Source organism: Charadrius vociferus, unplaced genomic scaffold, assembly GCF_000708025.1.
Source record: "Charadrius vociferus isolate BGI_N301 unplaced genomic scaffold, ASM70802v2 scaffold51, whole genome shotgun sequence".
Lineage (NCBI taxonomy): Eukaryota > Metazoa > Chordata > Aves > Charadriiformes > Charadriidae > Charadrius > Charadrius vociferus.
Genome location: NW_009646939.1, coordinates 3751371 through 3822277, shown reverse-complemented (window position 1 = coordinate 3822277; position 70907 = coordinate 3751371). Strand labels below are relative to the sequence as shown.

The following is a 70907-nucleotide window of genomic DNA, read 5'->3' as shown; positions in this document are numbered from 1 at the left end:
GGTGGTGGTGGTGGTGGTCGCCGGGGTCGCTGCCCGCGGGAGGTGCGGTGCTCCCAGCTGTACTCCTGCCGCCGGTTACAGCCCGCTGTGAGAAATAACCGGTTACAAGGCAATTCTTACTATATTACTAAGCAACCCATGGGGCGAGGGAGGGGGGATCGAGCTGCGGTTACCTGATACGGACACTCCATTAGCAGATGCCATGGGAAAACTTGCTCTTCCTGTGGTGTGTGAGAGGAGGGAGAGGAGTTTTTCCTGTTCTTCCCAGGTTCAGCTTCGACTCTCTTGTTGCTGTTTTGTCTACCGGCACGCTGTACCACTGCCTAACCAGGGGCCTGGGCAAATCCTTAGTCTTTGCAGTTGTTGTTGGACTGTGCCTTGTCACTTACACCTTGAGGTTGCAGCAGAGTGTCAGTATTGTCTTGATAGGTGTTGAAATTGAATGATGCTCTGGTGGCTAAAGCTGTGTGAAAAGCAGCACAGCCTCATGGGATACCTTTATCAAAGAGAAGTTTGGGTGACAGTAAGTACGACCTCTGAGGGGTTATGGCTGAGACAAAATTCTGAAGGTGGTGAGTAAGAGGAACAGAGAACCAACAGCCACCAAACTGGGTAGTATTAGAAGAGGGGCACTTGGTGGGTTTAGTATTTAGTTTAAAACAGATTAAATAGTTCAAAAGGACATAGTGAACTTCACCAGTTTGCTGCTATGGGAGATTGTAGAGCAGACAGTATTTAACAGATTCCAAAAAAGGATTAGCCAAATTAAAATACATCAGGTTCATAAACAACATCCAGAAATGACTGGGCAAGGATTTGCCTTCTAACATGCCTATTGTAACAGCTTTGCCTGCTGGAGGAGTATGAAGAAAGCAGACCACAGACAGTGGCCAGGGTCATGTTGTTTCTTTAAACAGCGTTTCTTATTGCTGTTGTCCATACAGAATATGGCCTGGTATCTAGAGGAACTGTGGACTGAAACCAGTAGGGCGTTTCTTATACTCTTATTTGCTTAGCTTTGTTTATTTTCTGTAGAGTCATATGTAAAATAGCACTGTTTTTTAAGGGTAGTGTTGTAACAGTTGAGAGGGCCTGAGGAACTGAGGCTGGCAGGCACGATTTCTCTATCAATGCACAGTTCCCTGACCAAGGAATGAGGAAGGGGTCTTCTTAAAACTTGGTCTAGTCCTCAAAATATAGGTGGGTTCTGTCATCACAGAAGCGTTGATGTTCTTTTAAATTAGCTTGGGAAAGTATACGCTGCAGATAAGCAACCTGGCAGACTTGGGTTTGTAGACTTCTGGGCTCAAGCTCATTGCAGAGCCCTACAACGCTGCTTTCATGCCCTAGTTCTGAGATATTTTTGCCTATAATGATTGCTTACTTTTTCTCTAGTTAAGCGTGGACTGAAAGACAGGAAGTGTTTTGAAGGCCATGCTTACTTAAAATTAGGTAGTTTGTTATCTCATACTTTGTCTCTATTGTATGTTATGAAAGACTATCCAAACTTTTTTTCAACTATGCTTAAAATAAAACAGTAATGTGCAAACCCGGCACGAGTGGAAATGCTATGAGCTCAGAGCAAAACAGGGAATTCCAGTACGATTCAAGCATAACTAATGCTTGATTATTTATTTTCAATCGGGTCGCAGAGGTGCATTAGCCTTAGCGCTCCCTTAACTTCTAAAGGAGCACAGTGTGTGATGTTTAAATCCCTTTTCAATTTGATTGCATCCTGGTAGACCAGGATATCCTGAAATAGGTGTTGAGTCTTGGGAACTATACATGCAGTGGAAGTGAGCAGGAATTGAGTGGCAAAACACAGTGTGGGTTTCACTGGTTCTACAGATTTTGAGGGCTTTGGGGAAGTCTTATACACAACTGGAGGCAAGGATATCTGCCAATATCATCTGCAGTTTCAGAGGTTGCAGTTGCATCTGGTAGCCATTCCAGTGGGGATTACACTGCTGCTGTAGTTACTTGTTAGTAGAACTGTTGCGTTCAGTAAGAATGATGTAGGATACCTGCTTTTGAAATGGAGCCAACTGCTTGGGAAGAAGAACAGAAAACACGTGTGCTACATTGACAGCATAAGCAGCTTAGTCACAGAACACATACGGGGTTTACAAATATGATAATGATTGTTTGCAAATACTATAATGATTGTTTCCAGCACTCACTGTATCACTGTTATGATCTATTGCCATCTACTATAAGGAAGTCTTAATGAGTAAATGACATATTAAAAAAAAAAAGGGGGGGGGGGGGGGGGGAATCATTGAGGAAGGCAGGCAGGGAGCTTAGAAGTGGGCTGCCAGTGTTTTCAGTTGTCTGATTTATTCCATGTCAGGAAATCTCCTCCTTATCTTTATGATAGAGATTCTGCATGACCCAGTGTCCTGGGTAGTATGTACAGAGTAACAGTCCTTTATTGCAGTCTGGGAAAAAGGGAATCTGTGTAATATTTTAAAACGGCTGATACTGGTTCCTGGTTGCAGGCTTTGTTGATCCAAGGCATCCATTCATAACCACAGTATTGCCTACTGGAGACTTCTGCAGAACAGAAGGGAACGATCAGGAAGCAAAGATGATCTCCTTCAAGCAACTGCCTCTTGAAGCAAAGGCTGCAGTGGCTGCAGGAGTGGTTTTCTTCTCCATGATGCTGTCGCGGAGTTATCTGGCAGAACAGCTCGAGCTCAGGACACGGCGTTGGCTTCTAAGGCTGCAGATGGCACTATTTGCTAATGCGCTCATGTTGATAGGCTCTCTTCATGTTTGGAGAAGCACAGTCACCACGTTCTCCAGATCTTCAGCTGCCAGCTCCTTCTGTTTCATGCCGTGGAAAATAGCTGTGTTCATGTTTCTAGCTTTGGCTCATTCAAGCTTCTTTACACTGCTATTTCTTGTTGCAGAAGAGCCCTATTTCTTTTCTTTAGCTGCTTACACTTGCCTGGGGGCCTATATCATTCTTATCTTCTTCCTCTTCACTCTAGGCTCTGTAGAGCAGGCTTACAAGTTCTTGGCTGGGAGAGGTGCTAAGGCAGGTACTGGCAACAAGAACAGCAGAACAGCTATGAAACCAGTTTTGGCAGTAATGCTGACTGTTGTGCTGACTATTGTTGGGCTGTTAAATGCTTCCCGGCCTCCCACTGTGAATTCAGTGGAGGTTCCAGTTCACAAGCTGCCCTCATCAATGAATAATCTGAAAGTGGTGTTGCTTTCAGATATCCATCTGGGGCCTACAGTTGGGAAGACCAAGCTTGCCATGATTGTGAGAATGGTTAAGGCTTTGAAACCAGATATCACCGTGATTGTTGGGGACCTGACTGACTCTGAGGCAGAGATCATACGACCTGCTGTTGAGCCTCTTGGAGAACTTAACTCCCCTTTGGGGACTTACTTTGTCACAGGAAACCATGAGTACTACACATCAGATGTTAGCAACTGGTTTGAGCTGTTAAAATCGTTTAACATTCAGCCACTCCATAATGAAAACGTGAAGATTGTTTCACCAAAGAGCACTGATGACTGGTTCTGCCTGGCTGGTGTTGATGATATTGAAGCAGATGTATTGCGCTACTCGGGGCATGGCATGGATTTAAAAAAAGCTCTCAGAGATTGTAGCAGTGAGCATGCAATAGTGCTGTTAGCTCATCAGCCGATTGCTGCGAAGTGGGCCCTTCAGGAGAGACCAGACATAAATTTAATTCTCTCTGGCCATACTCATGGAGGGCAGATGTTCCCACTAAATGCTGGGGCTTATTTTCTGAATCCATTTTTTGTTGGCTTGTACAAAGTTGGGCAGAACACCTTTGTCTACGTCAGCCCGGGGACGATGTACTTTGGAATACCCATGAGGCTGGGCAGCAGAGCTGAAATAACGGAGATAATTCTACGTTCTCCTTGAGGACCTTTCCATCCTTCCACTTCTGCCATCCTTTTTGGTCAGTATATTGGCTCTTCTGCTCTGAAAGCAAATCCTTTCTCAGGGAAGCCAGAGAAGATGTGTTAGGGTGGACTTCAGCAGGTTCTGTTAAGTTTGAGCAGAAAACACTAACTGTATCTTGACCCTGTGAAACAAATTGGGGGAATGTTAAAATACTGAAGAAATTAATTCTTTGAGTTCATTATTATTGAGGTTCTGCACTTAAAGATAACACTGGTGTCACGGAGATAATGTGTGTCCTATGCGTGTTTAGTAATACCTGTGTCCAGCGGCTACTTCCTGTTCCACTGTTTATTATCCATCAGGCAGCTGCCTTATCAAATCTCAGACAGGTGAAGTTCTGATCTCTTGCAGTGAAGTCACTCATGCATGTTTTGTGGAGCAGACCACAGAATGTCCACTGAGTGTGTAAACGCTGAAAGCCTTATGCTGGAATTGTTACGGGAAGGGAGTAGTTTGTTTGCTTTTTTTTTTTTTTTTTTTTTTAATTGAAGCTGGGTATCTTTATCCTGCTGTCTGTCTTCAGCATGCATTAGGCCTTCCAGTCTGAGCTGCTTACCAGTAAAGTGCCACGCATCAGTTCCTGAAATTCATTTTTTTCCAGTTAAAAAAAGGGAGAGACTGATATGAAGGGGTGAAAGTAGCTGTCTTCCTGCAGGCATTTTCCCCCAAATAACTGGGCATCTAGTAATTACTTCCTGAAAATAGCTCCAATAAAAGCAAATGAGAAAGAAAACTCATAATTAACATAACTTCTGTTGCTGTCTGAGCATACAGTATCTGCTGATGTAAAGCACAAAATCCAAAGCTCAAATACTCAGTCTCTTTTCTCTTCATTCTGTATTTTTTGTTTATGCTTAGCTTCTCTTCTGTGATTTTTCTCTTACAAGAGTAAGGAGATGCTATTTGAAAACAATGCAGATAGGTTAATACTTGAATTTTGTTTAAGTTTTTAATATTTCAAGTAAATGGTGTCCTTTTGAAGAAGACTAAATTCTGCAGCAGGTGACTTCCCTTAATAGCATTTGCACATCAATGTCCTGGTTGGCTGATAGGCACATAGCAGAATAACTGCTGCAGAATGATAAAGGATGAAGAAGTTCTCTCTGCCTTTCCTAGAAGGGCTTAACACAAATTAATATCATTCTGGGAAATTTGAGAGATTAGAAAATATTAATAAAAACATTCTTGCTTCCATATCTTTGTGTTCATCTAAGAAAGCCAGGATGTAAATTAATGTGTGTATATTGTCCAGGCTGATGAAAGAGTTTATTTCTGTACATCTTCCTCTCTCCTCCCCTCCACCTCAGTGTTGCTGTGTGAAACTCCATGAACATGACAAGTCTGGGGATTCTGACTCTGAGGCCTCCAGCTGTAGCTGCAGGGTCTTCCTTGCTCTGCCTTTCTGCCCACCAGTACCTGGTGGTCTCTCGGGCAGACCTGTGTGGCATGAGACAAAAGAGATCAGTGCTTACACAGGAGGCTGAGGATGGCAAGACCAGAACTGCAGTGTTCAGTCTTTTCCTGTCTTCGTCTGTGATCCTGAACCAGACACGCTTATGTTTTATTCTTCAGCTTCTGTTCTTGTTTTGCAGGAGGTGTGTGGAGGTGTGTTTGAAGAGTACCATAGGCTTTGTAAAGTTGAGTTTTTCTAGAAGTGAAATTTTGAAGTGTCACTTCATCCACTCCCTTCTGCCCCTTCTCCAAGCAGAGTTTCTGACTGCTAAGGTGTTTTTGTATCCGGTTTCTCTGTACAAACATCTTGCGTTTTTACTCGCAAGAATATTGAGAAATACTGTAAATGTGTTATATGCGCTGGAAGGTTGGTGGAAGAGCTGGAGAAGTCAGTCCTCTTTTAGTGTGAAAACTGACCACCTGACCAGCCAGGCTCTTTACTTGCTGGACTAGATAATTTGTTTTCCAGCACCTATAATTTTGTAAGCTTTTTTAATGCTTGTGCAATAATATCTGCTTAAGTATCCTAAAGTTTCCACACGTAAACGCTGCTCGCAGCCTGCATGGGGTCCTTCTGATGTTCTTTCCCATTGGTGGCTTAGTGTCAAATGGTATTATGTAGAGCGAATCTTGGTAGCCTTGATACCCTCTGTTTACTTATCAACATGCCTTCAGTTAAAAACTGTCTTCTGGGTTTAGTAGTGCAGAGTATTCCCTTTAGGCCAGTGATCCAGGAGCAGAGCTTTTAATTTGTTACGCTGAGGGTTATTACTGTGTTAAGACGACTGTTTTGCTCGTTTCCTTATTGGGGAAGTTTTTGTGGGACTGGTTTTAGATGGCATTGGTTTCCCAGTGAGTTGCTAGTATTATTTTTCTTTTTTTTTTTTTTTCCTACTGTTTTTATTTCTCTCCTCATTCTGTCCAAATGTGTGGAGAAACCTAGCTGAAGTGGTCCTTCAGTCCCAGGGAGGCATAGATGATTTCTCCATTACTTTGTACATGCTCTTCTTTGAAGATCTTAGTGTATCCTTTTAGGAACAGATACACATCCTTTTAGGAGTGGTCGTATTGTCATTTCATAAATTTATTGAGTTCTCTCAATCTAATTTAGTTCTTGAGGTTTTTTTTCTTTAGTTCCCTCCCTCTGAAAGCTTGTTTGCTTGATGATTTGTTTTCACTTAAAATGTTTTCATTTTGTGCCAAAACACTGCAAAGTCTTTTGCTATTTTGCATTTTTTGAAAAAGTATGAATGGAAGGTATTCTAGATCAGCTTTGTTTTTGATAGTATGAGGAATGAACCTTTTCTAAAATCTCCCTTAAGACAGCAATCCCTAATTGTCCTTTAAGGCTTTTCCTATATTTTTCCAATTTGACCTGAATGTGCATGATTTAGACGTGTGTTCAGTATTCCAGATGAAAAAAAAAATAATGCTGTGCTGCTTATTTTGTAATTTTTTAAAATATTTTTTGTAATTTTTTTTTTTTGGTCTGTGTGGAATGTGTTTGATCTGCAGAACTTAACTAAATGAATATATATTTCTTCCTATAAAAGGCCAGTTCATTGCAGGGGGGAGTTTATCACTGTCAGAATAATACCAGAATAGAATAGTATCATCACGTCGTGAAAATTATATTTATTACATTATATAATCAGTATAGAGTGGATTTGAAAATATGTAAATTGTGGTCTAACAAATGCTTTAAATGTTGGGATTTAATAAAACTTTATTTACTTATCAAGAAAGATGCCTCTAACGACCTTTTATTTTGTACCAATATTTATTGGAGCAGTACATAATGAATAGTTTTAACACACTAATTCTATTTACCAACAAAAAGCTACTGACCTGAAATCTGACTAGTTTTGGAAAGTGTTACACCCGCACTGCTAAGTGAGGCATGGTGGAAAGTGGGAAAGGTAAGGCCACTATTAAATTTGCCTGTTGCCTACTAGGGGGACAAAGTGCAGGCTGAAGAGATGAGGACGTGATACAGAGAAAAGAATCACTGCAAGGGCAGAGGAAGGGTACTAAGTTTTTGTTTTTTTTTTTTGGAAGGAGCAGAAGAAAACAAGAGTGATTTGTGGTTCTCAATTTTCATACTTAAGCATTGGGGTAGAGAAAAGGCCTTTAAACGGGTGTTCTGTGTTTGAATGGTCTACATAAGCAATGCTAGAAATCTTCACAGGTGGAGGGGTTCACTGAGCACTTGTATCCATATTTGTTTGCTTTCCAAATGAGAAAAAAAACTGTTTTGTAAATTTGGAGAATGAGAGATCCTAAACACTGCTAAATGGTTTTGTGTGCTGAAGCTATGATTTTTTTTTTTTTCCTATGGTGAGAGACGCACACATTATAAAATGTTGAAAGAGCTTTAAGGTTGCAAAACCAAGTTCTTACTTGATTTAAGAAAGGACAAATTCTTTGGTTCTTCCATTTCCCCTGCACGTATGTTCTGAACGTGTAAGATGCAACATTATACCATTGCCTCTAAAGGTCTGAATTTTCAGCTGGGCATTAATATGATGTGGTATGAACGAACTGATGTCCTAAACAGTGTGCGGTTAGTTTGTGTCTGTTAAATCTGCTTACCAAGCTAGCAGACCCACTATCCCATCTAGGGAGCTGCAGGGAATTCATGCCTGCTGCGTATTCACAACTGTGAGTATATAATGTTGACAGAGCCAGACACAAATTCATGACAAGAACTGTTTTGCTTTTGTTGCAAGCCCTGATCTGCAAGCTCTACCTGATCTGGGTAGAGTCAGTCACTGACAATAAAAGGATGTTGAGGAATTGATTATGAAGGGAAGTCTGTTTACAATGGGCAATGAATGAAGTGAATCGGAGTGGGAAGCTTCCTCCCTCTCCTCGCCCCCATAACAATACTGTATCAGGAAGTGTATGTGTGAGAAAGGTGATTTACAGTTATGGTGACATCTTTAAAAGCGTGGCCTTTAAATGGTAAACAGTTCAATGATGATCACTTTCATAATTAATATGTTATTTTGATTGTTTTATTGTTTTAAGAAATTCTTGTTTCTCTGCCAGAGGTGTCTGTCCCATGAGGGTGGAGCTATTTAAATGGTTGATTCACTGTTCAGCATCTCTCAACAGTCATCTGGCATGTAGGGAGCAAGTGTCTTTTCTGTAGACCTCTTAATGTGGTTAGTCTAAGTGAGGAGGCTAAAATCCTCTTTCAGAGGGGAAAACCCAGCAATTTATTTTGACTCTCCTCCTTTATTTCCAGGGATAATGGACTCTTAATGTGCTTTATTTCCTAATGCTTCTCTCTCTCTTTTTTTTTTTTTTTTTTTTTTTAAATATTGCAGAGTTGTGTTGCTGCACCTGACTTCTGAGTTTCATTTAGTCACGATCATTTTGAAACACTTGGCTCTGCATTAATACTGCAACTTGTCACAGTGCCCTAGAGTAAAAAACGTCCAAAGAATGTGAAACATCTGCTTTGGTGTTCTGTAGGGTGAATGGTTTTCTTAGGGGATGGATACACACAGTACAATTCCATCCTAGTGCAGCGTGCCCAGGTATCAAGAAGCAGTTTATAAATTAAAGATCAGCAAAATGTCACTTAGATTTGAATTGAAAGGAACAAAAGCAGATGGTAGATACCTCTGCATCCTCTGCAGTGGTTTACTTGAGGTTTAACAGCCTGGAGTTATAACAACATAATTTCCCAGGGAGAATCCCAACCTTTGTTCCAGAGCAGTTGGTTTGTATTTGTTAGGTCTGTAAGGGCCTGATTTTGTGGACACCTGGCACACGCGTACCTTTGTTGAGTCAAGATTTATTTCAACTTTTATGGAACTCTTTGTGAAGTAATGTTAAGAATGGGTCCGTGTTTGTGGGATCAGGGCTTAAATAGCTTCCCCTATGCAATACTTTGTAGTTCCTTGTAGTTCTTGTTTCCCTACCAGCTCAGGGCTGTATCTTCTCACATCTATTGTTACATGTCCACCTCACAAATGATTTCACTTGTTCACTGTTGGTGGAATGTTTTGGATTGCTATGTGCATTTATGACATTTTCCACAACTTTATTTTAGGCTTCCTGTGAAGAAATGCTTTTATCATAGTTGCAAAGCACTGTAGTTTTCCACCTCCTTGGAGTTTGTAGTCTTCAAATGTTTGCAGAGTGTTATCTCACTCAGTTGCTCCATTTAATGGCAGTCTAGGGATAGGCATGTTTACTCACCAATTTTGTCCTCCAGTTTTCAGGAGAGTGTGTTTTTCCTTTGTACTATTGTTCTTGTGGCCTGTGACACGTTGCATTGGCTCCTTTTTGCTGTCTTGTTGCACTAAGAATCTGGTCTTGGTTGGCAGTTGTGTCCAGTTGTTGGCCAGGAGTCTCAGTAGTTGCAACTTTATGGTTATATGTCTGCTGTATTTTACTTCTTCCATTCCTTTCTCTTTACCTGTAGTTGTACACACTACTGTAACAAAATTGTTCAGCAGTTAACAGAAAGAAGTGGTTTCATGTGAAGGTTCTTCAAAACTATGTGTGGTCTGTTGGTCCCTACTTAACCTTTGGGCAAATTTCCTCAGATGGTGGATGGCTCTTGTGTAGTGGGGGTCATCTGGGGTTGTATGGTGGTCTACGTCTGTCTTACCTTTCTAATTTCATCGCTTTTGTTTCATGGAATCAATTTCCTAACTACTATGCCCCATTCTCGATACGGGGCAGGCCAAGGCTCACCTTTTCAAGAAAAAGGCCAATGTCCTTCAGCATCTTTTAGTTTATGCTATTAAAAGGTGTGTTTCATTTGGACTAGTGTAATATCCAATGAATCGTGAGGTTTGTTTGGTTGACTTCTGACTTTATTTTCTGACAGGTATGGAGAAATAACTGATTACAATTTCTGACTGGGGATATTACTTCATAAGATCTTTTATTGAAGGTTTAGGTGTTCGTTTTTTTTTTTTTTATGTGCTCAGTAATGAATCTAATAAAATGCAAATACAAAGTCCTAAAACATGAAGACAGCCACCTGTTTAGTGGTATGTGGAGGAGAAAAGTAGTGCAGGTGACAGGGATGCGAAAGATACTGAGAGATGTAGGATGTTAAGGTTTGCTAAAAAAATTCAAAGTTAAAGGTTCTTAAAGGCATAGGACAAGGCACTTAAAAAAATAATCTTCTGTTTTTCTTGTTTTTTAATGAGCAAAAGAAGTACTGCTGTTGGTCATAGTAGTTTAAATCTTACTAAGATCATAGGCTCACTTGAGAGTAATCCCATGCTCTTGAAGTTAAGGTGTTTTTCCTATGGCTAGGAAGTACATGTTCTTATTCTCAATTTGCCTGCTTCTTTTTTTACAGTTCACTGGAAAACTATTGAAAGTAGGACTTTCTTCAAAAATGACTAATCTTTAGTGACTTACATAAATGTATGCAGTTTCCCAGACTGATCAATCAAACAGTTTTATACTTACTAAGCTTTCAAACCTGCATGTATTAGTGCCCTGGAGCATTTCGAATGAGAGCTTTTGAGAGCAAATACCACAACTGGCTTTTGCTTCTAGACTTGACTGTGATGTTAAGTTTAGTAATTTGAAGCATTGAGTGCAAAGCATTGGTGCTCATCAAATCTCCCCTAACTAATTCCTCGTCATTTGCACTGGTGTAGTAAGCATCTGCAACATGTATAACTGTAGAAAGATGGTACTATATACTCGTTAAAAGTGGAGAATGCGTGTGGCATATATTGGTGTAGTAGTGAATCCTGTCATTGCTGAGTGGTTGGCAGATAGATGTATTATAGTCCTTTGGTGTGTTAGGCTCAGGTGGGCTATGTGTAGCTAGGGCAGAGCCATTCACCATCACTTATTTTAACACCATTGTACCTTCCATTGTGGACAACCCACAGGTGTTGTGTAGACTGTTCTCCATGTCTTTCAAGGCAGAAAAAGATTATATTGTGTATTTTTCTTTATTTTATTTTTTTATTTTGTACACAGAGTATACCCCAGAGGAGTTTTGGGATTGATTATGACTGTGGCTGCTTTGTCAAGGATGGGAAACCTTTCCGTTACATCTCAGGTAGCATTCACTACTCACGGGTGCCCCAGTATTACTGGAAAGACCGTTTGTTGAAGATGAAGATGGCAGGACTTGATGCCATCCAAACGTAAGTAGCTGTTGACTTTCAAAGGGATTTCTAGTCCTGGGAGATGTGTGAGAAGTAGTTAAGTGGAATGCTAGCATTGGTTTATTAATTTTTAACTAATAGGTGAGAAGGCTGTGGAGAAGTGAATGGTGGTACAGGATGACCTCTAACAGCACAGACTGGGACAACTGGGCAGGTTATAGCTAACAGTGCACTTTGCTGCTGCAAAGCAATGCCTCTTGCTTCACATCCAGGAGTGCAAATGTAACCTGGAATAAATTGTTGGACTGTGAACTTTGGCAACTAAGGAACAGTTGTATGTGCCCTGCCCCTGCCAAAGGCATTGTAATCTCTGGTCAAAAGGCAGACGAGGTGAGAGGGGACAATAACCTCTTGATACAGTCTAGGTTGTATCACCTTGGTGCCTTTAAAATATTGGCAAATGCTGCAATAATATTTAAAGCAATTTTACCAGGGGTGTTTAAATTCAGAAAAACGGTGGGGAAGTAGGTGTACTTCTTTCAAAAAACAACAAAAACAAAAAAGACAGTTTAAATAGCTTTCAGTTGGGTGTACCAAACCTTTAGTCCATCCTTCTTGTCTTGCCTACCTGGTTGTGTACTTATGACAACAGGTGAAGCACAGATTAAAAAAAAAAAATGCAGCTTACTCTTACTTTTGCCAAAGTTTCCTTGACAAGGCAAGAGGAGTGGTAGAAAGGTGTAAGGCACAGTCTTTTCAAGTAGTGGTTGTAACTCCCAAATGTTTTTGTTTTTCTTTCCTAAATCATTACAAGGCTTAGAGCTTCTCTTTGAAAGAGCTTGCTTGTGTGCTGTGGACTGCCAGACAGCAGTGGTTCTGGCAGCACAGAGCCTGTAGGCGAGGGCACTTTCCTCAGTGGGAGTGTTGCACCATCTCTCCTTCCCCTCCCTTGAAATCTTTGTTTTGTTTGACCTGCAAGTTGCAGGGTTGCCTTGTGCGCTTGAGGAAGTGATTAGTAAGGGCTACTACGTGAAGAACAGATGGCAGGGAAAGAAAAGTTGCTTATCCCCCCCCCAAATTTAGGGTTCACTGTTTTTTTTGGATGTCTTAAAACTCTTCCTTGTGTTGTAATGTAGTGACTTTTTGGTGGGTGTGTTTTGTTGTTTTCTAATAAAGCAAGCAACTTTTATCTTCCTTCACATAAGAACAATGGGATTAAGTAACACACTTGCTCAGGACAGAGTTGCTGGAATTGCCCAGGTAATTATTTTTTGCTGCAATATAAGTAATCTGAAGTGGACCTGAAAATTATACCTTTTGATGTCTGGCTTGAAGATCAGCCTCGGTCCTGACAGTGGCTCAGTGACTCCTCTGATCTGTAGTGTCTCATACTTCCCTTATGTCTCCTGATTTATTTTCCTCCTCCTCCCAACACACATATCTTCAGTGCCCTCTGTTAATTTCCAGCTTTTTCAAGCAGTCCCTTCCTTTTTTCTTTGATTGCCTGTTCGTGTCTCTGCTGCATCAGTGATCTTTTGAGATAGGAATCTTTTCTTTCCCATTCCCCCCATCATTGTTGTTTAATGGCAAAATTGTTGCAGGGCTGGGGTTTAGGGTTGGTTGGTTGGTTTGGGGTTTTTTTTTTTGTTTGTTTGTTTTTTCCCCTGTTACTTCCTTCTTCCTTTGTGGTTTCCTAGCAAGTTTTTTTTTCCTTCTTTATTTTCTTTTTTTTCCACTTGTTGAGATCACTTACTCTGTGCTTTACTGTTTTGCATTAGTGTCCTTCAGCTGTGCAGGAAGGAGTGGAGATTGTCTTGTATTGCTGGTGTCAACTGGTCTCTGTTGGTCTTGGGAGAGCTGTTTCTGTTTCGGCACGGAAGGTGCAGTACAGGTAGCAAGTGTTGCCCTGTGGTTATGTGACCTATGGCATTAGGTGTTGTTGCTGGATCGCTGATGGCGGATAACAGGTTATTTACAACCTCCTTTTCTTTTTGTGGAGCAGGCTGGGGTTCTTTAACTTTCTCCTCCATCATTGCTTACCTTTGGATTTTTCCTACTATGGTGAAAGATAGCTCCTAAATGTGTATCTTATAAGGAGAAAGTGCCACTGTGTCTTGCATTTACTACAAGGATCAAATCCATGCATCTTTCCATTTGACACTGATCTCTCTCTCTCTCTGGATGCTAAAAAACCAACCAACCAAAAAACGCAAACCACCCACCAAAACCCTTTCGTTTTTCTTTGAAGTTTGCAGATAATCAAGTTTACTGCTGTTGATTATTTGGGATAAAGCAATAAATTTTCATGTTACCCCAAACAACTCTGCTATGATTTTTGTGTGGTTTTGGTAAAAATGGAAATTGGTCTAGATGATTATTTAGTTGTGTTTTTGTTTTCTCTTCTTCTGCCTACTCTTTCCTGGATTAGTAAAACTATTAGCAAGGGACTGAGATACCAGTTGTGTGAAGTTGTTCTGGAATGGGCAGCAGCATTGCTAGATCTTCTGGCAGAATGTGGTAGTCAGACTGCCAGTCTTCGGGCCACTTCTGAATACTGTGATTTTGCTGCTTAGGGTTTTTCCCATAAGAAGGGAAGGGTCTTGCTGTAATTTGAGGCTTACCCACTTCAAGGGAAACCGGATCCTTTTATTACAGGATTGTCCTCATAAATACCTTGTGGTCAAAGCAAGCCAGACCTGCTGTCCTTCCTATTCTCTGCAGCTTTGTTTCCAAAATAACTTGCTATGCCTTGAGGCATCATTCAGCTAATCGCTGACTCAGTAGCTCACCTGGGACTCTTGAATGGGTGAAGTCAGTATATGTATATAACCATCTGCACCTGGAAACCTAGAATCATGTAGGTTGGAAAAGACCTTTAAGATCATAGAGTCCAACTGTTAACCTCGCACTGCCAAGTCCACCGCTAAACTGTGTCCCGAAGCACCACATCTACAGGTCTTTGAAATCCCTCCAGGGATCGTGACTCAACCACTTCCCTGGGCAGCCTGTTCCAATGCTTGACAACCCATTTGGTGAAGAAATTTTTCCTAATATCCAATCTAAACCTCCGCTGGTGCAACTTGAGGCCATGTCCTCTTGTCCTGTCACTTGTTACTTGGGAGAAGACACTGACACTCACCTTGCTACAACCTCCTTGCAGGAAGTTGTGGAGAGTGATAAGGTCTGCCCTGAGCCTCCTTGTCTCCAGGCTAAACAACCCCAGTTCCCGCAGCTGCACTTGTGCTCTAGACCCTTTACCAGCTTAGGTGCTCTTCTTTGGATGTGCTCCACTACCTCCATGTCTTTTTTGAGGGGCCAAAACTGAACACAGTATGCGAGGTGCAACCTCACCATGCATTTTAATACATGATGTTCCACGTGTCTGAGCTCTAGGAAAGATCACCATGTACTTTCACGTACAAGCTATACTGATATGTGAGTATTACAACTAAAGCAACACTTGAAAGATATAATCAAGAATGTCTTTAAAATTACAAAATGTTTCACTAAAAACATCTTAAGCAATAAGAGAATATGAGAAAACAGGTGACAGGAAGCTTGATTTTACATTAAAGCTTAAAATATCAAGGCCTAAATATTCCAAAGAGCAAGTTGAAATTTGATGTCGTTGGTGTGACTTCCCAGAAGATGGTGGAGCTCCACTCCTGACCTCCGCGGGTCAGGTAGCACGTAGAGGCATCTGGTCACATAAGGGTAATTATGGTTTGTTTTTTTTTTCAGTTCCTGCGCGGTGTCTGCCAACTAGAAACGAATGCTATCAAAGACATCTGGAAAGTACTGAAACTTCGTGGTTTCTTTAGGGTTTTTTGGCATGGATGAGATAAACAATTAACCACTAGATGGAGCTAACTATTTACAGGATTTATAGATCAGAGGAGAACCTTCCTGGAAGAATCGGCAGTTACCTTACAGGCTTAGAGAGAGTTAAAGAATTTTGGGCGTTTTATTTGTTTTACTGTATTTGTTGACTAACGAGCAGAAAACTGTAAACCTGTAGAATCTCCCCTTAAGAAACAGCTGCTGTTTAGAATCTCTATTAATTAAAAAATAAGCATAATTTATTTTTTCTAAAGACTCATGCATGTGTAATTTAACTAGCATGTATAAAATGGTGCTCTATTATTTATTAAATTAGTACAAGCTATTGAATGTTACACTATTTAAAAAAAACCCACCTATGGTATTAAAGAGAATTATCCTGCACATTAAGGTAGTTAAAGTGGGGGTTTTGCCTGTTGACATCTCTGAAATAGCAGAGGAAAACTCTGACTTTTAAGGAGAAGGAAGGTTATAAGATAAAGCTTAGAAATTGCATGTAAATGGAGAGTAAATGCTATTACTCAAATACAGAAATACCACGTTTCAAGTTTGAAAAAGGAAAGTAGCATTCCTTTATAAAGGCATTATTTTGTAGCTAAAGCAGTACAGCATTAACAACTGATTATAAATTTGTACAATGATATATAGGAATTATACTTGCTAATAATAAGAATTTCAAAGTAAAATGATTAAATTTGAGGTCATTGGGAGCTGTAGAAAATATACTGGGGGATTAAAGTGTGTTAGTAACAATTGTTAGACCAGTGTTTAAAATACATTTGTATCATGATTCATTCTGTAAGAAAACATTTCACATATTATTTTTTTTTTCTTCACTTTCTTCCCTTCTCTGCTAAAAACTGCTTTTTTCCCAGCCTTGTGGGGAAGCATGGGACATCAATTAAAACTGTTTCTGGAAGAATTTTTCTGTCTTCTTCCATCTTGAGCATAATGGAGCTGGAGATACCCTTTTGTCCTCACCTCAGGCACTATTAAGTGTGTTTAGACCTTCAGACTTGCTTCTAGAACAAGTTCATAAAACTCTCCAATGAGTATATTTTTATAATTAACAGGCTAAAAGGCGTAGTTAAATTGAAGCTAGAATGTTTTTGTCGTATTTAACCTGTAGTTTACTTACCAGTTATAAATAAGGTGCTCGATAGCCTAAAGAGAAAGGAGTATAAGCATTTGTTGCTGAATATAAGCAGTTTCTGTAGTAGTATTTTAAGCAGTGAGAAACTGTTACGAAGTTAGTATCTGGTCATCTTTCTTTAGCACACACAGGTGCAGCTCTCTGCTAGAAGCATTTTTCAGTGAATGAGTTGGTACGTCAACATGCCTGTTAATTCCTCCCAGAAAAAGCTTTGTCTCTTACTGCAGTGTCATATTGGTGATTCATAGTTAGATGGTACTTTTCTTGGCACTACCAAAACCTGTTCTTGCTTTGATATGGACTACTGCAGACATACTGCAAAGTACTAAGCTTTATTTCAGTAATTATTTCAACACCTTCTACCATATGAAGTACCTCAAAGAAGAAAGGCTCTACTGTAACTCTTATATTTTACTAATCTGAAGACCAGTTCAGCGTTACAGCTCTCTGGTGTGTGTAGTGCAAACAGTTGTTATTTGGAGTTCTGGTTTAGTCTCAGTTTTCTAATGGAAGGTGATCTTCTCTCTTCGTAGGTATGTGCCGTGGAACTACCACGAGCCCCAGCTGGGCGTTTATGATTTTTCTGGTGACAAAGACCTCGAGTATTTCCTGCAGCTTGCTAATGACACTGGTTTGCTGGTTATCCTGAGAGCTGGACCTTACATCTGTGCAGAATGGGACATGGTACAGCCTTTTTTAACAGTTATCTCGTTTCTAGGGTAAATCTAATACAAATGTTTGTGTCTTAAAGTAGACAAACATACTTGGTGTATCCTTGGACAAGACTCTTGGTTTAGCATATTAAAATCCATGCATCCTAAGTGACTTATTACAATGCAAGTTTACTTTGTATTTGTTTTTTCATTGGGAATTATTACTTGTAGAAAAATCAATCTTCAGATCTCAGTATATGTTTTGATAAAAAGTTAAATTCTTCTTAGATTTCCTAAAAATGGTCACCAAAGTGATTCCCTTTCTTTTCCCAGGGTGGTCTTCCTGCATGGCTGTTGGAGAAGAAATCTATTGTTCTCAGGTCTTCTGATTCAGGTAGAGGCATCAAAAAGGGCTAGCAAAAATACACTTTAGCAGCAACGCTACTTGCTGTTTGAGGCCATTACTGGATGATTCATATTTCAGCTTAAGTTATTTTGTAAGTAACATCTTCAGTACTTTTAATAAGCAGCATGCATTCAGGAAGTATATAGAATAAACAAAGTAGGGTAGAAAGTTTCCAAAGTATTGTCAAGTTTCATGAAAATTGATGCCAAGAGAGAAATCATTGACACCATTGAGGAAAAAAACAGGTAGCCCTGAGCTTTGAGTTTTTCGATTTTGCAATGGCCAACTGGCCACTGTCATGAGGCTCCTTCCTGGCTGGTCAGTGTGCCCATAATTCCAGAACTAGTTGCAGCATTCTTAGATTCTCCCTGGTCATGGACCAGTCATGGAGGGATAAGATGAGACAAAAGATTAATGTGGTTATTGGAGTGTTTATTAGGAGACAAAGATATATATCTGACTTCAGTTCTGCTTCTGCTTATTGTGGGATAAATTATCTATTTAAAAAAAATAGTATATATAGCAACATTCGGATTTGTATTCCTGTTGAAGTGTGTTAGGACAACCTGTGTGAGACATATTGAAGTCTCTCTGGTGATTTTCAAAGCTCATCAGAATTTAAATGTTTTATTTTTTAGTAAACTGTACTGGAAGCTGATGTTTATGAACAAGTATAAGAGCACATCAGTTCATTAAATGCTGTTCTGTTATACTCTACATATTTAGAACACTAGGTAAAATCTACCCATATATAATTTAAAACAAAAACTAGAAAAAAGCAGAAAAGTTGTGAAACTTTTGTACTTTGTGTATCGCAGATTACCTGGCAGCAGTAGAGAAATGGATGGGTGTCCTTTTGCCAAAGATGAGGCCTCACCTCTATCACAACGGAGGTCCAATCATCATGGTGCAGGTAACTTCCTAAAAATCAAATGAACCCAAGCAGCATGGATGCTTATATTGCTCTTGCAGATGCTCCATGGGTGGTGGGTGGTAATGTCACAGGTATTCCTTAACGGTTTCAGGTAGCTGAAAGGTTTATCCTAAAGAACAGAATGCACTGTTCCCAGCATTCAGAGAGCACTCATCTGCTCCATTAAAATTGTTTCCCACAACTATAGAAAGCAATAGAAGAAGCTTGTGGAGCTTTTTAGATCTGAATTTCATACCAGTTCTCACGTAAAGCCAAAATACATTACAATTACCTGAAACTCTCTGACATGAAAAAGAAGAATAAGGATACCGGAAGATAAAAGCAAAAGTCTAAAACTTGTGACAAAACCAGTTTCAAATTTAGGCTTTTGAGTTCTTAGCACCTAACTTAAGCTGTAAATGTTTCAGGACACAATGTTGCATGTTCATGGTGCGTAGCTTCTCTCTTAAACTCCTTCTAGATGTGCAATGGTGATTGTTCCATATTCTTAGTATTTTTTTAAACTCTCTGGTTGGCACAGGATGGGATAGGAGACCTTTCTTATAATATGCCCAAGGCCATTGTTCTTGAACAATGTATTATGTCTATTGAGAAAAAAGTACTAGGCAAAATTATGCCTTGGCAGAAATAAGATGCTTATAACAGGATTTTCAGAAATAACCTTCAGGTGTGCATGGCATTGGATCTGGAGCTTGAAAGTCCATCCCCTTGGGAAAAGGGCAAGATGCATACCTCTCAGCAGTAGCAGGGTTGTCCTTCTCCCCTCAGTCCTTTGAGTGCGTTGCAGGGCTTTGCTGTTCATGTGAGCTCCTTGTAGGTGCCTCTGTTCTGGAAGTCTAATTTTGCCATACTTTTGATCATGTCACAACTTGTTCTATGGTTTTGTTGTTCTGCTTGGGAGGTGGGTCATAGCTCTCCATTTTTCATAAAGACTGTTTTGATCACTTGCTAAGTAGCTAGGGTAAAGTTTTTTATACGAAGGGTGATTTTGTAGAAAAATGACTTATCTCTACACAATGATTACTCCACTGTAAGATATAGGTGAGAGGAATGAGTGCTCAGAAGCGTTGTCTTCTGTTACTCCTCAGGTCTGGAGTTAAAATGACATTTTCAGCATGGCCATCAAAGGAAGAGGATGGTTGGATTTGGGCTTTCCATTTTTGTTATTAGATGCTGACTGAAATTGGCTACTGCTTTACTGACTTGCTTTTACTGTGCAGGTAGAGAATGAGTATGGAAGCTACTTTGCTTGTGACTACGACTATCTGCGTTCCCTTCTGAAGCTCTTTCGCCAGCACCTTGGGGATGAAGTGGTGCTGTTCACAACTGATGGTGCAAGCCAGTTTCACTTGAGATGTGGAGCTCTTCAGGGTCTTTATGCAACAGTGGACTTTGCCCCAGGTTGGAGACTGTGGTTTGTTACCACAAAAATCTGTTGTGTGTGTGTTTGTGGCAGAACAAACTAACTTGACTGCTTGACAAACCTGACAGCTTTGTTTAAATGGGTTAATAGAATCATAGAATATCTCAAGTTGGAAGGGACCCGTAAGGATTATCGAGTCAATTCCCTGGCATTTATGTATATTTGATATACTGTTAAATGTACAAGAATCACCCACAAGTACCCAGTTAGAGAGTCATAATCATTTCCTTGCATCATGAAATCATGATGGGACCTGGAGATGGACTTCTTACAAGGGCATGTAGTGGTAGGACGGGGGGTAGTGGCTTCAAAGTGGGAGAGGGTCGATTTAGAATAGATATAAGGAAGAAGTTTTTCGCTGTGAGGGTGGTGAGGCACTGGAACAGGTTTCCGAGGGAAGTTGTGGAGGCCCCATCCCTGGAAGTGTTCAAGGCCAGGTTGGATGGGGCTTTGAGCAACCTGGTCTAGTGGGAGGTGTCCCTGCCCATGGCAGGAGGGTTGGAACTAGGGGATCTTTAAGGTACCTTCCAACCTAAACCATTCTATGATTTTTATGATAAACAATTTACACTGCTCATAGGGCATATCTCTGAAAAGTTAGCAGTAATAGTTGGCATTGATTCTATTGATTATTTTTAATTTGTTTTTAAATAGATATTTTTTTATGCTGGGTTCTTTTTGTTGTTGTTGGTTTTGGTTTGTTTTCTCAATGCCTTCTATCCCAGAATCCAGCCCTCATAGTTTCATTTATTTTTAAGTCAGTGGTTACTGGGGAAAAAAAATTACTGCTGAAGATCATCACACATGAAATGTGATGAAATGTGCACACTGCCACAATTTGCTGTGATACAGGCCTGAAGAATGTCGAAGCAACCACAGTGCCCAGAAAGTGTTCTTTTGCTAGAAGAGGAGAGTTGATGATGTAAATGTTCATATACTGCACAGACTGCGCAAAATAGGCTTAAGGCACAAGAAACAAACTCCAAGACAGATCTTTCCGTGTTTTTTTATGTGTGGCCTCTTTTGTACGATATTCTCTCCACATTCAAAGATGGGTGCTTAGCAGGAATCTGTTTTCTTACAAGTAGGTTGAAATTGTGAACTCCTTCATGTGTCTCATTTACAAGATGGTGAGCTACTCATCGAAGTAGTTACTTCCAGTCCCTATGGCTTGAGCCACTAGGAGTGATCAGAAGTGAAACTTCTCTTTAGAGATTGCCTGGCATCTGTTTTTCCCCATAGTCCTGATACCGCAACCCTAGGCCTATAGTTTCCAATGACCAAGTAGCGATTCCCACCCATCTTGAACTTCTTGGTGCCAGGATGTCATTCCTGAGAAAATCTGGTCAGAAGATGTATCTTAGTAGACATACATGCATGAATGCATACGTGTACATATATATTTTAAATAAGTTCTGCAGCTTAAACACTGAAATGAAAGGTATTGATTCCTGTGTTTTCTGAAGTAACTTTATTGTCTGGATTTTTGCTAGGTGTTGGAAGGAAGGTTAAGACAGCTATTTCAGTAAAATGAAGGACTGAAAAAGTCATGGATGTCGCAACTCAGTTTTATTTCTGTTTGCTTGTAGGTGGCAATGTCACAGCAGCATTCTTAGCTCAAAGGAGCAGTGAACCTACAGGCCCTTTGGTATGTCTTTTCACTTAAATTTCTTGTATTATTCTTAATCTTGCAGTGGTTAGTAAGAGACAAGTTGACAACAGTGTGTTGGACAGTTTTAGGGACACGTTTACGAAGACATAATTTCCAAGTCAGTCAGAAAAACTGAACAGAGGAGCTTCTGTGTGCGTTTGTCAAATCCATGTTAACTGCTGTTCTGCAAATACTATTTTAGTCTCCAAAGGTATTGATTTTGTTTCAGTATTTTTCCTTGCTAAGACAAATGTTTACAAAGCAGCGGAAACAGTAAGTATGATTAGATGAGTTAGTGAGGTACATGTGTGGGTGGAAGTTAAAAGCAAAATTAAAAGGGCAGGTTAGAAGTTGCTTCCTGTTTTCGGCTACCCTAGAGGTTTTACACAAGTTATAATGGGATGTGAGGTCACTGGTAGCCATTTTGACAAAGAGAGAAGGCCCATTGAGAGTACAAGATTATCTCTATGCTGTGAAATTGTTTGAGTATTTGAAAGACTTCTTTTCCATTACATCCAGTGTGCTGTTCTGCAGAGATTGGATTGGCTCCATCACTTATTTGAAATCCAAGCATCTGAAACACATTCATGTTGACAGTTTCCAAGGAAATTCATGCTCTTTGGTACTTAAACAATTATTTTCAAAGTGTCCTTATAAAATTATTGAAACAATCCTTTAATTTCTTTGACCAGTTATCTGCTGAAAAGGACTCAGCTAGTGTATACTTTGCTGTATTTATAGTAGTTTAAAAATGGCTCAAATGAGTCAAGGTGCCTTTTTTCCTTCCCTCTTACAGTTAGTAACCTTAAGTCACATTGCATTCTGTTCTTGTTCCCTCTTCATGTTTTCCCTTCCTCTTTTGCTCTTCCTCCTTTCAGGTTAATTCTGAGTTTTATACTGGATGGTTGGATCACTGGGGGCACCGTCATTCTGTTGTGCCCACACAAACTGTAGCTAAAACACTTAATGAAATCCTGGCACGTGGTGCTAACGTTAACCTGTAAGTGTGTGTTCAGTAGAGGCTAATTTTGGGGATGTTTTTTTTTCCCAATTCAGCAAAACCTGATTTAAGTGGATGGCTTTTTTCCTTTTTAGGTACATGTTTATAGGCGGAACTAACTTTGCCTATTGGAATGGTAAGAAATTATTTAAATCATACTAATGATATAGGGGAGCTGTTCGTGAATTAGGTAGTAATGTATTCTGTGAAAGAATAAGCTTTGCCTGCTTTCACATGGCAAAAGATGACTCCACTAGCTGTTCTTTGTCTATTGTCAGCATGTTGTGCTAAACCCGCATGGTATTTATCTTTGCAAAGGCTACTTCTGCTTCCCTCAGTCCTGTGAAATGGTTGAAACATGAATAAATTTGGTTCTCTTCAGAATATTTCTGAAGACTGTATAACAGAGCAGCGTGAGCTCAGAAGGGTATTGTCCTCCATCAGGAATAGTTTCTTTACGCCAAATCCGAATACCAAGGCCTACATTGAATCTAAAAATGTAGCAGAGTCTGGCTGCGATTGGAAAGAATTCTAAAAGTTGACAGCTTTGGAAAAAACAACTCTTTCACTGTTTCCATTGCTTTTTTTTTTTTTTTCTCCCCACCCTTAGGTGCTAATATGCCATATATGCCACAGCCCACTAGTTATGACTATGATGCTCCACTGAGTGAAGCGGGGGATCTGACAGAAAAATATTTTGCCTTGAGGGAAGTCATTGGTATGGTGAGTGTCCCTAGGACGTGGTTAGAATGGTTCTTTGAAACATCCCTGGTGTACTGCAAACTCTGTCGCTCTTGTGCTGGTGTAAGTTACTTGTGAATTTGCTATTTTCTGCAGGTAAGGGAAGTGAATTAGAACAAGGCGATTAGGCCAACCTAAGTGCTTGCTGTTACAAAAGATCTTGCACCTCTGTGGCTATCCTTTCTGTCCTGATGGCTCCTTCCTTCCTTTCAAAGTTGTGGATACAGGTGCAGGTCTGATACCGAAGTGATTCAGCTCTGCTTTTTTGCTCATTTTTTTTCTTTCAACTCCAGGTCAGCAAGCTGAATTGGCTTGCTCAATCAGATGAGAGCCAGTGCTGGCACAAGGGGAGCAGAGGGAGGCCGGAAGGGTTTGGCTGGGAGTAGGTGGAGGAGGAGTGAACAGAGCTTTTCCCTTGCAGCATCGGTCAGCCATTCAGTCAGGTCAGGCTCATCACTCGATGGCAGACTGATATGCACTGCAGCTTAGCGCTTTGGCTGTCTATATCCCAAGCTTCACGTTGTGGTTTTGGGCCTCTGAGAAGGAGTGTGCTTATCCAAATGAACACATCTTGGTTTTGTGATGCCACAAACTTTAGCTAGTGGGTGAGACCAGCTTTGCCTTTGCTGTAACAACGTGCAGTGTCTCTACAAACTGGAGATTGAAGTGAAACATGGAACCTGTATCTGGATTTTGAATAGCCTTGCATTGGAGGCTGTTCAGATGAGGCTTAAAAACGGATTCCATGGGAATCCCAAGGCTCAGGCTTGTATTTGCTGTCCTGTTGCATGCCACCAACATTCCTATTCGCTAGAAGATGTTTTTTTTATGGGAGTAGATCTCCCAGACGTGTATTACACTTTTTCTGGGGTTGAGCATGGTTTTATCTCCGTACCTATGGAAGGCCTGCTGTGGATCATTTTCTTCAATTTCTCCATTACCCCTAAGCTTTCCATTGATGGGATAATTTTGATAGCCTTTCACGGAGAACCTCCTGTCTTCATGCAGCTTTTCTCACCAAAGAAATTCCTGTTTTTAAGTTGTTTTCTTCAAGGCAAGATGCCTATCTGAAATGTAAGTAGTGTTCTAGTATGGTAAGAGAGCTTGATAAGATCTGAAGTGTTCAGTATAACCTAAGGTGTGTTGGGTCATGGTACAGCTTTTTTTTTGGTGTGGTTTGTTTATCTCTTGCCTTCCATATCCATAGGATCTCAGTGCTAAGTTTTCCTGTCTCTGCTGTGGGTTCTAAACCCATAACAGTCTATCTACTCAGTTGCAGTTTGAGGTGGAGCTGATGAAAGAAAATTAAGTTGCCTGTAACTAATGGCTTTGTTCAACGTGTCGGCTGTGCTACAAGGCTAACACGTTATAATCTTCCTTTACTGTTTCCTTCAGTTAATAAATGTAATAAAGAAGAAGGGTTTCAGTGTACAGCTTCTTTCAATTGCTGATAGCATTCTCTATTTTTTAGTATTTGTGCTGAAATTTCCTACTTTTGACTAATTCTCTGGGGTGAATATAGTTTTTCTTTTATTTAAGCCTGAATATCTTGATTATTTTCAAATAGAGGAAGAAATGAACTTGTTACTGGAAATATAAATCAGGCTTTCATTAGTCTATGGTTGAGATTTGACAGGAGGCAGGAGGGCATTGGGAATTATACTGCTGGGGTCTGTTTATAAAAAAACAAACACAAAAAACAACCCCAAAACACAAAAAAACAACTAAACATAAAAAAGCCCTTGTCTTGGTGCAGAAGTGAGCTTTTGAGCATGAGTTTTATGCTGGGTATACCATCTGTGAGCCCAGCAAATCATGCCTTGTGCTAAAACTTTCAAGCTGAAATGGAAGTAAAATCCCTTAAGGAAAATGCCCTTTCAGCCCTTCACCAAATTTATTTAAAAAAATAACTAGAAGCTGCCAAAGTAAGCACTCAGACATCACTGAATGTGCAGATTAAGGTAGCCTTCATAAGGGTGGTCATTTGTGCATGTGTATTAAAATGTGGGCTTAGATTGCTTGATCATGTGAGTACCTCGTGCAGAAGTTTTTTCTCTGTAACATGCAGACAGGGCCATGTTCAGTAAATGAAAGAACAGATGGGAAGAGTGGACATTACAGGAGACAAGTAATGGCAGAAGAAGGAGAAGGGGATGGTGGCAAGGAGGGAAGAAGGTTGTAGGCTCAGAAAGGAGGAGGCTAGGGTATGGGGCAGAAAGGCACTGTCTAGACTTGCCACTGCTCAAAGGTGTCCGAGAAAGCGGTGGACATCCTTCACCCCTTCTCTCTGCTGATCTCGGGTGGTTCTTCCTAAAGATGTAGGGCAAGAAGTAAACAGAAGTGGCCCAGCAGTCAGAGTATTTCCTTGTCGTGTTTTCCTATAGTTGATTGGGCAGTTGTCTAGACCCGGACCAGAGGGGAGCTAACGATGGGACCTCGAGAGTTCATGGAGCTGTGGTCTCAAGGCCTGCTTCTCAAAGAAACCAGCCCAGTCAGTAATGGATTAGCAGGTGATGGTGGAGTATAGTAACAGTGAAAGGAAAGGCACAAGAGGCTGATAATTCCCATATGGAAGTGCTGCTAACGAAAGCTCAGGTGGAAATACAGCCCTACAGACTTGGAAAGATTAACTCAAGCTATCATGGACTCGGCAGGCGACTGCGGGAGGGTTGTAGAAGACAGCAATGCAAGCTGTAGCCACAGGAGGTCTCCAAGGGCACTGTGATTCCTTGGCAGCTCATTTGTTAGCTATGCTTTTTACCATTACCTCGAATTGAATAGTTATTAAAAATTGTTTCCCATATGTGATTGTCACATGTTTTTTCATAAAAAAAAAACCTTCCAACTTAGACTAGATGCACCTGTAATCCTTTAGCCCAGTGAGATTATCTACTTGAGCTAAAGTTCTGCTTTTGTAAGTTGTAAAGTAGAAAGTGAGAATTCAATTAAAGCGTGTTTGTATTTAAGCTTTGTGTGTTTGTTTCTTTCCTCCTTCCCTTTCTAGTATAAGCAGTTACCAGAAGGTCTGATCCCTCCGACAACACCCAAATTTGCATATGGGAAGGTTCGCTTGCAGAAGGTAAATTAACATCCGTGATATGCTGTGTATCTTTCTGTAATGCTGTATGGTTTTATTTTTGCAGAAAGTGTTCATGAGGGTGTCATGGCAGTCGCTAGATACCGTACAAAATAAAAAGGAAAACCTTGAAAGCAAACTTTCAGGAAGGAGGGAGCAGAGCTTGGGAGTTAGTGCCATGGTCCATGGTGGAAAATGAGAAAATGTATGTTATCTGGATATAAAAAGATAATATTTACAGTATGCAGTATGTGCCTAAAGTTTTACTAAACTGAAATTAATACATTATTAACAGAGCAGAATCATAAATGTCTAAGATAACTCATGTATGAGTAATGTAGCTGGGAGAGTGCTAGCCTGAGAGCTATGAGCAAAGAGTGTTTTGGTAGCTGGTGATGCTTCGGGAGTAGAAGCAAACATATCTTTTAAATACTTCTAGGTCTTTAAATTTTGAATATGGAACATTTATCAATAAGACTTTAAATTTTTTTTAAAAAGTTTCTTACAAGATTTGTGAAAATCTGTAGCTGATGAGAGAAATTAAGATAGTTTCCTGCTGAGGGAAAAGCATGCAGAACCCAGCCTCGCTATATGCTGTCTAACAACAGGGGTATAACTGGTCAGCAAATGAGTAGCTGGGGTTTGTCCATAGCACCATTGTTTTAGGACCAGTGACAATTTTCTGTGAAATACAGTTGAGAACTAGGTTCCTGCAGTGAGTGTAGGGGATGGTTTAAGGAGGGATAGAAGAGACAACAGGTATGAACTTGGCTATATTCATTCTGCTGGGCGCAGACAACTTGTTTTGAGGTGGGGGATTACTGCAGTTGGTATGCTGGATGCTGTAATTCATAATGCTTTGATTTTATAATTTGAACTTTCAGTTCGGCAGCCACCTTTCCAATCAGTGATGTATCTGATCTGTTATGTGCTGCAGCTGAAGTGTTGCAAAATTTGGTAGTGATAAGGCTTTGCAGGCGTTTTCAAGCCATCCCACTCAAGTGGTGGGCAGAAATACTGTTTGTATAGAAGTGATTCACCAGCGAACTCGAAACAGGTCTATATCGTTTTCAACAACCTTTGAGTATCTTCAGACCTTTTAGGGCAGGGGTTGCCATACGAAGTTTTGCTGGAACTGGCTTTTATTTGGTAGTGACTAATTATATACTGTTATCAGTACACCCACCACTTCTACTGCTATCATAGGTTGCCAGCGTTTGGGAGCTTGGCAGTCAGATTTTGACTCTCCCATCTTCTCATGGTTCACGGCTCTCAGATAGGGCTGTTCAATTTCACTAGAATGATAAACTTTCATGCCTTCAGGGAATGAATGCTGCAGGTTGCCTGGCCCAGATACTTGTCTTACAAAGGAGTCAGATGAATAATCTTGCTCAAATACCGCAGCTTTGGCCTGGCTGTCACACTGGGAGCCCTGTTCCTGCACATTCTCACCTTCTACACTTCCTGCTTTTTTGAGAGGAGGTGTTTTACTCTGCACACAGCAGTTTTAGGAATCCAGATGGCATGTCTAAACTGCCAGCTGTGAGGTTCATGTCATTGCCTGTACATGTACTGCCATCTGCACTGAAAGCCTCTAGAACTGTTTTCTGGGAAGAGGGCTAACTTTTGCTCTGTGAACCCACTGCTTAACTTCAGCAGCAGTTTACTCTGCTTGGTTACCCTGCAACACAGGATGAGTCTCAAATCACAGAGGGTTTGTACCATCCCAGCCAAAGCCAACTCCATCACGCATTCCAGCCCCTGCCGGGACCAGGTCCAGTCCACCTTGTTGTATGGAGAAGCCTGAATGTATTTGGGTGAATATCAGAGAGGGAATATTCTAAAAGATAAGACTTCACTTTGGTAATAGACAGCTTCCCAACTATATCGTTTGCAGTAACAGTGGTAAAATAGGTATTATCTGAGGCTTCACTGTGTAGTCGAGGTCCAGCAGTCAGTCAGCTATACAGAGCATTGAATCTACTGCAGTGAACTAAGTCCCTTGACTCTTTTGCAGAAAGGAAGAGGGAAAGGAGACTCCAGATTATTTTCAGGAGTCATATGATGTACTTCAGAGGTATGCGTAACCAGAGCAGGCTGTTCTCTGTCTTTCTTTTTGCACAAGATATTCTGTGACAATTCAGTCCTTAAATACCTGATCAGTTGCTCAGGACCTAAACTTGAGGAAGATAGATCTTTGCCCTTAGTGGGTATTGCCTGTCATATTTGCTGGTTTTTGGAGGTTTGCAAATAGGTTGCCCCAGCTGAAAATAGTTGGGGAACCCAGGCTAGTTGGGGAGGGAAAAGAAATAAAGAATAATAATAAAGAAAAGCTCCCCTGCTGTTCCCTGGTCAGTCACTTGTTCATTTTGAGCTATTGAATTATTTCAAAGAATCCTCTTGGGTGGGGAAAAAAGGTAATTTATTAAAATATGCTGGGGACACTGACATTGCTGCAGAAGACAGGAAAACGAGCAATGAGGAAAAAAATCTTACTGCATACATACAAAAGAGAAGTGTTGAAGATGAGGAACGAGGACAGGCAAAGGCAGAACAGCAATAGATAGGCTCAAGAAATGTGAGCAAAATGACAGGATTTGGGTGTTTAAAACCTAGAGTGTAGGGAGCATCCTTTCCAGAGGGAAATGTATGAGTCTTAGTGCCTGCAATGCATCTGCATGCCTGTGCAGGTTTGTGAGCAGGTGGTAGTTTCTGGTCACCACTTGGAGGGCCCTGAGGCATGCTTGGTTACAAGGAAATGTCTGCCCCAGCACTTCAGCCTGAAGACTTGTAGGTTCTGGAGTTGTATTCAGTTCTTGGGATGTGGAGATCTCAAGCAATAGCAAATAGTAGTCAACGCTGATAGGAGTTGGGGGTAGAAGGAGTTAAGCAAATGGGAGATGCTGCCAGTAGTTGATATCATTCCTGTTGGAGCTGTTTTGTTTCTTTTCATGCTTGGTCTTACACTTTGGTTTTGAAGACCTTGGTCTGGAGGATGAAAAAGTATTGCTGCTTTTTATTGGTAGTCATCTGTTGTTTTACAGGTTGAGGTTTTAAAAATTCTTGACGGTATTTGTATTAAATTTACTATGAAGTTTCTGTCATTGTACTGATTGTCCACTAAGAAGCAGGTGAACAGGAACTTGCAGCAAGAGCAGATCTTGGGTTTTGGGGTTTTTTTTTTTGTACATACCACTTCAGAGTGAAAAGCTGAACAAAAATAATCCATTGAAGTTTCAAAGAAACAAGCTTCTACCAGCCAGCCTGGTCCTTAAATGAATCATATGTGGTCAACCTGTATTCAGAAAAGAAGCCCCCTTGGTAGCAGGAACTTAAAAAAAAGTCTAACGGGTCCATGTACAAGCTGCTGATACTCAGTTCAGCAAGGGACAAAGCAGCACTCATTGCCAGCCAGTAGCTCATCCAGGTGACCGTGTGTGTTAATACTGTTTATGTTCATTTCTAATTTTGTTGTCCAACTGGGGCCAAGACTATTAATGCTCATAGGATTGTTGTTTAGTTCTATAAATCAACTCTGGCATCTGTGCAAAGATATTCATCTCTTGCTTCACAGCTGTCGTACAAGACCCAGCAGTTCAATCTCTCCTCTGTCCGCCAAGTCCTGCATATTGCTTTAACGTTACTGGCTCCCTTGGAGGAGCACGAGATAAGGAATGGAGCACATACACAGTCCAGAGCATTTGGGGAATTTTACTTTACAGAAGCTGGTTGTTATATTAGGTACAATGCTTAAACTGAAAACATAAAGAGCAAAGGGCTTTCGTGAAATTTTTGAAAGCCATCATTTCACTGACAGCCTTGCCAGGGTGAACATGCTTAACGGTAGACTAGTAAGAGTGACCCAACTTCTGGGTAGTGATGGCATTACCCTTTGTATACCTGTGGCCTCCTTTTGCTATCTTGATCCTAACTAAAGAGTTGAAATAAACTCATTTCAAAAGTCCGTTTAGATGTGTGTCTACCTGCTTGTTGTGGGTTAACCCTGGTAGACAGCTACACCCCACGCAGCTGCTTGCTCACTCTTGCCCAGTGGGATGGGGGAGAGAATCAGAAAGGTATAGGTGACAAAACTTGTGGGTTGAGATAAAGACAGTTTGATAGGTAAAGCAAAAACTGCACACACAAGTAAAGCAAAATAAGGAGTTCATTCACTGCTAACCGTCAGCAGGCAGGTGTTTAGCCATCCACAGGAAAGCAGGGCTCCATCATGTGTAATGGTTACTTGGCTAGACAAATGCCGTAACTCCCAACGTGTGCGTGTCCCCTTCTTCTTCCCCCAGCTTTATGCGCTGAGCATGATGTTATATGGTATGGCATATCCCTTTGGTCAGCTGGGGTCAGCTGTCCTGGCTATGTCCCCTCCAAACTTCTTGTGCATCCCCATCCTGCTTGCTGGTGGGGCAGGGTGAGAAGCAGAAAAGACCTTGATGCTGTGTTTCCAGCACAAATGCAAAATATAGCCCATAAAGCTGCTATGAAGAAATTTAACTCTATCCTAGCTGAAACCAGTACCATACTGAAGAAATAATTGCGTGTACATAGATGATTCATGCTGACTTCTGTCACGTACAGGATTTCATACAGTGATGTACATTTTAATATATAATTTAATATTTCAGCATTGCTGAATTTCACGTATGCTCTGCAAAAATTCAATAATTCTGTTACTGAAGTAGGCTCAGAAGTTTGTATTGCTGTGGATGCTCTTATAGTATACAGTTTTACATGATTTTAAATGCCTAATTTTTTAAATTTTTTTTTTTTTTACTCAGGCATTTGAAAGTAAATCTGCATTTGAGGAATGTTTTGAATATCTGATGTGTAATTACCACTGAACAGTGACGATACTTTTGGTGAAACAGACTGACATCTTGCATGAAAAATATGAATGCAATAGATTTTTTGAGCTTGTAAGACACTAGGCATATTAAGTGCATCTTGACTAACCCAAAATAGTGGCCTTGGAGAGGGAATTGTAGATGAGTAGAAAACTCTATGGTCGCAAAAGGAAATTGCAGATGGTAACAAAAGACAATTTAATTGTACACATGTAAGTCCTTATTCAGCAAGGTACTTATGCATGTGACTAGCCTAAACCTTGCTCTCAGTCTCACTAAAATCAGTCCAGCTACTTATATGTGACACTGAATTACAGCCTTAGGGTTTCTAAAATCATTTAAGACTAAATAGGGTAAGCTCATCCTGGATAACTCTTGATGGAACCAAATTGTATCCCTACTTAGCTCAGAAGGATTCGAGCATAACTCACTGGAAATCAGTGGTATTTTCCCTAGCCTGGTTTTAAGTATAATTGAGCAAAATTTAGATAATACAGTACTTCTGTATTAATTGTCCAGAGCAGTTGTGTTTGTTTATAGAACTTTTGTGAGGAACTCCTGGGTTAGTTCTCATTAAATAATAAAGGGTCACTTATTTTTATGAATGCATAGCAAATTTAGAACATCTGGATTTTTAAAACATTGTTCCATGTGTAGCATGTTCCTTTTAGGGCTCATAGGTCCTCTGTACTGTATTGTATCATTAATGTGTCTGTAAAGATGATGTAAGGGCTTAAGATTTCTTTGCGTTCTGGACAGATACAGCTAGCTGGCTAGGAGACTACTAGATATGCAAGCTGTTATATCTGGATTGAAATTTACTGACCTTCATTTATCTGCTTTTTCTGTGTTGCAGGTGGGCACTGTGGTGGAGGTTCTTGACACGCTGTCACCTGAAGGACCAGTGAAAAGCACTTACCCATTAACCTTTGTTCAGCTAAAGCAGGTGAGGATTACTTCAGTAGGCACTTTGCAGTAATTTTGTGAAGTTTATTTGAACAACCCTCTGTGGTATGACTCTTCTTATGTCCAGTGTCTTACACCTTATCCCAGCACAAAAGTAACAGTAATATAAAGTTGTCCAGGATATTTTGCATTGGAGGCCTTTCCATATTCTACAGTGCTCCTGTTTTGTACCTGAGGTTTTTCTCTTTCCATGAATGTAGGTATATACGCTGTCCAGGCTTTCACCTTTATCTCTCTCCTCTCTGAAATATTGATTTTTCAGGTTCTTAAGAGACTTTTTAATCCATCTTTTTACTAATTATTTTCCTTATCCTGTTTTTTTCTTTGCCTCTCCCCACCTGCTGAGAGTGAGCACGGTGGCTGAGACACTTGCTTTCACATACAAGTCAGAGGGGCTAGAGATTGGGCAATGCAATCCATTTGACACTTCTATGGGCCTCCTACTTATCTGTAGTCCTTTTCTTTTACTACATGTATGGCGAGGCAAGAGAATGCAGTGAGAGAAACCTTCAGGAGCAACTTCTTGGGAGTTGTTGCAACCCACCGTTGAGGTCACTCACCCCACTGGTTGAGATAGGAAAAATACCTTTCTCTACGTTTTCCTGTGGCTTCTGCTGATTCCCACTCTCCCCTACGTTCCTTCTCTGTCAGTCTGTGCATCAGTTTCCCTGTCAATTTTGGTGACTTTCCATATCTTCCCTCTCAGTCAAAGATCTTTCCCTTGCTGCTGAGGGACTCTGTCTTTCAGTTAAGGTTACATGGTCCTTTATAGCTTCTGTGCTGAATTTTCCAGAGACTGGAGCATGGGTGCTAATTGCCTGCAGCTAAAATAAACTGGTTGGAAGAGAATGTGGTGGTGGTAGTAGCTGCGGGAGGAAGAAGAGGAGGGAGCAGTTCAGCAGATGCCTGAAATATGCCATTAGTCAAGTAGGGGTCAAAGCTCAGATTTTTCCTTTCCAAGCCACTAATACAGAGGCATGAGAGAAGCTACGGTAATACGTTGTGGCTGGATGTAATTTCTGCTGGGCTTTTTTCTCTTGTCCTCTGGCCTTCCCACCCTTACCACTCTGCTTAAGAAAAGTCCTAGAGAGAACAGTGCAGCCAGCGGAGCTTCCTAGTATATTTTTTAATTTTTTTTTTTCCTTCGTTCCTCTCCCTGTTTTCTGGGCACCTTGTTGCAAATGTATTGCAAATAGAATAATTACAGCAGAATGGAAATGGGTTACTCTCACTTCTTCCCGCCACAGTTATGTTCTAATCCAAATCTTAAAGATAAATGGTTTTGTGGCTACTGAGTGAAAAAGACGATGCATTTTTTGACTTGTTTTTAACTTGTGTTTCACTTTATGATGAGAAAAAATCCAATGGCTACGACTTTTTTTTTTTTTTTTCCCTGATGGGGAACTTAGTGAAGAATATTCCGAGACGTTCCTGATGTAAATGAGGTAGTTTTAAAAATAGATAATATCAACTTGATGAACATGTCAGTTTATGGGCACTGGGTGACAAGCGCACTTTCAAGTTTGTTATATAAACTCAGTGATGAAGGGATTTTCCGGCTATCTTCTCATTGATTTTAATGAAGAAATAATACTATTGGTCATTAACATATATATTTTTTTTTTTATTGAGAAAATACCTTCATAGCCAAGACCCTTATCTTTTAAAGTTACGTAAATGTTCTGATGAAACATTTAAAAATGGAAACTCTGTGGAATTTACACCCATTACTTAAAGGTCAAAGTGAAGTCTAATCTGAAGCTGGTATCTGTGATAGATGCTATCTGAAGGGAATGGAAGTTAACATTTTAATCTGAGTGTGTAGGCAGGAATGTGGGATATTTCTAATTCATGACCTGAACTGAAGCTACGGAATGACTTGCTTCATTAATCTGTTTGGGTTTTTTCCCCTTTCTTTTCTTCTCTTAGTATTTTGGGTTTGTACTGTACAGAACTACACTTCCGAAAAACTGTACGGAGCCAACACAACTGTCTTCAACTTTAAACGGAGTTCATGATCGTGCCTATGTCTCTGTTGATGGGGTAAACATTGTTTGCTGGTATTCATTTCTGCTAGGAGTAGCCTTCACGAAAGTCATGCATACAGTCTGGCTTTTTGTTTTTCCTCCTTTCTCCAACTTACAAAAACAACTTTATTAGATAAACTTATTTAATTAGATGAAGGAAGTAAGGAAGTGTACAGTTGATTCATTCTAAATGTTCATATTCGTATTTCAGAAAATATGACTATTTCTTATTTCTAAGGAAAACATAATTGTTTCCATTTTTGAGATATTTGAATGTTAATACAGATTCATGACTTCAGTAAAAAAAAAACAACCAAAACCTAGAGGAAGGGTTTACTTGCAGGTTTGTGAAATATGTTAATGATATGTATATGCTTGTTGGCTTTCTACAGTGTTTCCGTAGATTTTTTTTTTTTTTTAATTTTTAATTTTATGTTATTCTTCTCCTTTTTTTTTTTTCCTTTGAGGGTGGGGGGAAGTTGAAGCCTGAGCCTATGTCTTACCTTATGAAACTGGCTCCTGACCACAAGTTAAAAAAAAAAAAAAAAGAAGTTTATTGTACAGGATGTGAACTTTACTTTTCTTCCCTTAAGCAGGGTTTTGTTCCTGCTTAATGAGAATTAATAGGAATTCACAGACTTTGTAGCCTATTTTTTTTAATCGTACTTTGACCTGTGCTGACTTCCATCACCTTTGTGTCCAGGTCAAAGTCTGCTTTCATTATGTTGTGGGTATGGGAATAAATAAAGCTTAACTATGATGTGAGCTTAATTAGAAGATGAAGCCCCTTTTCATCACTGATATTGCCAGAATCTTTACAGTCACTAGACTAAATTTGAGAACTTGCTTTTTGTGAATCAGGTGCATCAAAAACACTAGAGTTCTTACAGTTGATTGAGTTAGTTGAATTCAGCTAAGGAAAGAGATGGTGTCAGCTAGTAGCACATCCAGTTGATGTACTGACCTGAATATTGACATAGCAGTTCTGTGTGTGTGTGCTCCCATGCAAGAGGAAGAAAGAAAAAAAAATTTTTTTTTACTTTTTTTTTCTGTTTCCTTTGTCCCTTTTACTATCTTCGTGCAAGTTGAAGAGACAAATAACAGGGTTTTGTTGTTTTTCAATAGTTACTGTTTTCTTCCTCGGTGTAATTCACATAGGTTCCTCAAGGTGTCCTTGAAAGGGACAAAGCACTTACGATAAATATAACTGGGAAGGCTGGAGCAAATCTGGACATCTTGGTAGAGAATATGGGCCGAGTCAACTTTGGTAGATACAATAATGACTTTAAGGTAAGTAAAATCACTTGAGTTACTGGATTGTGGTGGCTTTTCTGGAGGTTAAAGAGAAAGTAGTGAGTGTGTTAGGAAGAGCAAAAGGATCAGGATTACACAGCTGTAACTTCACCTCAAAAATATAACTACTCACTAGTTTTCCTTTGAGTTCTTCCAGTCCGTGAGACCAAAGTGGAATTAAAAACTGACAGGTATCTTTTGTCCCATTTTGTTTGTTGGTAGCATACCCTTGCAGTATTTTCAGTGTGGCTAGGAAAGGCTGTCTCAGTAGCACTTTAGCATGCAAAATTGCCAGTTCAGATTTGGACTGATCAGGTGTTAGAGATAATTATCAGAAAGCTTCCAAGTGCTCCTGGGTCCGTGCTACACTTTGGGGCTGTCACCTCCCCACATGAGTGGCTGTGGTGGGTTGACCTTGGCTGGCTACCAGGTGCCCACCAAGCTGCCCTATCATTCCTCCTCCATCAACAGGACAGGGAGAAAATAAAATGAAAAGCTCGTGGGTTGAGATAAGGACAGGGAGATCATTCAGCAATTACCGTGAGGGGCAAAACAGACTCAACTTGGGGAAATTAATTTAATTTATTGTCAATTAAATAGAGTAGGATAATGAGAAATAAGAACAAATCTTAAAAAACACCTTCCCACCACCCCTCTCTTCTTCCCAGGCTCTCCTTCATTCCTGACTCTTCTGCCTCCGTCCCTTGAGAGGTGCAGGGGGATGGGGAATGGAGGATGTGGTCAGTTGATAACAGTTTATCTCAGCTGCTCCTTCCTCCTCACAGTCTTTCCTGCTCCAGTGTGGCATCCCATCCACAGGGTACAGTTCTTCATGAACTTCTCCAATGTGAGTCCTTCCCACAGGCTGCAGTTCTTCAAGAACTGTTCCAGCATGGGTCCTTTCCATGGGGTTCAGTCCTTCAGGAACGGGCTGCTCCAGCGTGGGTCCCCCAGAAGGCCACAGCTCCTGCCAGAAAACCTGCTCCTGCATGGGTTCCTCTGCACCAACTGCAGTTCCTGCCAGGAGTGTGTTCTAGCATGGGCTCTCCACAGGCTGCAGCTTTGTTCAGGGCACATCCACCCGCTTCAGAGTGGTGTTCTCCACAAGCTGCAGGATGGATATCTGCTGCACCATGGACCTGAAGAACAATAAACAGGAAAGACATGTGCCTGAACAGTGCCATTTAGTTATCGAGCAAAGGCACACAAGCTTTGAGGAAGTAGAATTTTTAAGGTTGTAAGTAGGGGAAAAAGTAAACCCAAATGTGTGCATCTTGAGTATCCTAGTTGATGAGGCCACAAACTCCTGTTACAGAATCCAGTTCAGTCATAAAACATAGACTGGGAAGAGGCTTGCAAGGTCTCCTAGTGGGCAGAATCTCCCCTTTTCACATTTGTGTTGCCATGAGTAGAATGGGCATATTTGCATTGTTAAAGAAAGATATATTGGTTACGATTAAACAGCACGGAAAACTAGAAGCTAAGGCTTGGTTTAAAGGAGATTAATTGACCAGTTATACTTACGTGTGTCGCGATGAAGATTTTTAGGTTTATTTCCAATTATGCTAAGACTAGTGAAGGCAAAGCAATACAACTCTCAGCATTTGCAAAGCTGGTAACCTGCAGGCTTTTGCCATATCAAAAAGCAGTTTTACTGGTTTTAGACTTTGAAAGGCATACAGGTATTTAAATCCTAATTAGAACAGAACTAAATACATGTGGGAACTTCTGGGATGTATGAAAGCCTCTGAATTAGAAGCATCAGCAACTGAGGGTTTTCTGTCCTTGTGGCATATAAATTCAGTTGGCAGCAGGAGTGCCAACTGTTTATATTGTCTTGTCAAGGTAACTTGCTTTCATCAGAGTGGCAAGAGAGGGAAGCTAGTTCCCCAATGTTTTGCCTTCATGTAGAGGCAGCAGAAATGTTGCATTTATTTAATAACAGGCCGGGTGATAAGGAACCTGTGTGCTTAGTGCTAAATTGACGTAACAGAATAGAAGGTGAGAGGTTGGATTAGGGAGGTGCTCAATGTTGCTGTGGTTGAGCCGAAATTCACACTTATACCAGGGTTTCAACCTTAAGAGTGAAAGCAAGTTTAGTAGACACGTACTTTGGGAGAACAATCCTCTAAAACCAGGATCCTTCTGTGTAGAAGAGGTAATTTTGGAAAACGTACGTTGCTTCTTCCCATATAATCCTTCCCTCATGCTGTCTTGTGTTGATTTTGAAAACTGGGAGTAACCTTGGGTTTTAGGTATTTTGTGCTTCCAAAAGTGACTTTAAGGGAAGAGGTTCGTTCCTTGTGAAGCCTCGCATTTTTAAGCGAATAAGGTAGCTTTGCTGGGTTTTGCTTGGCTGTTTTTTTGTATCACATTTTTGAGCTTGAAATGGAACTAGTCATTTAGCTTTTGGGAAGGAGTCTTAAAAGGGTTTTAGTTTTAAAACATCCTGCTGATCTAAGTGTTGTTGTTGAAGGACACAAAGGAAGGAAGAGTGTGGTTTCTGTTTTTTCTATATTTTTTTTTTTCACATAATCACTGCCACCTATGTCTTTGTTTTACTTGGAAAATTTATATCCATATCTGGACTGTTGAATATGGATTCTTATGCAGACCAAAGTAAGAATGCTTAGTAGGCACTTCATCTCACATGGAAAATCACACCATTCATAGTGCCTAAAGATGGGCTTAGGGAAGCAGGTTAGAAAGTTTGGGCTAAAGTTATGTTGCATTACTTCAATTGATTGCTGGATGGTAAAGTCTAGGTTGTATAGAAAAGTTTTGCCTCTTAACTCTGTGCAGATATTTTGGTTTGATACAAGAAAAATAAGTTCCTCTTCTGTAAAGTGGGCATCTAGGTAAAGGAAGAGAAAACCAATTGGTGCCTGTACTGATGATGAAGCTTATGGAGTCAGTGCAGTGCTCATTAGACATCAGAACAGACACATGACATGGTATCAGGCCATTGAAAATGTGGTTTTGCTTGTTCCTGTTTGACATGCAGTGTTTGCAACAGAAGTTAAGTTGCACTGAAAAACAGCTTCTCTACAGGGTCTATTCAAGCGATTACATGCATGTAGCAGCATTGCTTTAAAATCAACCCCTTGCATTGTGCTGAAACACAACTTTAAAAACTATTATTATAACAAAATTAGGATGTGTGTAGGGGTAACTTAATGTTCCTTTTGCTCTTCTTAAGTCATGAGCTTACCTTGTGTTTGCATTCATTGTGCAAGTACCCTGGTGTGCTGCACAGATGGTTCCATAGAAACAGGACTCTGTGGGCTTGAAGCTGACTGTAAGCTTTAAGTGTTTCACTGAATCAGGGTCACAAAGCCTGTGCCCTGATTTTGTGATACTGTATGTTAGCTGTAGATTGATAGGAAGTAAATACTGCTTTCTCTGCTATTGTGCAGGTTAATGTCTTGGGTTAGTGACTCAGTGTTACCAGATCTCATGATGGTATCTCAAACATACACTACTTAAATAAAAAGCAGAAAAAGCATTAAGCCCCAGGTTTTGGAATCAAGCAAAACAGAAATTTTCACAGTTACGGGAAAAAAGTTTGAAAAAAAACTTGGGCATCGGTGAAAGCTCAAAACTTTGAAGAGGAACAGACCTTTCACAGAGAATAAATGAAACCGTTTATTCCTAAGCAAAGCATATAACTTGGTGAAGACCAGATGCTTGTTTTTCTCGTACACAGATTGGCAGCTGTTGCAAGTACTTGGATTCAGTTTTTATTCGTGACGGTTCTATGGTTGCAGCCGAGTAACTTCAATAACATGAAGCTAAATATGTTATGTTTTAGTGGTCTTTTGTTGTTATTTTTTATCTCCTCTTAGGGTCTAGTTTCAAATTTAACTCTTGATCAAGATATACTTGTTGAATGGGAAATCTATCCTCTGGACATAGATGGAGCAGTGAACCATGACATTGATGGCCACCTTGACCGACCAGAGAGATCTGTTGGCAATCCGATGAATTATGAAGCACCTACTTTTTACACTGGTAGACTTTCAATTCCTGGAGGGATTCCAGACTTGCCTCAAGACACCTATGTCAGGTTTCCTGGCTGGACAAAGGTACAACTATTGCTGTAAAAACTGCTGTAAAGTCCCCTCAGAAAGCTACTGAGGCTTCTATGAACAATCAAAGTCCACCTCTCTTGGAGCGGTAGAAGTTGGTTGTAGTGGTGGGGTGTCTCAAATATATTTAAATGACTAGGAAATGGATTCCTTGCTTTAAGTAAATCTGGAGAGTAACCATTAAGAGAAGGGAAATGTATACAAAAGATACATGATATTGGTCTAGAAAGTGAACCATCACAAAAAAAACCCCAAACCTATTTTTTTCCAACAGTGGGAAAGATGAACTGCCAGGCTTTTCAGAAGTGCTGCATTTCATTGTATTCGGTGTTTTTGTCTTGAGATAGAATCGTAGAGTCATAGAATTGCTGAGGTTGGAAGGGACCTTTAAAATCAAGTCCAACCATTAACCTACCCTGACAAAAACACTTTTAAACCATGTCCCCGAGTACCACATCTACCCTTTTCTTAAACACCTCCAGGGATGGCGAATCCACCACCTCCCTGGGCAGCCTATTCCAATGTTTAATAACCCTTTCAGTGAAAATTTTTTTCCTAATATCTAATCTAAACCTCATCTGACTTAACTTGAACCTATTTCCTCTCGTCCTATCACTTGTCACTAGGGAGTAGAGGTCATCCCCCACCTCCCTACAACCTCCTTTCCGGTAGTTTCAGAGGGTGATAAGGTCTCCCCTCAGCCTCTTCTTCTCCAGGCTAAACAACCCCAGTTCCCTCAGTCGTTCCTCGTAAGACTTGTCCTCTGGAGCATAGGATGGAGCAGAAGCAGATGTGCAGATGGAGCAGATGTGGAGCAGAAGCAGCTTTGTGGAGGGAGGGAGTGAATTACATGCCTTGAGATAAAATAATTTTTTATCCTGGAGGAAGTGAGATGCTACAGGACGCTTTCCTGGTTATACTGATTGATTAAAAGTAATTAAGAACACATTTGTGGTGTTGTGTGAAGAATTATGGATCCTGTTACAAAGCATAGAGTGTGCTGGACTCGACTGCTGGTGTTGTGCTCATAGATACAGATCCAATGCACGGAAGATGTTACTGCTTGTCTTCTGGAGGTTACTGGCCTGAATGGATCAGAGAGCCGCTGCCATGAGAAGCTGTTTGGCAGATCTCTGTTAATGGGAACTTCTCATGGGGCAGGAGCGTAGCTGGAGCAGCAAAGAGGGTGTTTTCACAGTACTGTGTTTGGAACAGCCAACATGCAGGATGGGTGAGGACCAGCTCAACTAGCTGGTGGGAGGCACAGAGAGCAGAATGTGTGTGCTGAAGTGCCGCTTCTCTTGGAAGCCTAAGCATTTAAGTCCTGGCTTCAAGGAAGTGCCTGTGATAGTGTTAGGTAGCAAAATTATTCCTTTCTGAAACAATTAGTTTACTGCTATTAAAATAGAGTAGGAGGAGGAGTTCCTGGTGATCTATCTACAATATTATAGTCATTAGAGTGCTTCCCAATATGCAGAAAACCGTGGTTCATTGCTGGCACTCAGCTTGGATGAGGAAGTCTGACTTAGTCCCTGTTCCTATATATGTGTATATCTTACACAATCACTGAATAAAATCCAAAAATAGCTCTTTGCACAGGAACATTTACTTTTGCAGTAAATTTTGTGATCCAATGAAACATGTCTTCTTCAGGAAGTGAGGTGACCATACCTGCCTGTTGGCAAACTCATCTTTGAAATTGCAAATGAGCCCAAGAGTTCTCATGTACCAGTGGGAATCTTTTCCTCTGATCTATTGAACATAGAAACCTCTGTTTTCTGTATTTTGTATACCCTCTAAAGCAGTCAAGGTGAAGAGATCCAAGTCAAACTGTAAGTAGGGCTATTGAATTGATCCTTCAAGTTTTACGTGGATTGGACCAAAGTTTTAAATAAGATACCCAGGAGTAATAAGATTGAGGTGATACTGGGTGTAGAAGCTGTGAATTCCACATGAGCAAATGCCTTTAAGGCAGAGGGTCATAAGGGTTTAAATTCCACTTAGGTCCCACTGGATCTCGACCTTAATTCATTAAATGGCACTGTGTAAATTGCTGGTGCCAAGGTGTGGAGAGGGACTTTATTAATAAAGACTTTTAATAAAACCCCACCTGTCTGAGTAGTTGGAAAACCATGGAAACAACACTTAGCAAGAAAACATATCATTCTAATGATGATCCTGCCTTTTCACATTAAGACGAGGAATATGACATGCTAGACAGTCTGGAAGAAGGGTGCAGCGTTAACAATCATGACCTATGTTGTAGCTCAGTTGCCTTCGGTGGTTTTTAAACCCTTCACTATTAATAAAACTTACTCCACCCTTGCTTGAGGAAGCACAATGCCCTTAAGCGTACATGCCCCTGAATATAGTTACATTTATCAGACTTTTTTTTGCTTCAACAGAAAAGAGGATTTGGAGTCAGGACTGTTCTTGATTTCTGTGGAATCATGGGTTGTAGTTGCTGACCCCAGTAAAGTAAATCTTGTTACTGAAGGCAAAGATCCCCCTCCTTTATTTTGTCTAGGGCATATTTATCGGTAGTGTGTATACTGTCATGATTTGCTGGGTTAGGGCACACAAGTTCTTGAGTGTGCAGTCTTTAGAAACTGCAGTTTTAATAAGAACAGTTTGGAATTGAGAAATTAACTCATTTTTTTCAATAAAGCTATGAACTTACAATCAATGACTGATTAAGAACAGAAACAGAGACCTGTCTGATTGTGCCTCCTGCATTAGACCTCTAATGCAGTTGATTCCTGCGGTAAACTCCTACTTCCTCCGGGGTTACAGTCACTCTGTAGTAGGCAGGCTACTGTCTGGTGGGTACACTCACTAATTCATATTGTGTGTGTGGCAGTTGCATTAACGTCATGTTTTCTTCTAAAACTACCACAGAAGCAGAGTAGTGAGCTTGAATAGATAGCTATTCTCTTGCCTTTTAATATAGCAAAAGCAAGTTACAAAGCAAGATAAACTTGATTAAAAAAAAAAAAAAAATCAAAGAAAAGGAAAGTTTGAGGTCAAAGTTTATTAGCACCTTGGCAAAACTGTGCAAGATAGGAATCTTATACCACGGAAGTGGATACAGAGCTGAAATAACTCACTTGCATTTGCAAATACCAACTCATTATAAAATTTCTCTTGTGAATTTCATAAAGTCTATTTTCATAAGTACTTGAAGAAGAAAACACAAGAAAAATAGCTCTAAAACAGCTTGAACAGCAATACTTACTATATTACAATTGTGCTTCTGTAAATCCTTTTAAAGTGTTATTTTGGTTTCAGATATCCCAGAAAATTTTAGAAACCACCAGGAGTGCAGTAAAAGTCCTTACTTTCCACCAATTCAAACTGTTTTATTATTTTTGTCAGTGTACGTCAGTGCTATTGAGTTAGTTTGTTTTTCTTCTACCAAAGGCCAAAGCAAGATGGACAACACAGATGCAGTTATATGTTCCCATCCCTTTTCTTGTCCGCTGACCTCTTGTCTTACATACACTGAAAAGACATTTAGGAGGAGTAAAAGAAAATTATTTATCCAAATCAGCTGTATATCCTCCCTTATGTTTTGTTTAATGAACCAAAATTCAGCTCAACTCCGTAGGAGTCCACTTTCAGTTTACTGGAACATTCTGCAACTCACGGATTTATAGACTTTTGGAAAAAACTGCATTCGTGTCACTTCAATGTGTCTGTTTTGAGGTGTATAAATGACTGGTTTGACTTTCTGCTTTTTCCTCTTGCCCAATTTTGTTTTATCTTTTGAACGTAAGGTATTTATAATGTTAGAACAGTATTTTGAACTGGTGGTTCTGGCTACAATAAAAAGTAATTTAAAGAGTTTGTATGCCAAGTTAACCGCAGTTTCATTGAACTTAAATTAATGTTTGGAGACCCCCCAATATTTTAATGGTTGTAGGTAACTACAACAAAATACAGTACTCTTGCAGTGTGATTTCACAAGTTCTTTTGTTGACTAAGCTATAACACGTGTAATAGACATCTGAATTTCCAGAGTTTAGACAAGCTGTATCTTTTTCATGGAATCGTGCAACATGAAGGCGCTACCAAGATAATGTAGTCTTACACTTGTACAGACAGCCACAACAAAATTATGCTTTTTTCTTTTGTGCCTTCTTTTTCCTTTTAAAAATCAACTTCAAGCAAATACAGTTTTCAGGTTTGCTTTGGTCTGGAACTTGGTGCAAAATTCAGTGCCAGGAACCTGCAATTCTGTTTTCTTAAGTATTGCCATTTTTGGAATGACTGCAGTATTTGACCAGTTTCGTTTTAAATATTAATAAGTGCTTTAACTCATCAGGGAATTTAATTCTTTTGACTGTCATTAGCATTTTCTTGAACAGATTTTCTATCATGTTTTATCAAACTGAAGGATGGAGGAAATTCAGTTACTGTGTGAAGAACGTTATGCTTAAAGCTATTTCATCATTTGATCTCTGTCAAATTATTAAAATGTCATTATTTTTTCTTTCTGTCTTAACAGGGGCAAATTTGGATCAATGGCTTTAATCTCGGTCGCTTCTGGCCAGCCCGTGGTCCTCAGTTGACCCTTTTTGTTCCAAGGAATATACTTGTTTCATCGGTGGCAAACAACATAACAGTGTTGGAGCTAGAGCGTTCTCCTTGCAACACCCAGGCATGCGAGATAGAATTTGTAGACAAACCTAATATCAATGCAACTGTACAGTATGAAAATGATGGCCCCCAACTCTTTGTTAGAGACATATGGCTGAACTATCTATAATGATTTGAGTATTTTCTTATCTTCTACCACTTCGCTTCCCTTTCCCTCAAGCCCTACTTCCCTTTTTTAAAGACTGTTAATCAGTAAGTTGTTTAGCTGAGGCAACTTTTTAAATTCTTCAAAGACCATTTTTAAAACAAAAAAAAAAAATCGGCCAGAGTTAAATACTGAAATTCTCTTAAAAAAAAGAAAAATAAAAGCTGTAGCTTTAGAACTTGCCTTGGACTGAAATTGAACTCAACTGGAAGATAATGTTTGTGTCAGTCGTGAAAATGTAGTCCTTGTAGGCTGCTTACATTACAGGAACCCTCTGACGCTTTTCTTTTTACCATGTTTTGCGACTGGAGAGGAGCCTACAAAAGGGATGCACAATCTTGCTAGCTTGCTGTTTATTCCTGCGGACTGGTAAGTCAGAGCTGCCAAGAGACTAGATGCTTTCAGTTGATTTTTATCATCTGGTTAGTATCAGTAGTCTGAAGGGGCTCACTGCCTATGTTGGCGGACCTCATTTTTTTTCAACTCTGTGCAAGTGACCTTGGAAAAATTTCAATTGGTTTCTCCTGGGGGCAGTGAGAAGAACTGTGGAAGAGAGCACTGAAATGCAAGCTGGTCCAAACAGCAGTAACGTGGAGGGACCTTGTAGGCTGCATCTGTCCCCTCTTGGAAAGCCAATTTACTGCTTCCCTTCTGCTATCTTTGAAGACTTTAAGTAAGTTGATAAGTACAAGGACATACATAAAATTTAGGCTCTTTTGGTTGGACCGTAGCCTCTGATTAACCTGCTTGCAGAATGTAGTCTTAAACTGAGCCACTTTTCCTTTTAATGGATCCTATTTTTTTACTTTTTCTTTTTCCCCTCTAATGGGCCCGGAGTACCTGGTTTTGATAGGCTAGCACCTTGGAAATGGAAAGCTTTAAGTTAAAGAATTTTAGTTCTCTTTTTAGTCATTAATTCACATCTGTTTTTTTTTCCAGTAAACTGGTGATCTTTGTTAAGTGCCTGATATTTGGAAAGATGCACAATCTCTGTCAGTAAAGCTGACTTCCTGCAACAGACTGAGTCTTCTTATTGATTCTTATGGGTTTGATGTCAATCATGCAAACTCCTTGGTGAGATTTAAACAACAAAAGATTCAGATGATGGAATCAACTATTTTCGTCATCTGTGGTTTCTTCCTTTGATTTTTGTCTGACATTATTAAAATGGTTCTTTAAAGATTAAATCCTTCCTGTGTTTGTTTGGGAAGGAAGACAAGGATGAGGAAGACTTACGAGCAGTTGCAGTATAAGGGTGAAATGAGGCTGTAAAGTCTCTATGGACAAGGAGTTCTTCTTGTTGATGTCTCATTTGTTTTCTGTGCTATTAAGATGTGTGCAAAGTAAAGTGAATCAAAGTAGTTGTGATAGGCTGTGTGGACCCCGGAGGTGCCACCCTTTTCTGAGATGGCCAGTGCAAAAGCTTCTTTCTTCTCAGCTGATGAGGATTATTACTGTCACCTGAGGAGGGAATGAAAAGGAGCACCACTCCCTTGAGTATCTACATCTCTGCTATGTGTTTCGCCTGTGTTTGATGGGCTTTCGAACCAGACGCATGTGGTTCACCTGAGCCAGAGAGCTTCTACTCTTAAATTCTCACCTTAAACGCAAAGTCTAATGGCTGGGTACTGTGTGTTCAGTACCTGATACGCTTAATTCTTGGAATAAAGTGATCTGCCTTGACCCCAGATTTGTTTGTTTTTTGTTTTTTTTTTTCTTGGCACCATCTCTATGCAGACCCTGGAACGTGCTCTGCAATTGGTTTATTATGAAGTATTAATTACCTCAGAGCCAGGCCTTGAAAGTAAGGAATGGAACAGAATTAGTTTCGTACCGGTTGTGGGTATTGTGGGTTGAAGTGTGCAGAATGACAGTGCTATTTAGGTATTATTCCTACAACAGTTCAGTGCTTTAACAGCCAGGAGTATTTTTATTTTTCTGGCAGTTAGTGCTATGAGGGGAGTGGAACTCCTGGCTCTCATTCTAACTTCATTTCATTTTACATTGTACTTGTGAAAGTGTAGTGTAATCCATGAGAGTTCACTTTTTGCTGTAACTCTGTGTAATATTACAAGCAGAAAGGCTTTGCATCAAGGACTACAAACACGCATCTGGTTAGATGTAAGACTAACAAGAACAAAGTAGAAAAAACAGGCTTAAAGTTTTTCAAGTAGGGCTCTAGATAGCGTTATTAACACACCTGCGTATTTTCTGCTTGCAGTGAAGTGATCTCTTGTTTGCAGAAAGGAACTGAAAGTTGAGGCCCTGATTCCTAATTCTGACCTACCTGCATGAAAACACTGCTAGAGGTTGCCAAGCGGTGTGGTATTTATTTGAGTATGCAGAAGGTAGGCCTCTGTGACATGGGCCTTCAGAGTACGGTGCTACCAAAAAGAACCTGTTGCCACTTGCTGCTGCTTTACCCAAGGATGTGTCTGTAGGCGCTGCAGGAGAGTGTTCTGCCCTGCCCATGTCTCATACTGGGTCACTGTGCCCACACCACTGCTGCTACTACGCGGCTGGGGCTTCCCCTAGGTTTCCTAGCCTTGGCATGCAGTCCTCCTGGGGCTGAGTATGTGATACAGCATGGGACAGCTATGGCATTTTGCTCCTTTTTAGTCTTGAGCAAGTCAGTTATTTTAACGTATCCTCAAATGTAGTTCTATCATCTGTGTCCAGGGGTGGAAATGAAATTGGAAGGAAACCTCCTGACTGAAGACCAAATGCGTAGAAAAGGGGCTGTGATGAGTTAGCTGGCTCACCTTGACCAAGTTTTAATTTGGTTTTGAGGGGCATGATGTGAAAACATTGTCAGACCCCTGGTTAATATCTACGATGTAGCTGTGTGATCTGTTCCAGATGCTGAAGCTCAGTGGGATGGTCTCTCTGGAGCCAGCTGTCTCCTGAAAGCACGGCAAGAAAGAATGTTCCTAATGCTAAAATTGTGGCTCCTCAAATGCTCCCTCCTGCCTGTCCTCGGGAATTTGCAAGTGGTTTGCTGGCACAGCAGCTGAATAATGGGCACAGTGTTCTCCGCTGTCAGCTGACCAGCGCAAACCTGGTATTCAGTCAGAATGGGTCTGTACGGAGCAGTGGAGATTTTACACTGGTGCCATGTGGAAGGTAGGTGTGATCTTTGCAATTCTGTAGGGGAGTGCCATTTGCCATCTGCTCCTAGAGCGTAGCTGTAGGGGCTCAGCTTAGCACAGATATTTTTTTCCAGCCCTGGAGTGCGGTTTGTAAGCTTAGACTGTAATACTGCCTATGCATGAATGAAGGCCTTTTAAATGTGATTGCCTGGGATGAGGTGAACATGAACTGGTGAATAGTGTGCAGTATATAGTTGAATTCTCTTTCTTAACCTGTGTATGAGACTACTCTTTTTCCTTATATTCATAATATTCTGTGATTCACAATCCCTGAATCACTTGAGACTTGACCTTGTCCATATCCTTTTAGACTCTTAATGCCTTTTGTAATTCTCCTGTGCTGGCAGCTCTCCCTGTCTCCCTGCTCTCCCATCTCTTTGGGGGGTCCACAGTGCCTGTGGTTTTCTTTCGCATTTTTTTTTTTGATGAAATACTCCTTGGTTTGCACAGTTTGAATGTTTACATGAGTCTAGACGATTCTAGAAATAATCCTCCTGACTGGACAGCAAATACTATCCACCTGACAAATGTGTCAGGTGTTCAGAAATGGCAATTACTGAAGAATGCTGTGTTTAACAGTGTGCTCTGGAGGCGATGATACAGAATTATCCAGGCTGAGAAGGTGAACTGTTAACAAAACACTTAAGTTTGGACTGCAAAGGGAAGAAATCTACTCTCTTTGGATGGATTTGGTCTCTTTGATATAATTGGATGACTGACTGGACTGTTGCAGTCCCCTTGTATTCTCATTTCAGATATATTGAGATCACTGGGAACAGCAGCATCTCCATATGTGTAAAATGGATATTCTGACAGGGTTCCTAGGATGTTCTTCATGGAAATCCATCCATATTTGAGCAAATAGCTCGCAGTGCTGACAGATCCTAACCTGAGCCTCTGATGGCAGCTTAGTTATTTACTGGGTGTTATTGTCTCTGTACCAGCAGGAAGCTACTTGAGAATGTTTTTCTGTTACATGGCTTTGCAACCATTCATCTTCCTTTTTTTTTTTTTTTTTTTTGCTTGCAAATGCTCTAGCATAACTTCCCAAAAGAACCGCTGATTGATGTGCAGTCCCCACATTTTCATTTTAATTTCTTCTTGTATGTATCTTTTCCAGACTGTAAACACCATTTTAACAGGTAATAAAAGATGAAAGGTTTGTGACAGATGATCTAGCCCTATGCCTCTCTACCCTAAGCCAATGTTATCTGTATCTAAAGTATTCCTAATGTATTTACTCAACCGGTTCTTCAACATTTCCTGTGATGGAGACATCAGACTTCCCTAGGGAAGCTGTTCTAGTGTTTACTGTTAGGAAACTTGTCAACTTGTCAACAGCAAACTGAAGTCTTTGTTGATGTATGTAAGCCAGTGATCAGTTTTTCTATCCACAGCCAACATGAAGTATGTCTTTGTGCTCTGAAACTGTTTTGTGCCCTCTCTGTTACCTTCTTACTGCCCTGATGGACTGGATTTACAGAAGTTTTAAGAGGAGCAGAGCAACGTAGAGAACACTCAGAAAGGATGTGAAAGGGTGATGAGGTCCTGAATGACCTGGCCCAGGTTCTGCAGCAGTTTTATTTGAAATGACTGAGTTGCAAGAAAGCTGTCTTGCAGGCCAGGACTTAAAAGCATGGTAGCCAGCCTCGAGGTCCTGGCTGGAAGATTGTGCGACAAAAGGAACTGGAAGCTACAGAATGAGGTCTGCTTTAATGGTTCTCCATCAATGAGAAGGCAAAACCTGGCAGGAAGAGATGATTTTGAGACTTGATGCAAAGGGCTGAACGCAATAATGTTGGAAAAGATGTCATAGGGATCTTTGTCATGCTTTTACTGAATAAAGTATGTATGTTTAAAAATCCCTTTTCAGAAGGTATTTTCTGTTGCTTGTTATGGTGTCAAAGGTGGGAGTAGTGAACCAGAGTCCCTAGCTTTGGGGCAAGTCATGAAGGTGTGTGTTACCTACAAGATGTTTCACAGATCCAGTGCTAGTTTCAGGCCCTAGGTGGTACAATCCCCTTTCAGCAGGATATATGGTATTTGTGGCCAAGGAATCGGCAACATATTTAAGAATTCCTGTTTTGGACTTTAGCACATACACCTGTTCCTCAGGAGCCAAGTGTAGATAGGACTTCAAAGTCAGGGTCTTAGGAACGTCCCACTTTTAACGCTGCAGTGTTGTAATGGGCAGCACAGTCTTGTTCATGAAACACCCCAGCATGCGTTCATAGCAGACTCAGTGTAAGCATCGTGGTAAGATCGCTATCTTGCACTTTGGTAATGTGCTTACATCTGTAATACCATAACTTAGCCTTTTTAATTTTCTTTTTCTTTGGTAGACAAGGGGGGGAAAAAAAGGCTCACTAATGGAACTGGGAATTGAGTTTGAAACTCCAACAGAAAGGGCCTCTGTTAAGTAGTGGATCTGTTGAATATTGGTACAAATTCAGCAGAAAAATGTAGCCAGTATCTATGGTTTGAAAGGATTTTTCTGTTAAGGGTGTCTAGTCCTTCTAAGTGGATATACTTTTTTTTTTTAAAAAAAAAACAAACAAAACCCAAAACACAACTTCGTGCTTCTATACTAATATTAGCTGAGCATTTTCAGTGTTGTCTGTGGTTGTGGGTGAGAGCACAGATCTGAGCGCAATGCGGGGAAATGCCTAGCAATTGCTGGTCATCCCTCTAATGCTATAGCTAAGAAATTACTCCTCGGATCCCTGTTTCATGCTTCTTTAAGTCTTGCTGGTTCTTCTTCTCATACTAGGGAGGCCTTATGTGTAGAGAAACTAAAAAAAATGTCCTTCAATGTGTCTTTGGTTGTCTGAAGAAGAGTTGATCTCCACCCCTTCCACCTGTTCATCATTAGTTTGCAAACTGGCCAAAGATACCTTTGCTTCCAGCTTGCTTATACCTTTCGCCTTTCTTCCAAATCCCATTCAGAGGTTTCTTCTGGCAAGTCCCTCAAATCTTGGTCAGGTGCACAGAATGAACACTCTTTATGGATCTCTAGTCTAAATTTAGCCAGAGCTCTCCCCTGGTTGTGGACTTCTGCAATAGCACTCTCCAATGCATTTGCTTTGGGAGAAGGTCAATAGCTGCGCGTTGTGTGTGGTGGCTGCAATATCTGGATGTGTTCCTGCACTACGCGTGAAGGAGCCTTCTGAAGCATTGGTGAAATTGTTGAGGAGAAGAAGGAAAAGAAATGGCTAGCTTACTCTTAACCTTCCTCATGCCCTGTCTGTTGCTGAGCTTTAGATTGTAAACTTTCTCCTGTATATTGAAAGTGGTAGTTGCTGTTTTCACAGCAGGCACGTGTGGAATAAGAAAGAAGCTGCGCAGAAGGAAAATTTGCACTCCTTTCTTGCCTCCTTCATGTTAAATTTTATTTCTGGATGTTGAAACACTCTGCTATACCAGCGAGGTTTCCCAGAAGACTTTAGGGTCTGAGAGATGGGTCTGGATCCTGCACGCACTCTACATACCTTCTTTCAAGCTTTCTGACTTTTTTCCCTTCAGTTTTAGGATGTGGTTTGCAGTAATCGTGAATAGGTAGATCTGGTGTGCTGAAAAACCTGAGAACCTAGTACTGAACTTGTGATGGGTTAGCATGATTTCCTGCAAAATTTTGTCAAAGCAGTGACTTCTGCTACGGTTCATTCCTGTGTTGCTCTTTTTGGTACTTTGATCCAGAGCAGTATCCACTTCAAAAGCTGAAGTTAAAGCAACGCAAGTCTTTTGACTACAGTCAAACATAGACACCTGCAGACGTGACTTTATTTAAAGCACTGATTCCACCTAGCTTGTGTTGAAATAGGAGAAAATTGTTGCTGGTTGGTATCTGCTGAAGCAGCTCTTTTTTTTACTTTTTCAAGTCTAACCTCTGAGGTCTTTTTGCTTTGACTCACAGGCGTCAGAGGTGTTGAAGAAAACCTAGAGCTTTCTAATTTTAACTGTCTCATGCCAAGACAGTTCGTGTTTTAGTATTAGCCAAATTTTGGACTCCTCTTAATGTCTTTTACTGGAAAAAAAAAAAGGGACACACCACACCCCGCCCACCACCCCAAAATTAATCTTGATCACCCATCCTAGGAAATAAAGACAGCTTGGACAGAAGGTGCCGGTAATTCAGATGCAAGGGTAGAAGCTAACTATGCTGAAATTGCCCAAAAGGCTTTTTTCTTTTTTTTTTTTTTTTAATTCTGAAAAATCCAGTCTGTGCCAAGTTACTGAAACGAGATTACAGTAGTAGCATACTTGACTTGCATGAAGTTTGTTTCTCCTTTGTACTGTACTCACAGAGACGGTGCTGAAACAGGCGATGTTTAAGCACTATGCAGATACAAGCGAACAAGAATATTCGGTGTTACAAAATATGATCTGGATGAGAAGCCTTGTGAAGACAGAGGGGAAAGCATAATAATGAGTCAGGTAAATAGCAGGTTGGGGTTTTTTTGTTTGTTTGTTTTGTTTTTTTTTCTTTTTTCACACCCAAGCAGGTTGGCAGTGGAGAGGGGAAAGAAAATAATTTCCCTTTTGGTGCCTCCAGCCAGCAGCAGCCAGCTGTGGCCTTGTGTCTCTTTGAACTGGCAAAGGTGAATGATGGTGAGCTTTGTAGTTTTCAGATTTTTATAGCTACAAGAAAATTTTACATGAAAGAAAGGAGGTGAGGTGGAGTGAAGATTCAGCTCCCCTGGCTGGGTGTGCAGAGTAGGGAAAAGATATCCAAATCTTAACAAAAATCCACCTAACTGCAAGGTTGTGGATACCCGTAGCTCTGCTGGTACTGGCTCCCCAACTGTTTATCACCATCTTGTCTTCCATTTTATCTTTGCAATTCAAAGTAGAAACTATGCTTTTTCTGACAATCCTTGATATGCATCACGTGTTCTCAGTTGTTCACAAAATAATAAGGGTAGATGATGCCTGGTTTAGTTTCACTGCAGTTTCTGGTGAGCAAGTACCTTCTTCAGAAATACAACCACACTATTGTACTTGTCCTGCAAGGTGGGTGAAGGAACATTCAAGGATTCCCACTGTTTCTTCTTTCTCTGTGTAGTGAGTTTGTCCAGGGTTTGCTGCATTGGCGCAGCACATGAGACTGCTTTTCTCTCATAGCCTGAGGGCTTCAAAAACACTCAGAGCTCAGCTTATATTGTTTTCTTTTTCTCATTTAATAAAAGTGTATTTTTTCATGTAAGAATAAACTAAGGTCCTAAGTGGACTAAGGTCCATCTAGCTCTGTACCCTCTTTTCAAGGTGAGCGTCTCTGATCGTCTCTTTCTGAGTTTCAGCACCTGAAACTTTCAGGCGAAGTCTTTTTTTCTGACTAAGTTGAGCTGGAATTTCAGTGCTTTTGAAGTCTTTTCAGTAGAAGAGACTCAGCTTTGCTGATTCAGCTTCTTGCTCACCATGACTCAGTTTGCAAAAAAAAAAAACCAAAACCCTGGACTCTACAGCTCATGCTCTGCAATGCAATCTAGTGTACAGCAATTGAGATTATTTGAAAGCATCAGCCCTCTTTTAACAAACTTGGTCTGTGCTCCATAGTGTATTTTGATTTTGGGGCTTACTCATTTATTGTCGGACTGTATGCCTTCTGATGCGAAAATGTGATGCTGGTTTGACTTGGAAAGAATGTTCCTGTTCTTATGAAGTACTTAGTTCTTTCCTGCTACCTGTTTTAGTGTGTTCATGCAAATTGGTAAAACCCCCTGCTGATTACAAATGTCAAAATATGAAGTAAATCGGGCAAGCAAGTCTAAAAGGGGTAGGGGTTTTGTCTGCAAACCTTCATGATTCAGGACAACAATCCCCCGTTGACTGAGAAGTGTTAGGAAGAAATTGCTCAAAACCAAAGCCTTTTTTTAGAATAATGCGTTATGAAGTTATTTTCATCTTCTGTGGAAAGAGATGAAACTTTTTGGGCTATGAGTAAAAGAGTACACATGGTTCTTGACATCTTGAGACAAGGCAAGAAATCTAGCAATAAATACACAGATTTTTGTCTCTATAATAATAAATTCTTAGTTTTGTTGTAGTACTTCTCATCTGCAAAATGCCTTGTTTTACAAAGGAGGGCAGTGTCTTGATTTCCACGTAGGAGATGCATGAGTGGAATTGACTGAGATCTCTGGCGAGGCTGAAAACAACCTTAAAAAAGGCCTTTTTTGGGTTTGGGTTGGTTTTTTTTTTTTTTGGTTTGCTGTTGTGTGTGTTTTTCTTCAGGGAGAAGTAAAGGATAAGGCTGCTACAATCTCTTTTGGGTGTATCAACTCTGGCAGACAGGTACTGATGGACATGCTTGGGCTACTTCTGCCTGCTTTAAGTCTGTGGCTCAATACGATAAGGAAGCCAGAGCAGACAGTGGACGCCATCCAGTAAGCTGCAGGTAATAAAATGGTTTGTTTTGTTTTTTTCCCTAAGCACAAGTGTTGTTGGCATGAACTGGGCCAGTTGAGTAGTTGCGTTCTGCCCCTGTGCACCGCTGTCTGTTTGCGTGGGACTCTCTGCATTTGCTGTCCCAAAAGAGAAGCGCCCTTCCGTTCAAAGGGCTCGTCTGGCTGGTGGGTCTGTACGAGGTCTCACGTACCTGGTCCTCAGCTGCTGCTCTTGTTGGAGTAGGCACATCTAGCTTGTGCCATTCACTAAGCAGGCAGATGTGGCTTTTGCTGTGAAGGATTTTTTTTTTTTCCCCACTGTGTTTTGTTTTGCTTTTGCCAAAGCAGTAACTTTGTGGGATCTTGTGGCCTCAGGTTGAGAAAACATGGCAGATTTTGTTAGGAGGTATCACTAAAATAAACATTAATATGAGCTACCTTATTTGCTCCATTGCTAGGGAGTATCAGCTTTTCTACAGCTATTTCTGTTCAAGTAGTTGACATTTCTAGGGCTCTCTTTCCATTTTTCCAGGAACCTGGAACCCTATACATTACCCTGTGGTTTATGTTGGGATAACAGTTCATGAATTGGGCATGAGACCTGAAAAATCCAGGCTTCATTCAGTCCTATCTGATTATGACTGAGTTTTTTATTGTTGAATTACCTTATAGAAAAGGTGAGGGTTTTTTTCTGTTTATGACACAATTAGTAGTTACCCTGCATCTGTAGAAACCCATTCATGGAGTTAAACCCCCCCCCACCCCCCCAAAAAAAAAACCCAAACAAAAAAACAAAAAGAAAAATTCTGCAGAATCTCGGATATCTAGCGCTGACCTTTGCTTTTTCAGTCCCTGACACAAATTGTTAAATAATTGTCATCGAAGAGTTGACCTTTCATAAATGCTAATTAGAGGTTTGGTCATTTTAAACTTATTCACATAATCCCATTGTGATAAAACACTGTAGGTTTTTACACTACAGAAGCAACTAGGCAAGCTAGGCAAATTCTCATGAACTAAGTCAGTAGAATTAACAAAAAAAAACATCACAAGAAAACCCTTTTCTGTCTGGTAGTCTTCTGTAGTAAGATTCATCACTTTACTGAAATTTTGCTTCTAATGCTAGCTTTTTTTCTAAATTCTGGCACATTCCTGTAGGTATGTGGAATAAACTACTGATTAAGCAGTGCAGTAGATTTATTCAATGAAGTTAACAAAAAAAATGTGTTGAATAAGACAAATCTATGAGTGCCTTCTACAATTTCTTGTTACATGAGGACTTTTGAAATTATTTCCCCATCAGAACAAAAATTTTAATAGGAATTCAGAGCAGAAATAATGAAAAACTTTATTTCAACAATGTTGAAAAATAGGCGGTGCTTACTCTAAAAGAGTTTTAATTTGAAGCTGAAACAAAATGCAAACAATAGCGTCAGGTTAAAAGGTGTTGATCACTAGCCAATGCAGCTGCCACCAAAAATCTGTTCTCTCCTGTGTTCAGATTTTCATGAAGCTTCCTCTTCAAACACAAAATGCTCTGCCAGTGTAGACACCAGACAGACATCCTACTTGCGTGACCGCTGCGTGTGGAGAACGTGAGCTTAAGCTGGCGAGGAAATGAATGGATTTACTTTCAGCTCCATGTGACTGTGGGAGAGGAGGCTGCGGCATACGCATTCATGCAAAAAGCCAGGAGTAGATAGGAGCCCCCATGGGGATTTTGGGGGTTCCCTAATATTTCTGAGGAAAGGAAGCAAGTACTGACCTGTGTTATGCAAGGCTGGGTTGGTGAAGCAGAACTGAGGAGAAAACGGCCTAAATCCAAACTTTCTTTTTTGTTCCTTTTGTAAACTCTTCAGGCCATTCTCTGTAGCATTGCAGGTTTTTGTGTGTCACCTTGTGCTATGGGTTTCACTCTTCTAGAAAGCGTAAACAAGATTTTTGATAGCAAGGGCAGACCTGTGCTCTGCAGCTTCTCAGCACAGTTTCTCTGCAGGGCCTGCAGACAACGTTGGTGTTCCTTGCAATCTGCCAGCCTTATTTTCTGTCCATTCCTGGTGCTTGTGAATGAGCAACAAGGGCATAAGCAACAGGAAAAGCCATCCTTCTCTTTCTTCTCTATGTGCTTTTTACACCTTTCCCACATACTTTGGTAGCGGAAAAGACAAGTCACTCAAGTCTGCGGTCATGGTCTTACTTGTGGTCAAATTTCAGTTTACCAGTTATGAGCAAGTACAGAGATCTGTTGTGGTCTTTTTTCACTTTGATTAAGATACTTTTGTATTTTTGTGTTACTACTAGCTGTTACTGCTCTTTCTATTTGTGTGTGATGGCGGCAGGTTAAAAGTCAGGGAGGGATCCTCTCTTCAGTCTGTCTGCCCAAACCGCGATACTTCTGTGGAGATATTTTAAGGAGAGCAAAGTCCCTGTGCAAAAGAGACAAATATGCTTTTCAGGTATTGATGTCCACTTGTTGTTCCAATCACTGTCCCAGGTACAAAAGTCTCTTCTTGAACTTGGCTGCTTGGAGCTTCTCAGAAAATGCTGATCAAATGTCACTGGCCTCTTTTGAGCAGAGGAGTGGGTCTGGTGATGTCAGTCTCCGTTCAGTCTTTGTTGTCTTACAGGTTGCTAGCAGCACCGAGAGTACCTTTTATGAGGGTTTCATATCTGTGGAAACAGATCAGATTCTTGCAGATCAGATTCTCGATTACTTGCTATAGTCGTTAAGAGCAAAAGCAAGGAAACCAACATCTTCTTGGAATTGTAAAAAATTTGTAGTGCCTTAGTAGTTTTTATTTTGCAACACCTGAAATCATAAGCAGCTTGCAGTGTGCAGTTACTGAGCTACATATGCTGAATGCATGCTGTTACTCTGAAACAAGAAACTAAAACCCAGAGAAACTTCAGCCTTTCCGAGATGACTACTTGGAATGAAAAAAAAAACCAAAAAAAACAACAAACCCAAACAACAGAACACCACCACAAAACCTAAAGGAGTATGATGCACTGATCAATCATGTATTTGGGCTGCATTTGTACAGAGGATGAATTTTTTTCTCTTTCCGTCACCTGCAAACAGGAATCCCGTCTCTCTGGTGTTTTAAGACGCGTAACACCCTCTGTTATATGCACCAATGAAAAACATCTTTTATTGGAAGGTGGCAGTGGTTGGTCATCTTCATCCACTGGCCTCCACATACCCTTCACACTAACCTGTGGTGGTCCTCACAGAACCTGGATCCAGATGGACACTTTCCTGGCTGGCCCATTTCAGATTTGACTACCAGAAAGAGCACGGTGTAGACGGCTCTTACCTGGAGTTCCCCTCACCAAGCTGGAATGTGAATCCTCCCCGAGGAGAGCTAGGAGGACCCTGAGATTCTGCCAAAAATGTGCATTGTGGTCATAGTGTCTGAGCTCTTGCTCCGTGCCTCAGCTCCCCTAGCTAGAAGACAGCAACTTTTTAAAAACAAGGTCAAGTGGCCAGTGATGCAGAAGAGAAGACATTAATTACTCTTTTCAGTAGAGATATCATACGCTACCATTTCTGAGAGTTCAAAGGAGGATCAGAAATAAATTAAGACAAAAGCCTGAGTGTGACGTGTGAGTAGTCTTCTTTTGAGCCGAGCATGTGAGGGATATGCTCTGCCAAGGGAAAAAGAACAGGAGCATTGGTCAGTGATGCCAGTGCTCCATCAAGGAGCTGGCAGAGGACTTGGATTTTGCTGGCTGGAATAGGCAAAGGGGTTTTCCACTTTTGAGCCTTATTTCTGTGAGAAGTGTCTTTGGCTCCATGACTGTCCCGTAAGATGGGATTTTGTTGATTTTTCTGATGGATGTTGCTGCTGAATGACTGTGAAAAAGAAAATAATCCTGGAAGCATCTAACTTGGTGTCTCTTCATTGATAGTGCCTGGCTCCATTAGGAGTGATTTATCCATGACTGTCCATGGCACCTGCATACATCATTGCTGTGTTACAGTAAGATGACTGCAGATACAACTAGTACTACATCACCTTGGAATGGTCATATCAGTTATGCAAATGCTTGAAATCTCACCACAGTTATATTGACTCTTCATTTCCAGTCTCCTGCTTAAAAGCTTCTTTTATGCCTGGATTACCCAAGTCCTGTTGAGCTCTGTAGGCGTCACCTTAAGCAGCATTTTAATGCTCACTTTGATTGACATTACTAAATGGCGCTTGGTTTCTAACTGTAAATCAAGCCAAATTGAGATATTTGCATGAGAGATGAGAGTTGATGAGTGTCCTGGTTTGAGGTAAAACAGAACCAATTTTCTGTTCAGTAATTTTACTTTTCAGCTATGCCTCTTCTAACTAAATTAAATATCTGAAATTAGTGGCATATTTTTCAGACAGTGTCGGCTCCTCGCAGAGGTAAGACGTGATGCTTATAATTAATACCAAGGAACGGTATGCAGAGAGGCTCCTGCTTATACTTATTGCTATAACACCCGTGGCCAGCTAACTTTGTTTTATGTCCCGCTGGAGGGTCAGAAGCAGAAAAGCGTAGAGAGGTCCCACCTGTGGGGAGGAGCGGGCAGGACAGGTGACCCAAAACTCACCAACAGGATATTCTATCCTGTCTGCCTCATGAACAGTATGAAAGCTGAGGGATCAAAGGAGTCAGCCTCTTTCTGTAATGGCCGGTGTCTGTGGAGAACTCTGTCTGTTCTTCTGCCTTTTATCCTGATCCGTGTGTTCCTGAATCCAGTTCCTGAGTTCGGTTCCTGTCCTTTGCTGAGTCCAGTCTGGGACTTTCCCTGTGCCTTCTGGTGATACGATTGTCGTTCTGGGAGCTCGATACAGTTTTGTATATATTATATATATTTCATTATTTTCACATGAATATTATTATATTTTCTTTTATTATGTTATTAATAATATTTCGTTGTATTATATTTCATACCAAAGTAGCTTGGTTTCTTTTAAATTCGTCTCTCCTTCTCTCATTCTTTTCTTACTTGGGAGAGAAGTTAGAGAGCATCTATCGTTCATTTTAGTGGCCAGCCCAGTGCATACCACGGCAGGGAGGTTGGTTTCTGGCTGTGTTAAGAGAGAGATGTTGCATAAAACTGGAAACCATTAAGAGCTCCTGGAGGAAAACGTGTGAGTGTATATCCCTGTTGGCAGTTTTAGACTGGAAGCATCCTGGTAACAGGAGCACTGTAGCGTCTGTTGAACTGCACTCTCTGCCAGACCAGGTGTGCAGAGCTGGTGGTAGGACAGTGGCAAGCAGTAATAGTGTAGGAAGCAGAATGGCAATTCCTTACTTTCTTTTCAGGGCTAGCTCTCAGACTGAGAGGAACAGATTGGGAGGAGGCTGCCAACCATATTGCTGCTTCTGCACAAACAAAAGGGATAAAGACGTCTTCCAGAGTAAAAGCGTGTCATTTAGCTTTATGTTTAGGGATTGACTGCGGTGGTCTAAGTGCTGTATGAAAACAAACTAACCAACTTCTTTTTACCTTTTCATCCTTATTTATATTTAATATAATTAGGCTGATTTGTCCCCTCGTCTACCTTCCCATGGCTGCTTAGTGCAACTGAAGAGGCTGGCCTTCCGAGGAACCCCAATGTAAAAATGTGGGTTTAGGAATGAGTCAGCTTTGCTTCACTCAAATGTCTATCCATTCTCTTTCATGGTTCAGTAGGTCTGTACATACCATCATTCATTGCTTGGAAACTATTGTTCAGCTAAAATGACACCTTTGGTCAACTGACATTTTGAAAATCCCTGATTTATTTTTATCTGTATTAATACAATTACCTCATCCTTTCTGATCAGTAGATTTCAAAGCTCTCGACTGTAGCTTGGTACATGGGGGAGGAAGGTTTGTTCCGGGTGACAGAGAGGACAAAGCCACCCAGGGTTGGTGAGCTCCAGTCCCAGGACCTGGATTCCTGAGCCCGTCACTTAAAGGTGACCTCCCTCTTGCACCCAATTCAGCAAACCTGCGCAGAGCACAACTTTCAGCTTGGTTGTTCATCCAGCACACACATTGAGTAGCTGTGCATATTACTGGAAGGATTGGAAGAGGTAATTCGGGCAGAGAAAGAAGAACAACGTTCACCGGCGGGGAGATCTGGCGGCACCAAAGGCATATTTGCACAGGCTGTGGGGCACAAAGCCGAGCAGCGATGTGAAGCATCTTTGAGTTTTGTGTGGAAAAGGGGCTTTACGCAAGCTCCATTTATGGCAATGCTGCACAGCCGCTGGGTGCGGCCTGTTAATTCCACACATGAGCAGATTTGTTGTCCTCCCCCACCACAGGGTGTCTGCCCAGAGCTGGACCAGCCTGAGAGCTGCTGGCCGTCTCGGTGGCATTCTTCAACACCACTCTTAGCCCTAAATCTGTCTTACCTCATGGTCGTCAAGAGCTTACAACTTGCTTTTGGCTTGCTGACCATCATTTTTGCCAGGCCAGCAACAGGCGGCTCTTCCCCTAGTCTGGAAAGCAAGGTTTCTCAAAAGGACTCATTTATTCTTACTGACTAGAAGGATCACAGAGGAGGACCAAGAAAAAAATAACTGCGGTGTGCTGTCTGGCTTCCAGGTTAGTCTGTGCACTTGACTGATGAATAGCTCAGCAGTTCACAGTGCCCACGCCATCAGTATTTCATCTGTGAGGACAATGTGCTGTGCCGGCTTGGGAGTGACATATTATTGGGTTCAGTGACATCTGTGAGACTCTGAAGCACCTGACACTTGCAGTTTGTCATCCTCTTCCTTTTCAAAATAGGTAATGGATGGCGTAACCCACCCTTTGCAGCAGTTTTTCCCTAACTGATTTACTCAGCAGCTTGTAAGGTTTTGAGTGGCAAGAATTTATAGTCTCTTTCTTGGGAAGGAAGACACTTTCTTACTGCAAGTAATGTCTTCCACAGCTATTCTCATTATCTGCGTTAGTGCAGATCCTCACTTGTCAGCCTCAGCGAACTGCTAATGGCAATGCATTCCCAAAACTAATTATGGTGGATATGTGCGTGCACGAGTATTTACGCCTGCTTCTTTTTATTTTCAATCTTGTATCATGAGAGAGGTCACACGGAGGTGAGCTTCCACTTACGTTTCTTATTTAGGGTGATGAGAACAATGGCCCTACAATATTTTTACATTTCTTCTCCAGCCCTTTCCTGATGCGTTTTAACGTCTTGCCTGCTCTTTGCAGCCATGCCCGAATGCTGAGCAGGTGCTTTGTTATTGACAACCTAAAAAAAAAATAAGTCTTCCTTCTGAATGGTTGTCACCCAGAAAAAGACACACCAGAAATATCTTCCAATATGTATTTTTCAACTCTTTATCTGCTACCACATTACTGATTTTTGCCTCTTTTAAAAATTATTTTTGTGCCAAAATCTAAACATTGCTGTGTGAGTTTCCTTCCTGTTCCAGATCTCTGATTAGTATCGTGTAGATCTGTGAGCGGCTACTGGGGCATCATACTCTTCGCATTTTGCTGTTATCAAATGCTAGGATTCTTTGTGTGGTTTTTAAGTTATGACAGACCATTTCTACGCAATCTCTGATTTTACTTTCTTTTGTTTTGCTAGATACATCTCCAATGAATGAAAACTGAGTCTCGGGGTTAAGCAATTTTGGGACAAAGGACTTTCTCTTTAAAATATATACTTTTAACCAAGATGCTTCAAATTTATTCACACATGCTGGAAAATACGTGTTTTAAAACACTTTTATTCAAAAATACTTTAAACATTTTCTATGTTAATTAACATACAGAATTGCTATCCTGAATTACAGTGAAGAAGTAATTCAAAATGTCTCTATGTATATACACCTACACATACGCATATGTGGCAACGTGGATACCTAAGAGAAAACGTGTCTATAACACAATGTAATGCATTTGCTTTGCGTCTTTGTGCATATAAAGAATGTACTTTGTGTCCTTTTTCGTAATGACAGAGGGTGTATCCTCTCCCTGAGATGAAACATTTAAGAGTAGCAGGTACTGTTAATAGCTTGCTAAGAGTCAGAATGAACAAGTCCTACACAGATTAACTGTGGAATAAAAAAATATAGTAATAACCATCCTTCTTGAATAAATGAATATATTTTCCACATGCACATGCTGATTACAAGCAGTTGTCTCTGCTTTGCCCCTCCATGCAGGCCAACCTCCATCCTGATGCTGGTGAAAATGAAGCAGCACGGCAGAGTGCTTTGTGGAGAGCTGAGGCTGCTGTTGCATCTGAGCAGTGATTTGTAATCGCAGCAGATAAAACTTGCACGTCCATCTCCCTCGTTTCACATCTAGGACACCTTCTGTCATAATATTCAGAAAATCTAGAGGCAGAAATCGAAGCTGAAGTAAGTAATTATCCGGCACTAGTTTATTCTTAAATGCATGTGCATTTGCTTAGCTTTTCAAAGTTCCTGCTTTTGTCAGTTTGCTTGCTGGCAACTTCAGTGGTTGGTCTGAAAGACATTACAGAGCGTCTTGATCCCCTGTAGATTGAGTGTGGAATGAATTGGTAGATTCAGTGTGGTAAGTGATGTGAACTCCACACCACTTGCAAATATCTCCAGGTAACCGCCAGTTCTTAAAGAGCATCTTCACGTACTTCTTAAATTTTTCCCCCATGAAGAAGTAGATGACTGGATTGAGGCAACAGTGAAAAAGGCCAAGGATTTCTGTTACCTGGAAAGCATAGTCCAGATTCCTGCTCATTTGGCAGTCTCTAATGACTCCCGTGATTTCCAGCAGTTGTAAGAAAATAACAATGTTGTAGGGGGTCCAAAAGAAGAAAAACATGATCATGACAGCAAAGATCATCCTCACAGCCTTATTCTTTTTCTCATTTCTACAGTGAACTAATGTTTTAATGATCATGGAGTAGCAAAATGTCATAACTATAAAAGGGATTAGGAGCCCTAAAATGTTGATTTCCAAAGTGGAAAAAAGTTTCCATGTCGTGAAATTGCTTTGATATCTCAGCTTGCAGGTAGTATAATTATGTTCATTAAAAGATTCTCTAAATACAAGTTCTGGAACTGAGGCTGAGAGAGCTACTAGCCATACAACAAAGCTAGTAATCAAGCCATGGAAGGCAGTCCTTGCTTTCAAGGAAAACACTGCACGAACAATTGCAAGGTATCTGTCTATGCTCATAAGCATAATAAAAAATATCCCACTGTAAAACCCAACCAGGTAGATCCATGAAATTATTTTACACCAGGGAGTTCCAAAAACCCATTGGTCTATTGTGAAATAAGACCAGAACGGCAAGGATAAAACAAAGAGCAGATCTGAGATGGCGAGGTTTAGTAGGTACACATCAGTCATGCTCTTCAGCCTTTTGTATTTTAAGAGGACCACAATGACCAGAATGTTTCCTGTGAGTCCAACCAGGAATACTAGGGTATATAGGACAGGTAGGAAGGAGGCTGCAAACCTCTTGACGCTTTCCTTACTGCATGGTTTTGGAGCATCATTATAATTATCATAATAGTCGTAGAAGGTTGAGATTTCAACTTCAGAGGACTCTGTACTTGAAGAACTCATGTTTTTTCCCCGGTTCCTGAGAAGGAAAGAATATAAAAATGTCAGTGAGTTTCAGTCCGTGAAGACCGTGTGGTTACTCCACAGGCCTGAATCACTAGCAATGACTAACTTGCAGTTCCAGCACACTTCTCATTAAAGGTTCTCAAACACTTCTTAAGCATTACGGGATGTGTATGCACACTCACAAAATTAACATGCACGTGCTTAGTCCGTGCAACATTGTGCAACGTGAATGTCAAGCACATAGAGCACTGTTCAAATGGCGGAGAGGAAAGCAAATAGGAATGAAAGCTATGGACCACAGACATCAAATCAGAGAGGGATAATTCCTGTGTGGAATAAAGTAAAAAGCAAAGCCACTATTCATAGCAGTTCAGGATTTCACCCACCTTTCCAATCAGGCAAACATCACTGTTAAGAAGACAGTAACAAAAATGCATCTGACTCTTCCTTCTAATGAAATTATGCTTACTGAAAGATGACACGAGTTTTCAGCAAGTGCTGTCTTCACTGGCTAAATCAATAACAGGAATTTGTCATTTTTGTATGTATGGTCTTTTCTAATAGGCAGAGACAGAGTTTTAAGTGATGTTACCTTGAGGTGAGTAACTTGGGCACAGTGCAAACATATTGCTGTTGTATTACTGTGTGCGTTTACATCACAGCAAGTGTCATTATTTTAGCCTAACATACCAGAATTTTTCTAACCCTGAGTTATGTCCTTCCCCTTTGTCCTTATTTTTATGCATGGAAAGCAGAAGAAAAGTGAGTATCATTGCTTTATTTGCCTTTGCACTGTACATTGCTGCTACATAACAACGAACGTTGACTATCATTAACCTGACCCTGACTGTGTGTGGTCCGAGGCGTGACACCTCTCCAGCCTATAGTTCTGTTGCATTATACATAGAGAGGAATTTAATCAGAATTACAAGTCACAGGGACAAAACTGTTTGACACGAGTGGTCTAGAGATGACAGCTTTGCAACAACTGCACCTAGACATACCTGAATCTAATCTAGGTTCAGCATAATATACTTATATATTTAAAACTGAAAACACACGCTCACATAACACACATACACCTACTTCTGAAGATGCAGGAGTTCTTAAAACTGCTTTAAAAATTACCTGAACAGCAACAGAAGGTAAATGAAAAAGCATCACAGTCATACATGATGAGTGTACATGATACACAACTGTTTCAGCAACTGCATTTTGTGAATTTTACCTTTTCTCCTCCTTTCTTCTCGGATGATGTGAAGAAGCTTCTTTGCTCTAAGGGTGCAGTATCACTTGCTTCTCACCAGGTAGCTCTGTCAGGGAGGTGCTGCCTACACGGCAATATCCAGCAGCTGCAAAAAGCAGATGTCATTAGGTAGCTGTGTCTCTTAACGGAAACTTTGTACTTCCTTACAGATTGTATCTCAAGTGCTTCTCTCCTCAATGCTCATCAGAGATGGTCCCTTAAACTCAGAAATAGAATTAAACATATCTTATAACGTGTAAGGAAATGCGAAATTTCCACTGAGAGCCTGATTACCGAGTTAAAGCAGCTTCACCTTACCCCATGATCATTAAAAGTAGATGCCAGTAAGCAGCTGTCATTCAACAGAAACCTTGTTCTTTCTTACGGGTTTTAAACTGCATCTTAATCTCAGAAAAAAAATAATCAAAGGATCATCTGTAGTGAGCAGAGAGGAGGAAGGCACTTGGTGTGTGTGTGGGAGGTGTGTTTCTAGTCCTTGTCTGCCAGATAACTAATTTTGCAACTTACACTATGTAATTGTAGAAGAAAAGAGCTGTATAGGTTTAGTGCAGGGAAGGCTCCTTTTATTCATTGTTGTTTGATCTTCCTAACTCCTACTTATCTTGCTAAGAAAAGAAATGAAGGTATGTTAATTCACGCTACCTTTTTGCTTGATGTCTCCCGTAGCAGGTTTTATGTACAGCAAATCTACCTCCTACTACTGACTACAAATGGTAATAGTGGTCAAAATATCAAATAAGAAGTAGGAAGCATGTGTGTGTCTGTGTGGTGTAAGGGCAGAGGGTGCGGAGGTTTACTGTTATTCTTGTCACAGCAGGAAGCTCAGCAGCTTCTATGAATTTCTCCTGAGAGTGTGGTGGGCCCTATCTGTCTTTTGGGGGATTCTGGGATGGGAGAAGAAAGCACAGAGGACATGCACTAGTCAAATGGGATGGGTTTGAGTCCCGCCAACAGAACAGCTGTGCTAGCAGCTGGCAAGTGCTGCTCTCCTCTATGTCCCAGAAAAGGCCAGCCAAGCAGAAGTAAAAGCCATTTCTCAACAGGAGGGCTGCTTGCTTGTTAGCAGGAGAAACTGAAGAGTCACAATGAGAAGTAGAAACAAGAAAGCTACAGGAGGTGGTTGGGAGGGTAGGAAGGATCATAGATCTCAATCCAGGAGAAGTGATAGGTCTTCTAGGTCAACCTCCTGTATTATTCCAAACACAAGTATCGCTTTTTTTTTTTTTCAATTATGCTATTTGCTGCTGCCCTATATGCCGCTGGCATTGTTACTTTGCCCAATAACTTACATTTGGCTGAAGTGTTTCTTCCAGAAAAGCTTGATGTGAAGACGGCGTAAGATGTGGGATTTACTGTTTTCATGTTTTGCCAGAATAAAGTACTTGTACGGGAAGTAGCTTCTCAGTTGTCTTTCACAAGCTGCATCTGTGGATTTTTAAGTCTGTCACTGGGAGATGTTCCTCTGGTGTAGGTTATTGCTCTGCAGATCACGTACATCTTCTCTTGGGTTTACTAGCAGTCCTTTAAAGATGTGAACATCAGATGAGCAGGCAACACTGTGGTACCAGTTTCATCAGCTCTGCTCACAGAAACTAGAAGTTGTTCCTCTTGCTGCTCTTTTGTCCATGTAAGGGCTTCATTAATCTCCTCTTTGAGATGTTGTTGCACTAGGGGCATAAGTTCAGCTCTTCACCCACAGTAACAATGACATAAAATCTCTAAGCACCTGCTTTCCAGGAAAAAACACATCTTGCTCTGTAGGTATTGTTCGTTTCTTAGTTTTGGCTGTAATGCTTTTGCCTCAATAAACCACTGTACGTCTGCATGCCTGTCTTGTCCCACTGATTATTTTCTAGTTCATCAAACTAGGTTTCCCCTTTGAATTTCATCAGTGGTGATTTTTCTTGATTTCCAGGTGAATTAGTGAATAGAATTGAATCCAGTTACAATCTCTCTTCTACCCTGTAAGAACCCTTCTTGGTTAAGGGATAATTTCCCATCACCTGTAACCTGTTGAGGTCAATTGACCTCCCCTTAGCACACATGCCATACTTCAAATACACTTCTGATCTTTCAATCATAATTTATTGATTACCAGGGCCCAAGTCTGGCCTATAGTCTACCTATAGATACCAAGGACCTATCTGGCCTAGTGCCTTTTGCCCAGTCCTTCCTTGGAAGAAAGACTTTCAAGTAGTGAATGCTTCCTAAGCAGCTTTCTGTACCTGCTCACTGCCTCGGGTGGAAAGTTGGGCTGCCACCACCAGAGGAGTAGTGCAGCAAAGGCTTCTTGTCAGAGCCTGCGTGTGTGGCTGTGGTGAGGTGAGGAAAAATGCCTGGACCACACTGTCCTGCAAAGCCGCAGTTGTGTTGCTGAAGCCTGCCACACCAATGCATTTCATGGTGCATCAGCAAACGAGAAGGTCTGTCTTCGTAAAGAGACTTTAAGCAAGAGCTTGCCTGCAGAAAGAGGGATGCTCAGCGACAAAAGGAGAAGAATGGTTGTGGCTACAGACGATGAAAACTTAGGATGTATGAACTCCAGAAAAATGAAGCTAAAAAAATATCTGCCACTTCAGGAAAATCAAGAGGCTAAAAATGAACCCTGAAACACCTCCTGATGGCTTACCAATGAAAAGAGCCCCTGGACAGCCTGCGAGGAAAACTGCAGAGAAAACAACAAAAAAAGAAATCTCTGAGCAAATGAGATGATGCAGAAAATGGTGGTGTGAGTGAAGGTCCTGCAATGGCTTGAAGGGAAAGAAGAGCGAAAGCGGCTAAGTGTAAGTGCATTCCGTAGTGGGAGTGCTCTGAAGTCCCCTTCTAATATGTTTTTTTCAGCTCCTCCCCAGAGAAGAACCTGGCAGAGACTAACAAAAAAAGGGATGGAGGAGACCACGAGGTGAAGAGGAAAGGGGGAGGGATCTCAGTGAGATGTAGAGGATATTGCTGTAAAACTAACAGGTTGGCAGGGGAAAGGGAGAAGGAAGAAGAGGACTTACCTCTTTACTAGATGGTATCAAGCGTGTGGCACCGACCAAATAAATCACAAGAGTGCAGAGAAGTGGACCAAACCTGATTAGTTTGACTGGGAGGAGATTAACCTTTTATATGGGATGGGGAGGGGGGGGTCACATTAAAACCAACACAAGGGAACTTAATAAAAGCAAAAAGCAGAACAACCCAAACCATGAAAACCTTTCCTCTTACCAAAAGATGATTTCAGCCACTCCTACCTTTTCCAGAAAGTCTTATCATTAAGTTGCTGTTTTACAGGATGCATAAGTCTTGCCCAAGGAAGGACTCGGAGATACATGTTTATCTAACTCCCCAGCTAGGCTGTGAGATACTCACCACTGATACACCACTGCACCATCCATTCCCTCTGACATCAGTGTTGGCCATGGACAGATGATTCAGAAGTGTTTCCTAGAGAAGTCCTCATCTGGAAGAGACTGCTTCAGGAGAGAGGCAGATGATGGTAACTAAAGATAGCCAACTATTGCAAAAATCAGTATTTTGACTGATTGTGTGGATCAGTGCAGGATTCAGGCCACCAAAGTCACAGTTGGACAAATGATTACCTTTCTCAACAAACTCCGTCAGGTGACCAACCCCTTCTTGCGTGGTCAGGCCACGTGCAGTTCTTCTTTTGCAATTCAAGTGAATTTGAATTGCAGTTTGCACATCTGTGGTTCCAATCTTTGCTCGTTAGCAAAGTGTTTGCGCCACATATTCATTGTGCAGTTCTCTTCCTCATAATTCTTAATTTATTCAGAATTTTCTGTACCTGAGTAAAACTGACAGAGAGCTAAAAAAGGAAAGTGAATTAATTTCCTAGTTTTAGAGACAACCACTGTCTACATGGTTGTCCCAGGTGATTCACTCATAATTTACCTCAATCTTTTAGAATGTACAGATTCCCTTTGGCTAAGACAGCTGCTTGTGCTGACAAGCAAAAGATTTAAGCCCAAAACCTGTTTTTCTTGCTCAACACTTAAGTTGCAGTTCCCCACATCTATTTTTTTTCTTTCAGTGGTCCAGTCCTATGCATTCTGCTGTTTGTGGCAATTCAGTGAATGGTACTGGCCATCGTTTTCCTCAGCCTAATTTACTTTCTTTCCACGTGCCGTGCTTGCAAAGCTGGTATATCCAGAACCACTCATAAAAAAAGAACTGAAACTTCAAACCTCAAATATGACAGAAACAGTCATTTTGTATGCTGAATTTTGCTTAAAATAAAAATCGCTGATGCAAAAACCATGAGTTGCGTTCTTCTTAAATGTGAAATGACACCGTGAGGAGCTTTCTTTGTCTTGTTCAGTGATCTATCAGATGTTCCCAAGCTGTTTCTAGAGGAAGATGACAAATTTGGGCTGTTTCCACTCTGAGGAGCAGTCAATACCTGAGATAATTTTTTTTCTTTTTTCTTTTTTATATTTCCCAGACATTACCTAACCATCATTATGATGTCCCAATTAAAGGCTGGTCTCTCCGAAGGGGAAAAAAAAAAAAAAAAGACAAGGCAGCAATGAATAGCAGAGGTCTCCTCAGGTCAGTTTGTTTGATGTTTATTGCGATGAGTTTAGAGATAGAGGAATGATGGCATTCTGGTGTAAAGGCTTTGGTTTCTGTTTGCTTTGTGGTAGTGCCCCAAAGTCTCAAACACTGTAGTTGCTGGTAGTCTTCAAAAGCTTAGTAAAAGACTGAGTCTATCCTAAACAACAAATATCTTCACAGTCTCTCCTGCCATTTCCTTCGCATGGCAGTTGTAACGTAAAAGAAGATAGTTAGGAAAAGCAAAGTATTGGCAGAGGGTCAATACTGAGACAGAACCAATACTTGCTCTTATCAATTACTAATCTTCTATGTTTGTTAAGACACAGATGCTCTGCCATCACACGGTAAAAGCTGTTTCACTGCAAAACCTCTTTGAGACAAGCTGTACAGCCAACTTATGTAATATTCAGTTCACTTTTTGTAGCAGGGGAAACCACTCAGGGCACTGAAATAAAACTGATAGCAACAATAAAAGGTTTTCATTGGAACATCTCTCTGGTCTTTGTGATTCACAAGATATTTCGATGTGTTTTGTGAATTGTTGGTGAAACTGCTTCTAGTTAATTTAACATTTACAGGCTCTCATTTGCTCAATAACAACAAGCAAATGAAAAAAAAAAAAAGGAAGATATTAATGTTCTTTTCCAGCAGCAGGATCTAGTGACTATTTTTTTCTTCTCATAAATATATTTTTTGCACTTTGTACTTCTTCATTAGTGACTCCAGTAGCTAGACTGGGGTGTCCTCCTTTACCGTGAATGACTTTTAAGTCCAATAGAGTTTGATTATGCCACCCTCTGGTGGAAATGCAAAGAAAGCATTGACACTAAATATGGACAGAAGAAATGATGGAGTGAGCTTAAGGCAGAGGGTCCTGCATGAGCAAAGGTGGTTACAGTGATAGTAAAAGGTTTTGGTTACTCAGGAAATAATTGGCTCCAGGTGCTGTCAGCCTTGTGTAAAAAGATGTATGCCACTGACTACAGTTGCCTTTTCTGAATCTGACTTGATCTGTAGACTCTGGCCCGTGCATTCGGTGTTGTCTTTACGGTAGCTTGTATTTTGTCCATCCCTTGCGCTGTAGCCTCCTGAAATCTGAACTACCAGGAGGATCTGGAGAGCTGGGACCAGCAACGGGACCAAGAAGACGGAACTGAACAAGAGACCAAGTGATGGTGAGCCTTAATGATTCATATGAGGGCTCCCTTAGAAAAAATCAGCTGACAGCAGTACGAGGATACCTATTTCCTGAGACAGGACCCCAGGGGGGAGAGGGGCTCTGAAGCCACTCAGGGGTTATGACCTGGTCAAATTTTAGACAGCTCTAATACTGCCACTTACAGAACAGACAAACTCAGCTTTGAGCCTCCTTAGACACCTTCATTCCGGGGCAAAGGAAATGTGCTGGTGAAGGTCCTTCATCTGTACCAGCGAGATGTCCCTAGGGAGTGCTGAAAAAGCGATTCCTGTGCACACTTACCCAATTCCCCATCCCTCAGTGTTTTTAGGCCACTAGCCATATTGCCGGAGGGCCTTCCAGTGCGAAAGGCTCCCCATTTCCATGTGCTCCTGTATGGCA

At 40.8% G+C, this 70907-nt stretch overlaps 3 protein-coding genes across 3 annotated transcripts; 2 read left to right on the top strand and 1 right to left on the bottom strand.

Annotated features, from left to right (window-relative positions):
* Positions 1-2506: 2506 nt before the first annotated feature.
* On the top strand, positions 2507-3907 carry TMPPE (transmembrane protein with metallophosphoesterase domain). Its single transcript, XM_009894992.1, has one exon. The coding sequence runs from the start codon at positions 2588-2590 to the stop codon at positions 3905-3907; it is 1320 nt and encodes a 439-aa protein (XP_009893294.1). The 5' UTR covers positions 2507-2587.
* Positions 3908-10392: 6485 nt separating this feature from the next.
* Positions 10393-44404, top strand: GLB1 (galactosidase, beta 1). The gene is made up of 16 exons (XM_009895032.1): positions 10393-10416; positions 11372-11541; positions 17029-17179; positions 17482-17542; positions 18373-18467; positions 19709-19889; positions 21501-21559; positions 22441-22562; positions 22658-22698; positions 23173-23285; positions 26308-26382; positions 32095-32184; positions 34134-34247; positions 35390-35521; positions 39370-39609; positions 44120-44404. Exons 1-16 carry the CDS (start codon positions 10393-10395, stop codon positions 44378-44380), a joined length of 1929 nt encoding a protein of 642 aa, XP_009893334.1. The 3' UTR covers positions 44381-44404.
* Positions 44405-62421: 18017 nt separating this feature from the next.
* CCR4 (chemokine (C-C motif) receptor 4) lies at positions 62422-63498 on the bottom strand. Its single transcript, XM_009894991.1, has one exon. It carries the CDS (start codon positions 63496-63498, stop codon positions 62422-62424), a length of 1077 nt encoding a protein of 358 aa, XP_009893293.1.
* Between the last annotated feature and the right edge of the window lie 7409 nt (positions 63499-70907).

Coding starts and splice junctions, on each gene's coding strand:
- TMPPE (XM_009894992.1), top strand. CDS start 2,588: ATGATCTCCTTCAAGCAACTGCCTCTTGAAGCAAAGGCTGCAGTGGCT.
- GLB1 (XM_009895032.1), top strand. CDS start 10,393: ATGAAGACAGCCACCTGTTTAGTG. Junction 23,286..26,307: donor TGAGGGAAGTCATTGGTATG/GTGAGTGTCCCT, acceptor TTCCCTTTCTAG/TATAAGCAGTTACCAGAAGG. Junction 39,610..44,119: donor GGTTTCCTGGCTGGACAAAG/GTACAACTATTG, acceptor CTGTCTTAACAG/GGGCAAATTTGGATCAATGG.
- CCR4 (XM_009894991.1), bottom strand. CDS start 63,498: ATGAGTTCTTCAAGTACAGAGTCCTCTGAAGTTGAAATCTCAACCTTC.